The sequence below is a fragment of the Ruditapes philippinarum genome, unplaced genomic scaffold, assembly GCF_026571515.1.
Source record: "Ruditapes philippinarum isolate M1 unplaced genomic scaffold, ASM2657151v2 ctg4524_1_1_1_1, whole genome shotgun sequence".
Lineage (NCBI taxonomy): Eukaryota > Metazoa > Mollusca > Bivalvia > Venerida > Veneridae > Ruditapes > Ruditapes philippinarum.
In genome coordinates, this window is record NW_026860063.1 from 1 (window position 1) to 66855 (window position 66855).

The 66855-nt window shown below is 32.3% G+C and overlaps 2 protein-coding genes across 2 annotated transcripts; both read right to left on the bottom strand.

Moving 5' to 3' along the window:
- Positions 1-287: 287 nt before the first annotated feature.
- On the bottom strand, positions 288-10427 carry LOC132758749 (MAGUK p55 subfamily member 7-like; the record flags this gene model as incomplete). The annotated part of the gene is made up of 7 exons (XM_060750447.1): positions 10290-10427; positions 9665-9746; positions 9224-9309; positions 3338-3412; positions 1651-1847; positions 885-949; positions 288-398 (listed from the first exon to the last, which is right to left on the bottom strand). Coding segments are annotated over exons 2-7 (562 nt in total), but the record flags the coding sequence as incomplete, so codon positions are not given.
- Positions 10428-27262: 16835 nt separating this feature from the next.
- LOC132758750 (trophoblast glycoprotein-like) lies at positions 27263-28384 on the bottom strand. Its single transcript, XM_060750448.1, has one exon. The coding sequence runs from the start codon at positions 28382-28384 to the stop codon at positions 27263-27265; it is 1122 nt and encodes a 373-aa protein (XP_060606431.1).
- Positions 28385-66855: the final 38471 nt, after the last annotated feature.

Here is a 66855-nt window from a genome sequence, read left to right on the forward strand (position 1 = left end):
TGAAAAGAAATCATGTAGAGGGTACATATTAAAGATATTATGTAAAACATTATGTAGCAGGTAGAAAATTTAAGATATTATGTAAATAAATTATATGAGAGGTAAACATTAAGGATATTATGTAAAGAAATCATGTAGAGGTAGATATTAAAGATATTATGTAAAGAAATCATGTAGAAGTAAATATTAAATAAAGTATGTAAAGAAATCATGTAGAGATACATATTATATGTAGAGATACATATTAAAGATATTATGTAAAGAAATCATGTAGAGGTAGATGATACCTCTACGGTAGATCTCAGGTGTACCTCCACTGTGCTGCGCCTGATACATTGTTTTCTTTATTCTTCGGGATCGAGGTACTTTAGGGCTAATTCGACAAGGACTTGTTCCACCTAATAAAATCAAAAATCAAATTTAGGCTAGAAACAATATGCATGCAATTTCGATCATAAGTTTTCAAAATTTGAGTAACTAGGATTTTAGTAAACAAAATACGGTGGATGGGCTAATTCGACAAGGGCTTGTTCCACCTAATTTTAAATCAAAAATCAAATTTAGACAAGACACAATATGTATGCAATTTCGATCATAGGTTTTCAAAATTTTGAGTAACTAGAATTTTAGTTTACAACACACGGTGGGTTTTTAACTTTAGGGCAAATTCGACACGGACTTGTTCCACCTAATATAACATCAAAAATCAAATTTAGACAAGAAACAATATGCAATTTCGATCGTAAGTTTTTCAGAATTTGAGTGACTAGAATTTTAAATACAAAAATTACAAAACACGGTGAATTTTAACAAGAAACGGTTTACTAATTAACGAAAGTCGTAATTATTTGTGCCTCCTTAATCGGCAAATAACAAAGACTTACGAGAAGAGCGCCCTGTACAGTCACGTAAATCTTCGTCGCTATGGTAACGCTTCATCATTTCAGTCCTAAAATAAGCAATAAAACGTTGTCAAAAATGATTTAAATGTATACAAACTCAAAAATTAAAACAACTGTTATGTATTCTTAAAGGCCCATAAAGCATAAACTTGAGCCAATTTGCTTCTTTTGTGTTTATGGCGATAAGTGTAGTTTCAGTGAATAAATATTTTGTATGGACGTCAAAATTCAGCTACATTTACATTTTACCACAAATTATTTACATGCAACTCATAAGTTCTTAGTCTATAGTTAGGCAAAACATTATTAGCCTTTCTACAAAAGTATTTGTTGTTGTTGTTGTTGTTGTTGTTGTTATTTTCAAAGGCTTTATGTGCCTTTAAAACGTAAGGGGTTTGACAATCTCATTTGACAGACACCGTTTGTAACAGCAACTCATAAATGATTAAAACGCCAGACGTAGTTAAAATCCATACGTGGCTTTTCACTGTGCTAAAGTTTCTAAAATAGGGACGTTTTGCCAAAGACATACATTTTGAAGTTATATTTTGTATTAAATAAAAAAATCGTTAAACACTGAAAATTTGTATGTCATTCAGTGGAATGTGTGTTACAAAAACGCTCGGTCAATTGCTACGGTTGGTATTTTCACTCATTTCCGGTTTGATAATTAACTTCACATTAAGCTTCAATCCCTACTATTTGGTTACCTTATTTTCATTTTTAAGTATCTCAATTAAGATCAAACCTTTCTTGAAGCTGCCTCGCAGGTATGAGTCCGGTTTTACCAGTTAGCTCCCCCTCCTTTCGTGCTTGCCACCACCAGGGGTCGTCTTGACTCACAATGTGCAAGACCTCCCCTCGACAAAAGTTCAAGCCAGCATCGGGACATGGATTCAAGACGTCATTGATTGGATTATAATCAAAGAATGCCCGCACTCTCATCTCAAAACAAATATAATAACACGTAATGATTACAACATGTCATCCAATACTTTTGTTTTAAATTCAAAATTAACGGAAAGTGTATTAGTATACTATAATTTATTTCTCCATTACCGCATTTTGCAGGTGTGCAATGACGTAGGATCCTACCTTTTACATTATCCGCTTAAAATCTTAGATACTGTACAAAATGATTTCTTTAACTGAATTATATTATATAAGTTTGATGATAACGAATAAAACAAGAGCCACCGCCGGGCGGGGGCAACGCTCGACTTTTTACTTTCTCTAAAAGCAAACAAAGAAATGTTTGAACAAAATCTTAACGTTTCCTTTTTATAAAATTAATCATTCTGTCTTGTCATATTAGGTTTGTCTATATATTTTTTATATATAAGTATACTAATTTATATATATATAAATAGAGACACGCAATTCTATAAGTAGAAAATTCTATAAATAGAAACACACAATTCTATAAATAGAAAATTCTATAAATAGATACACGTGGTGGAGTCACGTGGTGAAGTCACGTGTCGGAGTCATATGGTAGTCACGTGGTGGAGTCACGTGATGGAGTCACGTGGTGGAGTCACGTGGTGGAGTCACGTGGTGAAGTCACGATAAACAACAAGGTATTGTCCTTAAGTATGTTCTGTTATAATATGAAGTTGATCCCTTCAATAATAGCAAAGTTACAGCCAGTTACAGCCAAAACAAAGTCAAGGTCATTAATGAGTGAAGGTCAAGGTCTGTCGGGTTATTTTTAAGGGTTATCCTTGAAGATTATTATGTTCAAGTTTGAAGACAATCCATTCAAAAATAACAAAGTTACAGCCAATAATAGTCAAAAACATGAAAATTTCAATAATCTGACCTTCAAAGTCAAGGTCATTTATGAGTGACGGTCAAGGTCTGTCAGGTTATTTTTAAGGGATATCCTTAAGGATTATTATGTTCACGTTTGAAGACAATCCATTCAAAAATAACAAAGTTACAGCCAATAACAGCATGAACAAGCAAAATTTGGACTTTTAACCTTGAAGGTCAAGGTCATTTATGGATGAAGGTCAAGGTTATTGTGGTCTACTGAAAGGTCTTGTCCCAAGGGTTGTTGTGGCCAAGTATAAAGACAATACACCAAGAAATAAAAAAGTTATGATCCAGGTACAAGTTTGCAAACGGCAACGGCAACGGCAACGCCGACCCGACTATAACGATACCTCTACTTTTTTTCAAAAAAAAAAGTCGAGCTTAAAAATAATATGAACCAATAAAAACCGATTAATGTTGGATATTAAACCCAAAACCGCGTTCCTGTTTCGGCAACAACTATTTTTAGTAAATTTATGTCACGTGGGTTGGTGCTTCCCACTGTGACGTCATTATTTGAGAAAATACTAAATATGGCGGCTCGCATTAAATGCTCATTATTGTTTATCAAAATAAATAAATTGCAAAAAAAAAAACACTTTGACCTTTAATCTTACCTTACTTTCTCTGAGTGTGACAAGCCTACTAGCCCCTGAGACAATTTTCATTGAGATCGAACCAGTCATCTTGCCCTGAAAATCCCAAAACAAACAAAAAAAAATATCATGGCAAGGCACAACTTTTCTGGTAAGATAAAAGACATCTTTCAAAGAAATGTTTGAACAAAATCTTAACGTTTCCTTTTTATAAAATTAATCATTCTGTCTTGTCATATTAGGTTTGTCTATATATTTTTTATATATAAGTATACTAATTTATATATATATAAATAGAGACACGCAATTCTATAAGTAGAAAATTCTATAAATAGAAACACACAATTCTATAAATAGAAAATTCTATAAATAGATACACGTGGTGGAGTCACGTGGTGAAGTCACGTGTCGGAGTCATATGGTAGTCACGTGGTGGAGTCACGTGATGGAGTCACGTGGTGGAGTCACGTGGTGGAGTCACGTGGTGAAGTCACGATAAAAAACAACAAGGTATTGTCCTTAAGTATGTTCTGTTATAATATGAAGTTGATCCCTTCAATAATAGCAAAGTTACAGCCAGTTACAGCCAAAAACAAAGTCAAGGTCATTAATGAGTGAAGGTCAAGGTCTGTCGGGTTATTTTTAAGGGTTATCCTTGAAGATTATTATGTTCAAGTTTGAAGACAATCCATTCAAAAATAACAAAGTTACAGCCAATAATAGTCAAAAACATGAAAATTTCAATAATCTGACCTTCAAAGTCAAGGTCATTTATGAGTGACGGTCAAGGTCTGTCAGGTTATTTTTAAGGGATATCCTTTAAGGATTATTATGTTCACGTTTGAAGACAATCCATTCAAAAATAACAAAGTTACAGCCAATAACAGCATGAACAAGCAAAATTTGGACTTTTAACCTTGAAGGTCAAGGTCATTTATGGATGAAGGTCAAGGTTATTGTGGTCTACTGAAAGGTCTTGTCCAAGGGTTGTTTGTGGCCAAGTATAAAGAGACAATACACCAAGAAATAAAAAAGTTATGATCCAGGTACAAGTTTGCAAACGGCAACGGCAACGGCAACGCCGACCCGACTATAAACGATACCTCTACTTTTTTCAAAAAAAAAAAGTCGAGCTTAAAAATAATATGAACCAATAAAAACCGATTAATGTTGGATATTAAACCCAAAACCGCGTTCCTGTTTCGGCAACAACTATTTTTAGTAAATTTATGTCACGTGGGTTGGTGCTTCCCACTGTGACGTCATTATTTGAGAAAAATACTAAATATGGCGGCTCGCATTAAATGCTCATTATTGTTTATCAAAATAAATAAATTGCAAAAAAAAAAACACTTTGACCTTTAATCTTACCTTACTTTCTCTGAGTGTGACAAGCCTACTAGCCCCTGAGACAATTTTCATTGAGATCGAACCAGTCATCTTGCCCTGAAAATCCCAAAACAAACAAAAAAAAATATCATGGCAAGGCACAACTTTTCTGGTAAGATAAAAGACATCTTTCAAGAATAATCCCGAAAGATTTTACCATATCTTCTGTGGCAAAATGTTTTTGCCCTGCACATTCAAGTCTTAACACTTTCACATGTAGTTAGCCTTGGTTGCTCAAATTTTATCACTAGGCCCCTGTGGCTGCAGTTTCCGTAAATGAGCTTGAAATGTTTTAACACGGGCACCGTGTGTGCCAAAAATAGTATATAGACGGGTGCAAAGTGTTTCAATAAACATTTAAGATGGAACAAATCAATGTGTGGTCCTTAAAAAAAAAACAAAGGGGCATGTGGCCCTAGATCGTCACCTGACCATCAAAACCAAACCCCCAAATTTCCCAGACAAACAAATTTCCAAGTCTCATGACAGTAGTCAAAATGTGCACTAATTTAAAAAGGTTATCCTATTTGAGAGTGTACCCAGTTTTTTACCCAGGTGACCCAAATTTAAAGACCTAGAAATCTCAAAAAACTTTCGACCTTTCCGGGTACTGGATCAAAAACGTAGCAATGAGGGTTTTAACAAGATTTTTTTTTTTTAGTCCTGCCTAGTTTCACATGCATTTCAAAATCATCCCCAAACAATTCCTAGACAACATCCTGACAATTTTGATGAAAATTGAGTCGAAAAATTTGACCACTAGAATTAAAAATTTTTAATATTTGGGCGTTTTGACCTAGTTTTTCATCCAAGATGACCCATGTTCGAACTTGACTTAGAAATCATCAAACAAACTTTCGACCAATTTTACAGGATATTTGGATCAAAACAGTAGCCACTACAGTTTAACAAGATTTTTCTATTTTTAGCTCCTGTGACCTAGGTTTTTCATCCCAGATGACCAATGTTCGAACTCATCCAAGCTATCAACTAGACAAAACATCCTGACCAAGTTTGATGATGATTGAGGCAAAAATGTGACCGCTAGTGTGTTAAACAAAGTTTTTCTATTTTTAGCTCCGGTGACCTACTTTTTCATCTGAGATGACCCATGTTCGAACTCATCCAAGCTATTACCTAGACAAGCATCTTGACCAAGTTTGATGATGATTGATGCAAAAATGTGACCGTTAGAGTGTTAACAAGGTTTTTCTAGTTTTTTAGCTCTCCAGTGACCTACTTTTTCATCAGAGATGACCCATGTTCGAACTCATCCGAGCTATCACCTAGACAAGCTTCCTGACAAAGTTTGATGATGATTGATGCAAAATGTGACCGCTAGAGTGTTAACAAGGTTTTTTCTATTTTTAGCTCCGGTGACCTACTTTTTTCATCCGAGATGACCCATGTTCGAACTCATCCGAGCTATCAAAATAGATAAGCATCCTGACCAAGTTCGATGATGATTGAGGCAAAAATGTGACCGCTGGAGTATTAACAAGGTTTTTCTATTTTTAGCTCCGGTGACCTAGTTTTTCATCTGAGATGACCCATGTTCGAACTCATGCAAGCTATCACCTAGACAAGCATCCTGACCAAGTTTGATGATGATTGAGGCAAAAAATGTGACCGCTAGTGTGTTAACAAAGTTTTTCTATTTTTAGCTCCGGTGACCTACTTTTTCATTCGAGATGACCCATGTCCGAACTCATGCAAGCTATCACTAGACAAGCATCTTGACCAAGTTTGATGATGATTGATGCAAAAATGTGACCGCTAGAGTGTTAACAAGTGGTTTTTCTATTTTTAGCTCCGGTGACCTACTTTTTCATCAGAGATGACCCATGTTTCGAACTCATCCGAGCTATCACCTAGACAAGCTTCCTGACAAAGTTTGATGATGATTTATGCCAAAATGTGACCGCTAGAGTGTTAACAAGGTTTTTCTATTTTTAGCTCCGGTGACCTACTTTTTTCATCCGAGATGACCCATGTTCGAACTCATCCGAGCTATCAAATAGATAAGCATCCTGACCAAGTTTGATGATGATTGAGGCAAAAATGTGACCGCTGGAGTGTTTAACAAGGTTTTTTCTATTTTTAGCTCCGGTGACCTAGTTTTTCATCTGAGATGACCCATGTTCGAACTCATGCAGCTATCACCTAGACAAGCATCCTGACCAAGTTTGATGATGATTGAGGCAAAAATGTGACCGCTAGTGTGTTAACAAAGTTTTTCTATTTTTAGCTCCGGGTGACCTAACTTTTTCATCTGAGATGACCCATGTCGAACTCATCCAAGCTATCACCTAGACAAGCATCTTGACCAAGTTTGATGATGATTGATGCAAAAATGTGACCGCTAGAGTGTTAACAAGGTTTTTTTCTATTTTTAGCTCCAGTGACCTACTTTTTCATCAGAGATGACCCATGTTCGAACTCATCCGAGCTATTACCTAGACAAGCTTCCTGACAAAGTTTGATGATGATTGATGCCAAAATGTGACCGCTAGAGTGTTAACAAGTTTTTCTATTTTTAGCTCCGGTGACCTACTTTTTCAACCGAGATGACCCATGTTCGAACTCATCCCAAGTTTGATAATGATTGAGGCAAAATTGTGACCGCTAGAGTGTTAACAAGGTTTTTCTATTTTTAGCTCTTGTGACCTAGTTATTCATCTGAGATGACCCATGTTCGAACTCATTCTAGCTATCAACTAGATAAGCATCCTGACCAAGTTTGATGATGATTGAGGCAAAAATGTGACCGCTTGAGTGTTAACAAGGTTTTTCTATTTTTAGCTCCGGTGACCTACTTTTTCATCCGAGATGACCCATGTTCGAACTCATCTGAGCTATCACCTAGACAAACATCCTGACCAAGTTTGATGATGATTGAGGCAAAAATGTGACCTCTAGAATGTTAACAAGGTTTTTCTATTTTTAGCTCTTGTGACCTAGTTTTTCATCCAAGATGACCCATGTTCGAACTCATCTGAGCTATCACCTAGATAAACATCCTGACCAAGTTTGATGATGATTGGGGCAAAGGCAAAAATGTGACCTCTAGAATGTTAACAAGATTTTTCTATTTTTAGCTCTTGTGACCTAGTTTTTCATCCAAGATGACCCATGTTCGAACTCATCCGAGCTATCAACTAGATAAGCATCCTGTCCAAGTTTGATGATGATTGAGGCAAAAATGCGACCGCTAGAGTGTTAACAACAAAATGTGAACGGACGGACGACGGACGACGGACAATCATCGATCCTAAAAGCTCACCAAAAACAATCAAACAAACAAAAAACATGTTCAAATGAAATCATTTTTCAGGCTTTGTCTGATGATATCTTTTAAATAAATATTCTACTGCAAATCTAAATTTTATCATGTATACACACGGGATATATCCTGAAAGCTCTGGGTTTTGTTTACCAGAGTTTTTTTTATATAACAATGAAATAATGATATCATATAGATGTCTGTCAAACATGTATTTAATATTGAATTGTCAGATGCTTTCTTATATTACCGGCAATAACTTAAGATTTCCCCCAATATGATGATTACTAACCTCTTAGTCGTGATTTATATATGCATAAAGAACGCCTTTTTGGTTTATATTTTAACATGTCTTTAAAGCAATAAAATCCAGATAATATTATCAGATGCGCGGTTCGACTTGATTTATATACACTGTACAAGCAAGAACGCTACTATCGTCTGCTGCAGAAATAACACCCATGAGCATACGTGCCATTTCAGAGAAATAGAGTCTTAAAATAATCTTTAAGAAAGGCCAATGTTTAAAATCTAAAATGATGAGACAATCTGACTTAGACGCCGTGTAACAGATAATGAGTTTTGGCATTTTCAAGAACATTTGCATTTGATTTCAATTGAAAGAAAATGTTCGTTCCAGCACAAGTATGAATTTAAGGTTACATTTATCTTGAAACGTATCAAATTTAATCACAACCTTCTTGTTACAGTGATGTAAATTTAATGTTTGTGTTTATGTCCTCAATTACATTAAAATAATCAGTTTAAAATAAAGCAATTTGTACAGGAAAATGGTTGGGAAAAAATGATATAAAAAAATAATGGTATCTTTATTTCAACCAGGCAAGCATGTGGAACTGGTTTTAGTTAATGTACAAAGTTCCTCACATGACAATAGAATAGTATTCATTACATGTTAAAACGAGACACTTTTTAATCGGAACACCGCGACTTTAATACATGACTGTATTAAATATCGTCGAAAATTTAGTATCAAATTTAACTGTTAACAGTTGCTCTCTGACATATGTTTTTATTACTCAAATGTATCGCTGAATTCCAATCAAACAGAGTCTGCAATTCTTATATTGTTGTAATATATTCAACAACTGTTATTTCCATTGATTCCGAGGGATCACACTTTTTTCAAAATTTGTTTCCAGTGCCTGCAGTGCTTTGATTTAGAACTTTCGAATCAAATATTTTGTTTACAAAACATATATGGTAAAACTCACCAGCATTTGTACAACTTCATCCGGTGTTTTATCTCGCACACTATTACCAGCAACTTCTAAAATTTCATCACCAATATGTAACAACCCTAAAATATACAATATCATAAAGAACTTAGTACATTTATTATTTTAACCCTTCTTATTCCCACATTAGTACAATATTAGTACCCAATATATAAATACCCAATTTAATTGCATGACTCGCTTTATAAAAGTAACTTTACGGTTTATAACAAAAGATTTCCCTCACTAAAACCTCCACTTTACGACAACCTGCATGTTCTATAATAAATTATGGACATTGAAAAGATTTTTGATGTTTTTACATAATTTTTATGTATTACTATTTTGTCTGGATGAAATGGTTACTTGAACAGTATGGAACGCCACATGCAACTATTTTCTATAATTCTGTTAATCAATTAAGACAAAGTGACAAACCACTTCTATCTGCTGCCCCGCCGACCATGATTCTTGCTATTTGTAAAGAACCCGTCTCGTCGTTGTATTGTAAAGTTGCACCCTGGGAAGAAGAAAAAAAAAGAATATCTGGGTTAAGTAATAATTGAAAGGAGAGATGACTCTGTGGTTGGCAGAATAGCTGCATGCCGATCAAGATAACTTGGAAGGCGATTTTTGAGGATGTTTAAAGATCCTGTAACACACTTTTTTTATGGTTTTATATCATAAATATAATGCTCAAATGGAGATTGATCAATATTGCAAGTTCCAAAAAGCATTATTGTAAAGCTATTATCGAATTTACATTTCATGTTAATAAACGGAGGTAATTAGAAATTTATTTTCTTTAAAGTCTAAGTCAATTTTTTCAATAAGAAATGAATGCATATATTTAAATGATTACATTTAACATTATGTGGACAAATATTCGAAGTACATATTTAACATATTCTTCGATGTTTGAAAACTGTTTTAGAAGCATAATTCGGAAAATAATGTCTGATTTACTAAATGACCAATTAAATGTGAATGTAACTTTGCATTTTTCCTTTGCAAAAGAATATGCTTTTAAAACAAGGAGGAAACCCGGATATTGAATACTCACAAGTGGTTCGCTTGTTTTTATAAACTGTATTACAGTAACATGTTCGGTTTGTTCGTCTCCATTATGCGCATCAAACTCTTCACTTAGCTGTGGACTAAAGTCACGTGATGCTATTTTGTCATGGCAGTAAAGCAACGCCTGAAATGACGTAATTGATCACGTAATTGAAAATGCCAATAAGATTTGTGTCAAAAGTAAAAAAATAAGCTTAACAGAGTACGAATATCAGCGTAATGAATCTCACATAAATGAAAAAAAAAACATACAGAACTCGTTCGCGTCCGCAGCTCTTGAACAGGAAAAAAAAAGAATTTGACTTTTTATCAAGAAATTAACTCCATACTTCTCTGAATGATCTAGTTGTTACATGACATGTTAACGCTTATCCAGGAATGAAGAAGGAAGGAAAAGACAGACTCAATTAGTCATAAGGGAGTTAAATGATGACACTGTACAAAGACACTAATAATGAATTAAGGAGGAACAAGCCGACAAGTTACTCGACAATATTGATCACCTTCTTCGTGCAAGAAGTACTTCTCGTGAAAAAAAGGTTAAGAGAGATGCGTGGAAATGAAAAATAAAGATCCATAGAGGAGCACCACACTAAATACCGTATTCCGGTATAAACCGGACTAGGCGATCAAATGATTAAATGCTAAAATCACACCTTTTCATCCGCCGAAATGCACTTTAAGATATCTTACTCATCTCTTCACACCGATTTATAAACTATAATAAATGAAACATGTAAAAATCCAAGAAAAAAAGCGATATTTTTTCTACTTTGTGATCATGATTTCTGCCAGCGTCTAGGGTAGCCTACTTTCCCCCCAACCCCTGTAGTGAGTTAAATTCAAAAAATCCGTTTTATAAAAATTTTTCCCAAAATAATGGGATTTTTTCTTTTCTTACATCCTTTTTCTACTACTAAGCCCCAAAAAAATCAACATACGGACTGGGATTTTTAAACCCAACGTTTATGTTTGACCTGTTTTCAGGCATTAAAAAAAATAAATGTTTTACACCCCAAAATTTACAAAATTTTTCGCATAGGTTTATGGCCCTATTTTGAACAATGGTTTTCCTGAAAAATTTGGTTTTTGGGAAAAAATCTTTTTTATAAAATCTGTGGAAAATGTTAAACATTTTCCACATGCTTCTTAAAGTTGCCAAGACCTGCCAAAAATAATTAAAAAAAGGAAAACCCGGGAAACCCAAAATAAAATTTGTGGGATGTATTTTATCACTCGTAATATTGGAGAATATGCACAGTGTAACCTTTGCAGAGCAACACCCCTTTTGGAGACAAAAGTTTTTGGTTGTTGTTGCAACTGGTAAGATTCTAAATAGGTTATTTATCTTATTTTTTTATTAATTAATTTATTTTTTATTTTCATTTATTTATTTTATTTATACAACTTATCACATACCCATGCCGATGTTACGACTCTGTCAAAATGGTATTGAACGGCCGTGCATACATTTTTACCTAGGGTATGTGATAATAAAATATTGTGTTCGTGTAGGTTCATTACTGAGGCTCACCTAATATCATTTTATTCAACTCGTTCAATAAATTCAGTATTGAACCTACACTCATTCAATATCCTCTGTGTGACGTCATCATACTCACCGTTGCAGCTATGGAAACAACTGCTCTAGTTAGAGGACTCAATCTTCTACATTCCACCATGTATAGTTTTCTAAAAATCTGTTAAAAAGTATTGAGATAATTACAATGGCTAGAAAAGATAACGTATACATGTACATTTATTTGAAATAAATATAAAGATATTAAATGTGTCCGAATAGCAATAGTCTCTCCAGCAGGTGAGATGGTTTTGACCCTGGTGTTGCTTAAGTTTGTGACACCTGAGGTTAGCCAAAAGATTTTTTTTTCCTGATTCGGCGCCATATGACCTAAATGTGTCCATTAGCCGTAAAACTAAACAAAACAAACAAGCTTTGAAAACTAATGTATAGACGAAACAAGTAAGAGCATCCGCAGACAAGATACATGTAAATCTTGATACGAATTCTACAATACAAGCGCAACCCGCGAACCAAAGCAAATTTTGAAAATATTTGAAAACACTACCAACTTTACCTAGGGTTTTCTTCATTAGTGATTGCGTACAATTTTACATTTGCGTTGTATTTTTAAAACAATAACACAAAAATCATCGGTTTTCTTTGTAAGTGTTTGCGTACAGTTTTAAATTTGTGTTGCATTTCAAAAACATTAACACAAATATCATAGCTTGTCTTCATAAGTAATTGCGTACAGTGGTACTGTATTTTGATTCAGAAACAATAACACAAATATCAAGTGTTTGCTTACACTTTTACATTTGTTTTGTAATTTAAAAGCAATACATGTAACAGAAATATTATGTTTTTTTTTCTCACAATACTTGTTTGCGTAGGTTTTTACAGTTTGTTTGAATTTCGGTTTGTTAACATTACCCAAAAAAGAACAACAGGGTACCTTCATAAGTGTCTGAGTATCGTGGGATCGGAAGAATTTCCTCAGAAATACTATATGTTCGTCTGGAGCACTATAGTCAGAATGTAAAATTGGAAGACTGCTCACTATCTTGTTGGCATCTGTAAATATTTAAATATTGTACCGGTTTATTGTTCGTGTAAGATCGGTATTCTCCGACATTCTCCGGCATATTTTTTAAATTATATAAATTCCGTAAGAATTGGTCAATATGATATATTTTATTCTAAAATAAATATCAAAGGTTTAAATCCCGACAGAGACTTTGGATTCTTTCATGTGATGAAGCTATCCTGCTAGCTTACGGAACATCGGTGGTTCTTAGGTGCCCGTTTGTGCCTGAAATAATGCACGGATGGGCACATGAGGTCTTCCTCCACAAGTAAAACTGGAAAGTCGCCTAGACTGTGTTCGTGCGACGTGAAAACCATCCCAACAGAATAATACCATCTAATACATTAAGTGATATAGGGTACAGAAATGTAAAATTCACTAATGAATAATTTCAGTTAATTTTTTATTACTTTTATTACTTCTTCCACATTTATTTATTTTACTGATTATATCGAAATATTATTCAGGAAAACAAAGGAAGCAACATACGGGCAACTTAGTGTGAACAATATTTCACAGACGACACTTGAGACACACCATCAAAGAATAGAATAGGGGAATCAAACAACAAACGGTGTTATCATAAAAATATTGCATGTCAGAAAGTAAGACAGCATTAATGTTTTAGGACCACATAACCCGACAGCTGTCTTGGAGAAAAACACTCAGAAAACTGTAAATCACATAAGCAGGTTGTGATCAGGCACGAACAATCGCTTAATCAAGCTCCTAGACGTCTAGACACGTGTGATATTACACACAAATCCTGGCGGAGTGCGGACCAGACTGTGCACTCTGTTCAAATGCGTGAATCAGACGATGAAACAGCTGGAATAAATGATGATCAGAGGCCAATATAGCACAGATGCAGACGGCCTGTATCAGCAGACGGCCAGAAATATATATGGTTATTATCCGACAGACAGCAATATATCAGGAAGCAAAAGAGAAGTTTATGTCAACGAAGATATAGAAATTATCTTATGTTATCAGTTAATCATAAAATCAATGAAAGGTGAACGAACATTTTGCCCACTTTACGATACATTTATAAGGTAGGGTTTTAGTTATGTGGAAAATGTCTCTTAAAATATACTACGCTTGCTTGTCCTTACTGAGGTTTTTAAATTCAAAAAAGGCGGTCGCGTCCCAGTTTGTTACGTCATTTCCGTTTAACTAACTTTAACTTACTCTGTTACATACCTGGATCAATATACTGCTGTGTTTTCAATGAGAGGGTGACAGGCATTGTGGGAGGTCACGTGACACATCATGGAGGGCAGCTAGCGTTCCTCGAACAGCTGAATCTCCCACTACCTTAAAATATACAAGGTTTGCTTTTAAAAAAGCTAGTAGCGACTCGCTTCGTAATTTTTTTCTAGGGGTGCGTTTAAATGTAAAAATGACAGTTCTGTTAGCTGAAGAAACTTGAGCGTACATCAAAATAAAAGTGACATAAAGTTATGGAAGCCAGTTCTCTCAGTTTAACAAAGAGGGATATGAGTATATATGAAGATGCATGTAAACAGATAGAATGAAGTCCCTATGTCTATGCACATTTACTATATGGCCTGTTGACCTTGACCAAATAAATGTTAGATAGGTAGAATTCATAAAGATGTCTCTTTATACGAAGTTAAGTTGTAATATGTTATTGGCGACGCCGGTCAGCGGCGTTGTCTCTTATGGAATGCTTTTTATTTTGGCCTATGGAAGGAGCTGTTATTATTAGCAGTCACTGTCATGTTGTGTTAATTAGTTTTATGTTGATTCGTAAAAATCAAGTAAACAACTATGTTGTTATATTTGTATTTAATAACTTTATGTAAAAAGCATGTGCATTGTGATATTATTTTCACGAAATTGCAAGCTCAATTTAACAGCTTGTCACTTAGTTTTATTGACAATACTAAAACCCGTATTTCGAATATCGTTGTGGTCTACATTGATGCCGTATCCATTCATTCATTCATTTATATATTTTCAAAATTTTCTTACAAGAAGAAAGTTCACCTGCAAATGAGTATAAGGATAGGTAATGGACTGTTATAAACGATTATCCTATTGATTTCATTCATATTACGTTTATCTGTTATACAGAATGGTTGTTTTTTACAAAGTGTACCAGCATCCGGATGTTGAAAGCTATCCGATTTTCTGCAATTACTGCTTATGGCCATTTTTTTATGAATACTTCACCATTAATTTGCATGGCTTAATAAAACTGAGCCTGCAACATTTCATAATTTTGCTGTTTATGGTGTTCTTTTGGGTTTCATGTTTTCTCTATTTTAAGGGGAAGTAACTCATGTTTACTAAATTATTTGTTCTTTTCCGTCTATCTTAGGTATTACTTACTATTTTTGTTGTATAAAATGTAACAGTTGTAAGGTCATCAAAAGCATAGAGGCCCTGATGAGTGAATATTGATATATTTTTTTTTACTGGCTTTAAGTGAATATTGATATATTTTTTACTGGCTTTATATACCTAAGACCAGGATTTTTCTACATGTAGTTTGTTCAGTTAGTACATGCCTACAGGTATTCTGCTAGAGGAATCTTCTAATCAATATGTGAAACTAATTATTATTTTCTATGTGTTTGTATATAAATTGTTAATAAAATAACCTTTGGTGAAAATGAAAGGTAGACTATTAAAGCTATACATATAGGTGCTCATTTAAACACTTGATATATATGCAGTTAGCTATATAGTAAAGTCTAATGGAAGGTTAAAAGAGGGATTCAATGTTTAGACACTCACACAACTCAATCTTTATTACATGATATAGACTATTTGAGATTTATTTTCACTTTTATACTATCAATATAGTAAAGAAATATGTTGTGGTTTAGAACTGTTTCATTATTAAAGAGAAAATGTGAAGCCGGCCGGATAGCTCAGTTGGTCTTCTGAAAGTCATGGGTTCGAGTCATGGTCAGGCAGTTTCAGTCAGGTTTTAGAAGTGGCTTTTCAACTGACACATGTTTGATTCATTTAAAAGATTGCATTAAATTTGAAATTAACAAAGGCAGTATTGCATGATACTTTTAGATCTACAAAGGGCATTTAATACAGTTGATCACACTATACTGCACATGAAGAAGTTCTTTCTCTTCTTCTTCATGACATTTCAAGCATCTGGCATATGTAATGACATTCTTACATTATTTACATTTTTTGGGGGATTTTCACACTTTTAAAATGAACATAGTTTTTTTTTATCAATCTGGTCATATTTTTTCCCAGGTCCGATACTCGTGCCTGTGATTATATGCTGATGACTCAGGTATCCTTGTATCTGGTAAAATAAATCTGAAGAAATTCTTTTTTATAGCATGAGTAATATATAAGAATGGTTAATTGACTATAAATTGTCTTTGCATCTTGGCAAGACAGAGTCTATTCTTTTTGGTTGAAGTTTCAACTTAAACTGGGTCTAAAATATATAATATGAGCTTCAAACAGTATAAAGCCTGGTCACTGCACATATATGCAGGCTGGCCTGAAATGACTGATAACTATCAAACCTAGGAAGTTTTAAACACGGCTACAAAGTGGGCAATCGGATGTCCTCGGCTATTATTCATAACAACCTGACTTCTTATCCGAAGACTGGCAGAAAGGGCCGAAAAGTGTCGATTGACAAAGTGAGCTCTCAATATGTAGGTCATTGGGTCAAATCAATTGATTACAAATACAGTTCGTTTTCATTTTATAATTGTTTTGTATAAAACAAAAATTAAATCTTCTAAGAGTTAAAAATTGTCCTTTGAATACATTCTGTTTTGTCCAGATATGGCCCCATTTAAAGCAGCTGTAAACTTATGCTAACAAGGATATAAATAACATGTGAAAATAACGTCTTGAAAACTACTATGTAATTTATAATACTGCAAATTGATTTCTTTCATTAAGAAATCTGTACTGTAGTGTTTAAATATATATTTTTTAAAACATAGCGATAATCCATTACAAACACACACTTTTATAACATTTCTGGAATGCATTTTATTTAGTTTGTTCACGTTTTAACTAAAAAATAGATCACTTTTGAACTTTAATAGTTCACGTTTTAACTATAGTAGTTCATGTTTTAACTATAAAAGTTTACGTTTTAACTATAAAAGTTCACGTTTAAACTATATATAGTTCACGTTTTAAATATAATAGTTCACGTTTTAACTGTGATAGTTCACGTTTTAACTATAATAGATAATTACACATGTTACATAGAGATTCTCTGGTCGCATAATATCATTTAAAATGAATCAAAATCTGTATTTAAATCAGCAAATAGTAAAATAATTAATTGAAATAATACACACTTTTCACAGTTAAAATACAAGACATTTATCACAAAAATAAAATAATAAAAAGCACCATCAAATGATATATTCATGAAATTATATTTTACACTGTTGTCAAACTTATTTTATGTAAAACACTGCTATATAAACATGTATAATTTTATGTAAATTTCTATACTGGCATGCGAGCAGTTCCCGTACAAAAATCATAGTTACTTAAACATTATTGGAGAGGTCATCAGACCTCTCCATAGTGTTCAGACTGATTGCTGGCAGCATCCATTTTTGCGTATCTGATTGCAGTGAATGAATCTCATTTTAAGCGTAAAATCATGAGGAGCAGTCTACAAAAATTGTTTTGCGCATGCCCCGTTTCAAAACACGGCTTAACTTAAACGAAAAATTAACATCGAAGTGAACAAATCGGTACATAGAAAAATTGGAAAATATCATTTACGTTACTTAACACTACGTGCATGGATGCTTCATTCCGTAACTTATAAATCGATTACCGTATTGTTTTTTGAATAACGTTTTACTATTTCATGTTCTGATAAATAGTTACAGTGTACACTATAGCTACAATATCACCATGCACTATATATACCACCTCCGTGGTCGAGGGGTTAGAGTCGATGCGATGACTCTTAATCCAATAAACTCTCTGGCGTGGGCTCGATTCCCGGGAGATGCTATTTTTTTGTCAGTTTAGCGCGGAGGAAGGTTGTCTAGGAACGATGGTTAGGAAACTACCCGCCTATATGACTAAGATACTGTTGGGAAAAGGCGTACAATGAAACAAATAAACATATTATATGACCGAGTGAACCGTGTATTGAACTGGTATATCTAAATAACGCAAAGGGACATTTTTTGGCGCAAATGGCACAAATTTTATCTCAAGTTTGATTTTCTTCTAATATTGTGGTTGGAGGCATGCAGCTTTATATACTGTTTATTCCAATAAACAGTTTATAACAGTATAACAGTATATAACAGTATTTACTGTTTATTCCAAAAAAATGATATCAACATTTTTTTTATGTAAACTTGTTTGAATAACATACTTTATACTCGTTTTTGAAAATGTAGAGGAAATGCTTCCTTATATTTAACAAAACAGTGACCGAAAATTTGCTTATTGAACTTTACAAGAAACTTTTATTTTGAAAATACTTTTAAAATATATATAATTTTTCTACAAAGGGAACTGAATTTAAAATACAAATGTAAATGATATATATCATTTACATTTACATTAAGTAATTTTACAAAAAAAAAATTTGTAGAAAAAGTATCCCTATGCGCCAAGAAAAAAGTCCATTTCTACGGCATATAATCTTTTAAAACATTAAAAAAGATGAAATGTAAAACAAACTTTCATCGCAATATATATATAATAAATTCTATTTTGCTTAATCATTGTAATTTATAAACATTCATTGTGTCTGTTATGCAAAAATATCCCAAAATATTTTCGAATTTAACAAATTTTCCACAGCAGCAAAAAGACCTCTCGCATGCTTCTTTTTAAAGAAGCAAACTAGTTTTTTATTACGCTCACTCACCAAAACATCAATATTCGGCTCGTCACACAAATCATGGAAATTCCATCATGTTCTAAACATAGAATAACCCTTACTTTTGAGGCCTCGTATGGGGTACCGAAATTATCCATTATTTTGTACGAAGAGAAGTAGTTCCCGTACATAAAATCTAACCCATTATAATTATACAATTTTATTATATCGGACCTATTTTTCATTACAATTGTTTGAACAGACCATTATCTAAGAGATAAATAAGATGTAATTCAGGAAATAGAGCGTAGACTAAACGCGGGTATCCTAATTACCCGGTACCGTTACCACAACGCATTCACATGCAATAGCATGCTTGTAATGCATGAATATTTTACGCGCATCAAAGCCATAAAATTATTTTATCTAGTAATATTGGTCAAAATTCTGATAATTAAACAAGTTTTCATCACATTGCCTACTTATCTGTGAAACAGGTGGTATATTAGTGGAAAACCTTTAACAAGCCTCACCGTGTAAGTATTTTTGCGCATGCGCGAAGGACGGAATCTCCCCACGTTTTGAAACGACGCACAGGTGAAAGTGATTTAAATGAGACTTTTTAATACGTTACTGGGGGCCGAACTGACACTTAAGAATTTTTGGTCTTGTTTATGGTATCTGCCCTTGATTTGACATAGAATTTTTGAAGAATGCAGAAGTAAAAATCAAGAATGGAAAGCCATTCTGCCCATGGCGAAAATTGCTATTTGCGAATTTGAAATGCAAAATGCGAAATGCGAAATGATTTATTTGCTAATGAGATAAATGCAAAATGCTTTTGGCACAAGGTTATTTTCAAGGACCCAATTTCCCACCATAAAAAATTCCCAGAACCGCTGTCTTCCAGGAAGGTAGGTAAGTAAAAAAAGATATTTTGCGAAGTAAAAAACAAGATAACAGGTAAATGAAAAATTATTTTTCAAAATGTTTGGGTTTTTTTTAAGCTTCTAAATTAAGGCGTGTTTGAAGGATAAGAATCTACGAACCAGTATCCTCAAAAATACTTAATGCAGGGGGTAACTTTGTAACTCCAGGAATCGAAAATATGAAATTCAGTGGTTTTGGGCTAAGGATTTGGGGACCCCAACATGGACAATTTTATGAATGTGTGTGCCAAATGCGCTTATAAATGTTTATCCTTATTTTTTAACTGTTGTGAAAAAAAATATTGGAATAGAACTTTAGTATTCATAAGCAGTAATTTGACCATTTATATATGTGTTTAACCCTTTTTATCAATGTTTAAAAGTCCATTTCCGGTATTTCGCTTGTTATAAGTGTAAATAGTTATTAAATTAAATAAATATCCAAGCTACAGTTTTAAATACTTTTGATATGAAAATGTCTGTAATAGATTGTGCGGCTTTGTTGAATATTTAAATCGTCCTTCAAAAATGAACCAAAATGGTTACAATTGTTGGAAATCTCATGAGACGCTCCATTTTAAGGAGACATTTGCTTTCTATTTGCTTGCTTGCTAATATAAATAATTATACCCTTTCAAAAAACATTTTACCAGGTAAGTGCCTCCTACTTTAGAAAGAACTTTAAAATGGAAATTCCTGGTCCTTAAAAGCATCAAGAAAAAGATGCCCAACAAGTTCTTTAGTTGTTGCAACAAAACAGAAAATAAAGGTTTTCGGATTTTTTAGCTCCAAGAATATTTCAAAGATATTTGTACTCATTCTGGTGTCAGGCAAATCGCGGTCAAGCTTGCAAATACTTGGTTAGTTTTTGCGGGGCAAGTTTAACAGGTGGCCATTGTCACATAAAGGATGTAATCAAATTTAAAAAAAAAAACTCATTATGAGGAGCAGCGTGTAGCTTATGGTTATAGTGGCGATGCGTAGATTAAAGGTTTAAAAATTTTTGAGACAGAAAAGTGGGAGCCTAACTGAAAAGGGCCATCCAATGAAGTTTATCTACGGGTTCCCAAATTGTTTGGGGGGTAAAAAACCCTTAAAGAAATTTAAAGTTTTAGAAAATAAATTTCCAAACCCAAACCAAAAAAAATTAACTTTCCCAAAAATTTTTAAAAGGGAATTAAAAGGTCTGGGTTTGATTTTTAGACTATTTCCATTGAAATTTTGGAAAAAGAAAAACTGGCCATGCCCCTGTGAAAAGAAACAAATTAAATATTTTTACTTGTTATTGTTTTTTTTCGTGAGTACTTTTAAATAGGCTGTGGGAAGGGGGAAGGGGGGAAAAAGGAGCGGGGGAAATTTTTAAAGTGAGGGGCGCTCTTAAAACACAAAGTTTTGAAATGCCTTAGGTTGAAATGAGGGAACTATAAAACTGTGAGAAAAAAGATGCTATTTATTTTTTAAACCTTAAATAAAATGAATGTTAAAAAATGAATTTTTAAAATAGCCCTTTTAATTAAAAGGGGAACGAGATGGTTGATGCAGATTATTTTTTGTTTTAACTACATTCAACACAATAAGAAGTATGGTTGGAGTCACAAGATTTATACATGGGTTATGCAAAACAAACCACTGATGTACTTTCAAGTGACTCATTGAGGAAAAAAGTGGTGTCCAGCTGAAATGTCAGACAAAATGAAGCAAACCGGGAAATGAAGGATGAGCTAATGCCTCATCGGAGCAAAGTGGCTCAGCAAATGCGCAAAACGGAGAAAAGTGTGTCAAGAGAATTCAAGGACTTGAAAAGTAGAGGTGATAATTTAGAATCGTCGATGCTAATAAATTTTGTCCAGTATATGCCACCGATCCAAAAATAGTCTGTTACTGTAAAGAAATGTGATTTGACTTGATGGAATCTTATGCCAGGACTTTAAATAAAATGATGGTTATTAAAGTAATGGAGCATTTTTACCTTCTTTGTTTCAATGTTAGCTTTTTCTAATGTAACTATTTCTATATTTAAACTTTTTTTATACTGATATTTCCAAATTTGATTGTATCTCTGTCAAAAATCCTCTACTATAGTGACAACTTTGAATACTTTTGAGCTTTGGCTGTAATACGACCAGCTCTTGTTTTAATTTTCTGTTCAATAATACAAAAGAAATTATTTCAAAAGTTTGCTCTATTTTTTTTTTCAGAAAAACCAATTGCATTGGCCTCTAAAGGTCCCTGCATATCTTATTTCTTTTTTATTTATTTACATGTTGAATAGTTTAGTGTCATATTAAAAAAATGTAAGGAAATGAAGCGCTTTTATATATAGTTCTTTTTTTCAAGACCATTTTGTTAGAACCGAAAATATATTTGTTTAAAAATTTTGGGGATTTATATAACAGGAATTTATAAATGTTAGTCCTATTACTAGTACATGTACTTCACCTCTTATTTTATGTACCAAAATGGTAATGGTGTAGAAGTTTCCCTAAGAATGAGTTGTTGTGTACCTGATAACTTGCAATCTGATGGACAGAATATTGACTTTTATGCATAAAACTTTTGAATAAAAGAAAAAGAAATGAAGTTGTTCTTTTAGTATTGTATGGGACATTTTCAATGTTTTATTAGTTATGAAAACAATTTAACAGGAATTTATGTGTGAGTTTGATTCTGCTTATATTATTATTTCAGTCTTTGCTGTGTATTTTTTTATTGTGATATGCAGTCATTTTGATGCCAAAACAATAATATGATGCTACATGTATGTTTTTCATTGAATGAGTCGCGAATTAGTACAGGGTTCAACTTCGTTGTCCGTCTGTCTGTCCGTCCTTCTGTCTGTCCGTCACACTTTTGGTGTCTGCTCCACAACTCTACTAACAAGAGGCATCCACTTGAAACTTGTAGCTATATCACATGAAAAAGTGCAAAAAGAACCCATAACTCTTCCTTTCATAGTTTTATGAGTTATTGCCCTTTGTAAAATTCTATGCTAAATTCTTGTTGGGCTATATCAAAACGTATAATAGATATCAATTTGAAGCTTTGTAGGTAGATTAATTACGTTATATGTGAAGTGTATTACACAAAAACCATGACTCTTTTTTCATAGATTAAGAGTTATTACCTTTTGTAAATTTCAAATAGTTAGTACATGTCCGGGCCATATCTCTGATAGGTCAATACATCTCATTCGCACATACGCAGAAAAAGATGAGCACTTTTGCAACAAGCAGCGCTGTTGAAAATAAATACAAGTGTTACAATTCGGCCTTCGTGTTAAAAGAAACATTCCATTTTGTGATATGTGAGGCGAGACATAGCTACTTCCGTTTCCGAAAGGACCCGTCCAGTTTAAAGTTTGGTTTTAGATCACAATGTAAAAACATTCTTTAAATAATATAAAACTTATTAATATCTCATATTCAAGCTGTATATTTTATACTGGTAATATTCAATCATAGCATTTGTATCCAGGAATTATCTTTTGATATAATATCTGTATTTTAAGCAAGATTTTTTCCCAATTCATAATTATAATGTTACCCATAAAATTTACACTCTGCTTGGAGATACCTAATTTTTCAATATGCTAATAAGTTTGTTAAGTTAAACGTGTGTTTTCTTTTGCCTTCTTTTGGATATTTTGTAACCTTGTTGTATTATAACATGCATGTTTCTTAGATTTACAGAAAAAAGAAAAAGAGATTGCAACATAGTGAGTCAGAAGCCTTGCTGCTGTTGTTGATGATGATGGAGATTGCTAAGTTCAGCTTGTTAATTTGTAGTTTATAATTGACGTGTTTCTTCCCTTGAATTTGATTCTGATGTGTTCTCTCCTTTAATTTTGTTCTCTGTTTGAATCAAATAAATAAGAAATATGATTTTTAGAAAATTGTTGATTTTTTTTCTCAAATTTCTCTCTACCAATACTGTTTAATCCCTCTCAGGGACAAGTACAGTCGTCCTGTTTTACCGAGATAGAGAGAGAAGGGGAGTTCCAATGAATTGTGGAGGCACATAGCACTCTGAACCCACAATTCATTCATTGATACGACCTTTTACGCTATTTCAAATGCTCGAAGAACAACCAAATAGGTCCCCGTCGAGGATCGAACTTTGGAACTATCGTATCCCATGCGAGTGTCCTACCAGTGGACCAACTCGACTCAATTTGTTAGTATTTTGCATTTTGACCAAAAAGCCCTCTTTTTGCCGACGAACATGAATTCATATATGAGAATACATACTGGAGAGATAATACTGTTTGTGAGTTACATATAATGAATGCCTCGATAACCATATACATAATAAATTTAATGAATTTACTTGTTCAATCTAAAATTGTCACAGATGCGAATAATAACCCCCGCACAACAAACTTTAATTTCATGCAGGAACATAAAATGTCTAAATCCAAGGGCACATAACACTGCAATGCCTGAATTGCCAGACCATTATTTTTGGCATGCTCATATTCACTTCATGATTATGATATAATTCAAGATTGAAGCCGGCCACTTAAGAAATTATGTTCAAATAATACATATGTTCATGCCTACACTCAAGGGCATCTGCAATGCCTGGATTGCCCTAACTGACTTTTGTAAAATGTATATCTTCACTTCATGATGATGATGTATTCTAAGTTTGTAACCAATCCCTAAAGAATTATGAAAGAAGCTGGCGCCACAAGAAGTAGATATTTATGCATACAGACCAACCGACCACCACAACAACCGACTCAATAATTTCCCTTCTTAAACTTCTTTTGCGGGAGTATTATAATGGTTAAATTATGTACATGTATAACAAATGAATCGATAATTCTTTATTCTTAATTTTACTGTGACACAATGATTTTATTTACATGTATTCCAAATCTTTTCACTTCTATATACTTCCATGATCAAATTTGAAAACAGTTCAAATGCTCTATCAAGATTAGTTGGCATCTGCCATCTGTATTGTTCAATGACAGAAAGGGCCCAGTCGGAAAACATTTTTGAAAGCAATACTGATTACGTTCATAACAGTTTTTATTTGCAAGCAATGATCAACCTCCACTTCATCAGCAACTTTGCTCTGCTCGGTACAGCAATACAATTCAGCAGTAGTGTACATCATGTTTGGTATTTCAGAAAGAGAACTTACATTCTTTATCTTTCGCACACGATGCTTATTCCAATGGTGTGCATGATATTGAAGTTTATTACGAGTTGCAGGAAAGAAACAGAACTTCAAGCAATATATATGAAGAACGTTGTCTATTTGCAAAACACCACACAAATTAATCCATGCACGTCTGTAACAGAGATTGTCTCAAATATTGCCAAAACCATTCGATCCTTTGGTTGTGATTCGATGATCTATCCATTACAGCACATCTTGTAAACATATCATTGTGGTGAGAACGAAGAAGCGTTTTGACATCAGCAATATTTACATATTCTGTAGCCGGTCCATATGAACGGAACCATCCTGAGCTCACGAATTGACTTTAAAAAGTAGGTGCATATCAGACATGGATTTTTGTTTGTTTCAAGATAAATTCGTCAATTTGCTGGTCATCCATTCCAGCTCCAGAGAGTAAGAAGCGCATATAGCCATTTCGCATTTGTCATTTCGCAATAATCATTAGCAAATGTCATTTCGCAAATTGCATTTCGCATTTATCATTAGCAAATGTCATTTCGTAAATTGCAATCGGCATGGCAGAATGGCGTTCCATAAAGAATAAAAGATAAATTCGTCAATTTGCTGGTCATCCATTCCAGCCCCAGAGAGTAAGAAGCGCATATAGCCATTTCGCATTTGTTATTTCGCAATAATCATTAGCAAATGTCATTTCGCAAATTGCATTTCGCATTTATAATTAGCAAATGTCACTTCGTAAATTGCAACTGGCATGGCAGAATGGCGTTCCATAATCAAGCGTTTAAATGAAAAATACGGGTACTGCTTCTGTACGGGAACTGCTCGCATGCCAGTACATTGGTAAAATGTTTTGGCAGAATTCTGTTAAACAAATTTTGGTTTTTACATGGGATGATATTATGTATAAATGTATAATAATATATAATATAAAGCTTTAGTACTTAGCACATTTCTAATAACCTGTGATAAGCTGCATATGTTTATATATTACATTAGTATATATAATAGGATTGTATATAATCATATCTGTATCTATGTATTCGATATATCTGCTCTTGTTTACAGGTAAAGCAACGAAAAGCCTTGAAAATACGCCTAGAAATACGATTTAGAAAAAACGGCAGTAAAATGGAGAAATATTTCAGTAACTTACTGTTTGGCATAAACAGGCGTTAGTTTTAAATACAGTATTGTTTATATTAAGTGCAACGTTGTAACCATTTTAGTTTATTAATAAAGAACACTATCACAATGTATAAAAAACCTACAAATGTATGTTTTTATATTCAGTAAAACACCTTAAATACAAGTTTAAAATATCTTCGATAGGGTTCTCCACAGCATTAAATTTATACAATTTTTGGCTCATTTGAATCTTAATATAATTTCTTTAATAAATAAACAAAGTTTTTTGTAATCTGGAATGTTAACATCAGTGTTCATAAGAAGATCAATAGAATGTATATTATGTTTCTGTAAATAATGTTTCAAAAAACGTTTCCTGCTGTTATCAAAACAAGGACACTCAAAAATATAATGAAATTCATCACCAATTGATCTATCACACAGTGTCCAGACACGCCTGTTAAGTTCGATGTTGTTCCAACTTCCGGTTTCTACTGGCAATTTGTTATTTCTTGTTCTAAATTTTATCATGTATTGTAAAAATTTTGATGGAGTTTTTACAAGATATGTTTCAAAACAAAAATTATGTTTGAATAATCTATAATTCATGCATTTACTAGAATTCTCAATATCAGAATACCACTCATTTAAAAATAAATCTGATAATTTTTGTTTGACTGACATCCTTAACCATTTATGGTTATGAAATTCATGGTTATGCCAAATGTTATACAGACCACATTCATACAAAATATTCTGAACAAATTTTATCCACTGAAATCTTAATCTAGATACAGTCTGGGAGTTATTAAAATTATTTAACAAAATACGATATATCAAACACGGTAACTTGTTCTGTTGTGGTATGACTAAGTCAGACCAATATGATATAATTCTACATTTAATTTCAATAGATAGTGGTTTAACACCAGTTTCACCGTAAACCATACAATTTGGTGTACTTGACTTTAAACCTAGAATATATTTTAAAAATTTAAGCTGTACTCTTTCAATACAATCAATATTACCAAAACCCCATATCTCACATCCGTACAGTAGGACAGGTTTTACAATTTTGTTAAATAAATCTATTTGCATATCAATTGGCAATTCTAACATTTTACAATTTTTTATAAGACTATACATAGCTTTGGACCCCTGTTTCACGATAGATAATTTTGCTTTGAAAAAGGAACCACTTCTACTGAAAAGAATACCAAGATACTTATACTCGTCTACAACTTCTAAAAGTTCATTTCCGTAAGTAAAATTATATGACATGCGTCGTCCACTTGTAAAAACCAAAATTTTAGTTCAGGAATGCAATTAATGTTAATCCAACAACTGCGAAAATTATTCCAGTTACTGCCTTCACCGCGGTATTGGACGGAGCTTCGAGTTGTTCACACCTCAGATCTGATAATGACAACTTCAGCACAGGTTTACCCTTGTATGATGAATGGTACCCACCTGCACATATCAATCCCATTTTATCATGTTTATTGCCAATTAGTTTTGTTGAATTCAACCATTTCCAAGTTTCCACAAGGCCACAGTCACACTGGAATGGGTTGTTGTCTAGTTTCATTACTTTAATGTTGCGTAAGTTCTCGGCCTTGTCCATGAATTCCCTCGGCAGAACTGCCATTTTGTTGTAAGAGAAATCTATATGCGTAAGGCTCTCCAAGCAGTCTTTTTGGTTCGGTAATGAAGGTTGGTCTAGATTATTATGAGTTAGATTTAATTTTTTCAATGAAGTTAACTGACAAAACGAGTTGGCAGCCGAGAGTGAAAATGAGAAAAATTCATTGTAACCAAGTTCCAGGATCTCTAACTTCGTCATTTCAGTCTCATTGAAAACTCTAGCGAGTTTGGTTATGTGAATACTTCCGTTCCAAACTTCATCAAAAGTGTTGGTTAAGTCCAGGTGTTTCAAATTCGGCACTGAAGTGAAGTACCCAGTCTTATCCGGGCTTCTGTCGACCTGCCATGCATTGTCCCGTAGAATGAGAACTTCCAAGTTTGGTAAACAATGCAAACTTTTTCCATGTATGTTGGATATGCTATTATTAGACAAATCTAAGTATTTTAATTGGTGTAAGACAAAACCTGATTCATGTCTGCAGGAGCCAACACTGTTAGCTGGCAATTCTGGGATATAAGATCCTGTTACTGTCATATTAACCACGTTGTCTTTAATGTAATGAAACAGTTTTGTGATATCACCGTTTAACTTATGTTCGTGGTGACACTCAACCACTTCATCCGTACAAATACAATTATCAAAATGACCTTTACAATAATCCTTAGATGTTGATATATGTACACAAAACAGAATCAAAATCAAGAATTTGACACACATTTTACTGTCAACACACCACAATATGTTGCAAAATCCAAGTTTAAGTCGCACCTGTGTAGCGATCGCCATTTTCATTTACCTGTATAAACTTTGTTTGTCTCGTCTACTTACTTAGTGTTATGCCTGAGTGAACAGTTCAGGCTATAATCGAGGTCGCAAGGATATACCAAAAATAATACTTAATATAGAATACAATCACGTGATATTTTAGTTTAAACATATTTTATTGCATTTAATACATGTTTACAAATACAGCATACAAATAAAGTATATATATCAAAATGCAAATGGGTTGGGCAACAAGTTCTCACAACATTAGATTAAGCCCTTCCCAGAAATTAATTTTACAGAAGATAATACTTTAAGGCAACAATGATTATTTAAACATGCATATAAACTTAAAAATATGTATTTCATTTTTGAACAGTTCATTTATTCATTAAGATTTAATGTACAGTTTTGATTTTGAAGTGCGATCCATCCACAGGTTGCCATCCCGATCTCACTGTAGTTTGGTTTTTGGGGAAAGATTGGTAATGAATAATGTTATTTAAGAACGTTGGATTAGAACAAAAAAGCCAATGTAATTGACGAATTTTAGTATAAACACAAAATGAAAAGTCAAATATTATCAAAACGATGAGTTGTCTTGACAAATTTTTGAACTGATTCGAAAATGACAACGTTATCTTCGTATTCTAAATTTTCACAACCGAACAATAGTGTATCAATGTTTAATGGATGGTAAGATCGAGTTTCTCGAAAGAGTATTATTCGTTGTTCGACGTAACGATTACATTTGAAAAAGAAATGCTCGGCATTTTCAATCACAATATCACATTGACAAAAAGGGTCTTCGCGCAAATGGTTATTATATAAATCGTTATTTAAATTACTACAATTATTTCTTAGACGTGTATGCAATATTGATAAGTATCTCTGGCCATAAAAATAGTGCTTCGGAACCGTTGGTGCTTTAAAAAGATTTTTTTAGTCTAGATTTAAATATGTTGAGTGTCTGAGAGTTTCGTATATTTGGGTCGAGGTTATTCCATAATTCTAACGAGGATGGTAAAAACGATGCATTATATAACTGAGTGCGTCTAGCAATAGTAACATAGTCGTTATTATTTCGCAAAGGATAAGAAGAAATTTCTGACACAGTAGGCGGAAACAAAGAAGATAAATAGTCCGGTAGTAAACCTTTTTTAGCTTTGTAAACAATTACAAGTTTTTGAATTTTTCGCCTATCAGAGAGTGAGACCCAGCCAACTTCTTTGACCAAAAAATCTATCGATACTGACCGAGTTGCACCCGTAATAATTCTAGCGGCTTCGTATTGTAATTCCTCAAGTGATTGTTTTTCATATGCAGCACATCCATCCCAAACAATTGAGGCATACTCAAGTATCGGACGCATATAAGATATATAAATCTGGTTTAAAGTAGATCTTTTAAGTTGGAATTTTAAAGCACGCATAGAGCCTAATACTTTTGACGCAGAAGCTGAAATATTATTAATATGATCGTGCCATTTCAAGTCGCAAGAAAGAGTTAATCCTAAATGTTTGTGATTATCCACGAAATCTAGAGAGATATTATCAAAAACTAAAGAGGGTTTGATTTCATGATTTTGAGAGAAGAATATAACTTCTGTTTTATTTGGGTTAAAATTAATCAACCATTGTTTAGACCATTTATTTATTTTTTCAAGGTCGGAGTTAAGAGTACTTTCAATGTAATTTAGATCGTTAGAGGAAACGGATAAAAAGCTATCGTCAGCAAAAAGTCTTGTTACGCTTAATAGATTTTCAGCAATATCGTTCACATATATAAGAAATAAAAGGGGACCAAGGGCCGAGCCCTGTGGGACACCCGCTGGTATATTTAGCACTTCCGAACATTCAGGACCAACAAAAACAGATTGTTTACGATTAGATAAATAATTTTCAATCCATGTAAGAAGTTCATTATTTATACCATATTGTTTCAGTTTGAAAAGTAAACCCGAATGCCACACCCTATCGAACGCTTTTGATATATCACAAAATACAATGCAAGTAGATTGCTTTTTGTCAAACGATTCGCAAATTTGATGATACATGTCGATTAGTTGATAAACAGTCGAATGGCCCGGAATAAACCCTGATTGTAACGGATATATCAATTTATTACAATGCAAGTGGTTATATATATGCTTAAATACAATTCTTTCCATGACTTTCCCAATGCAGCTTATTAGTGATATAGGTCTATAATTGGAGGGAATATGGGGGTCACCGTTTTTAAAAAGGGGCATAACATTTGCAAGTTTCCAGGAACTGGGATATGAGCCTTCATTGAGTGATCTATTAAAAAGTACACTTAGAGGATAACAAATACTGTTTCGCGTTTCTTTTAAAATTCGATGGCTAATTTCGTCCGGCCCTGTTGCTTTATTTAAAGTTAAATTTGCAAGAATATCTTTTACCTCTTGTGATTGGATAGTGAAATTGGGTAATATGCTCTCCGTTCTAGGAAAGAAAGGTGGTAATTGGGTATTTGATGCATCAACGGTAGAAACTGAGATAAAATATTCGTTTAAACTGTCAGTTTTTTCCTTATTAGAGCAATAACATATTTCGGCGTCATTAACTTCAGAAAATAAAACTGGAATGTTATTACAATGACATTGATCGTTATTATTTTTAATTAACATTTTAACGGTTTTCCAATAAAATTTCGGGTTATCTGATTTGGCTTCCTCTAATGAAAATTCAAGGTTACTATAAAATAATTCTTTAGCGTGTTTTTTTAAATTATTAACTTTATTGCGTAAATGCTTGAATCGGCTCCAGTCATTAACAGATTTAGTTCTAATAGCGATTTTTTTTCATTCTATCTCTTTTTCTTGAAAATCGCCGTATTTCCGAGTCGTACCAAGGTCGATCATATTGACGAATAGTTACATAATTAGTTGGTATGCATTGTTTTACTAATTCAGTAAGTCCTGATGTAAAATTGTCGCAAGCATCATCTACAGAACGTGACAAAAGAAAAGCCCAATCATAATTAAGAATTAAGTTATTAAGTTTGTCGAACTCCGCTCTTTTGTAATTCCAAACTCGACGTTTGTATGATTTAAAAGTCTCTTTTTCGAATTTGATAAAAAATGTAAATCCCGTAGTGGTCACTTATGTTGTTTGGCGTACATGAAATACCCGAATTATATATGCTTATAGAAGAGGAAACTGCGATCGGATCTAGAAGAGTTGAAGAGTTTACGTGATATTTTGTTTAGCCACATATAGTTTATCTTCTTCAAATTAGTGTAGCCCACCTTCAAGCTAACATGATGATGCTTCCAGCAGCACAAAAGATATATATCCATTAAAGCCGCAGTGTGCTCAAAGACCATGCACAGAAATTTGAAGCGGAGAAGATTTTTCATTTGAAACTGCGGTTAGATTGAGGAACAAATAAGTAAATAACCAGTTACAAGTACTGCCAAATAAACTAGTACCAGACACCAACTATGTTCGTACTGGTATATATATAACTTACAGCCTAACAGAAAAGCCCGAAGTCTAATTCCTTAGCTATATTTTGTTTCTGATTGAGGTTAAATTACTTTGTCCAGATAATAAACATCTAAAACTATTATGCATACGCTATAAAACTCGTGCTAGTCATTTCTAAAGAAGGGAAAATATATAAGTTTCTGAATCATTATATGGCGGATGATGGTTCAGTATATAATAGTAAAATTGAGCTTCATCTCCTCATTTATGGAAATTATCGTGTTATTCTTTCACTTATATATAAATTATCTTGTCAAATTATCTAGCGCATTTCCTCTAGTGTTATGAAAAATGTTTTCAACACTCAAAATACATAGAGGATATTTGTTAAGTTCAGTGTAAGATCGGAATATATTTCACCGAGTGAGCACCAAAAGGTATATTTCACGAGTGGCGCAGCCACGAGTGAAAAATGAACTTTTGGTGTTCACGGGGTGAAATATATTTCGATCTTACACTAAACTAAACAAATTTTCTTTTTATTACATGCTAAGAAACGTTTATTTAAAGACATTTTATCCTAGTGCTAAATGAAAAGCGCGCCAAATTCTAATACAACGTGACGTCATTTACGACGTCACGTCATTAAGCTGGTTTCCAGTACTGTGCACGCTGGTATTTCACTGAGACAACGTAACGGGGGCTTAAATTCAAAAAAGTGAAATTATCAAATTGATAATTTCACTGTTTCAAACAGTGAAATTACCAGTTTATAAATCACTGATATATTTCTATAATCCACCGAAAAGCATGTAATAAAAATGTATACTATGTATTTTTGTATTCTATGCTTAATGTAGTTATATCATATCTATTTATCCTATAATAAATCAGCATATCTGGTACAGGAAATATATGGCTATAACTTTTGAAAACAATACCATTAAAGAACTAAATTAAGCACAAAAATAAAACATTAGCCCTCGGACTTTTTGTGCAGATTTTTATTTGTGTAATCAGTATAGAATAATCCAAATAACAACTTGGGTATATTCTGGTGCAAAGCACTTCTTGAAAAAAACTTCGACCCAGAAATAAAGTCCTGAAAATATACACAAAACAACCTTTACAGTACTCAGAAATGACTCTTTATGTACACAATTACAAAAAAATATACTTGAAATAATAACAGTCTTACAAGAGTTGACTTTAAATGAGCCTCTTCAAAATTAAAAAGACTACAACGGGCTGGGTCTAATTCCGTACCGGGGTGACACCATCTGTTGATACGTATGCCATTCTATATGAGACAATCTTTTCCCTAAAAGTCTTTAGTCTTCTATTAAATATTCCTAAATATTCAGGAAAAACTTTCGTCAGTTCTTGTTGGCGCGTAATCGATCATGAAAATCTCATGAACTCAACTCGTAACAATCACAGACACTTGGGGTTTGGAGCTCAAAACGCCTTTAAAATCCAAATAAAATGCATATTTGTCAATCCCAGCACATGTACTGATCATATATATCAAAAAAAACTTAATATAAGCCGTTTTGAAAAAAAATCATATTTCAACATCTATAATAATACACAAGATAAAAATGTTCGCCGGAAAAAATCCGCACCCCTACCGTCATAATCACCATGTATTTTAATCCATTTCCAATATTTTCACATAATCCTTTGGTCCATCGACACTGAAGATATAATTCTTCACGATGATGGTCAATTTTAAACTTCAACGGTAATATAAACAACGCAACAGCCGAAATAAACATCAATATTCTCGCCGTTTTTTTTCAACGACAAAAACTTTCGATAAATTCAATGGACCAGACGGCTATGAACGAAGCTATCCGATTATGTGGTTCCCAAACTTAAAAGCGCTGCGCATTTTGCACACGGCAAAGCTGGGGCCACATGGATAGCTTCGTTCATAGCCGTCTGGTCCATTGAATTTATCGAAAGTTTTTGTCGTTGAAAAAAAAACGGCGAGAATATTGATGTTTATTTCGGCTGTTGCGTTGTTTATATTACCGTTGAAGTTTAAAATTGACCATCATCGTGAAGAATTATATCTTCAGTGTCGATGGACCAAAGGATTATGTGAAAATATTGGAAATGGATTAAAATACATGGTGATTATGACGGTAGGGGTGCGGAATTTTTCCGGCAAACATTTTTATCTTGTGTATTATTATAGATGTTGAAATATGATTTTTTTTCAAAACGGCATATATTAAGATTTTTTGATATATATGATCAGTACATGTCCTGGGATTGACAAATATGCATTTTATTTGGATTTTAAAGGCGTTTTGAGCTCCAAACCCCAAGCGTCTGTGGTAACAATCGGATCACAACTTTTCGACCATTTCCATTAATCTTCGTATATTGTAATGTATGGAAAGCCATGGCTGTCTGATATTGTTCTTTTTCAATTTATGTAACCATTTGGATAATATATGAGTTCACTTCGACTATATATGAATTGAAAACACCTTCTTATTTAACCGGAATCCATTATATAAATCCACAGTTACAATATATGAAACCATACTGTCAGTGTATGAAACCGAGTTAGCAATATATAAGTTGATTTTCTCAATATATGATTCCAATTCTTCAATATATGTTACCAAAGTAGCCATGTATGGAACCAGATGTCCTTATATGAAACCGAATTATCAATATATTAATTCATTTTTACAATATATGAAACCATTTTATCAATGTATGGAACCAAAGTAGCAATATATGAGTTGGTTATACCAATTATTCAATATATGGAACCAAAGTACCAATGTATGGAACCAGGTGTCCATTTATGAAACCAAATTATCAATATATTAATTCATTTTTACAAGATATGAAACCATTTTATCAATGTATGGAACCAAAGTAGCAATATATGAGTTGGTTGTTACAATACATGATACCAATAATTCAATATATGGTACCAAAGTAACAATGTTTGGAACCAGGTGTCCTTATATGAAACCAAATTATCAATATATTAATTCATTTTTACAATATATGAAACCATTTTATCAATGTATGGAACCAAAGTAGCAATATATGAGTTGGTTATTACAATATATGATACCAATAATTCAATATATGGAACCAAAGTAACAATGTACGGAACCAGGTGTCCTTATATGAAACCAAATTATCAATATATTAATTCATTTTTACAATATATGAAACCATTTTATCAATGTATGGAACCAAAGTAGCAATATATGAGTTGGTTATTACAATATATGATACCAATAATTCAATATATGGAACCAAAGTAACAATGTATGGAACCAGGTGTCCTTATATGAAACCAAATTATCAATATTTTAATTCATTTTTACAATATATGAAACCATTTTATCCATGTATTGAACCAAAGTATCAATATATAAGTCGATTATCACATTATATGATACCAGGTCTTCAATATATGGTACCAAAGTAGCAATGTATGGAACCAGATGTCCTTATATGAAACCGAATTATCAATATATTAATTCATTTTTACAATATATGAAACCATTAATTTTTATCAATGTATGGAGCCGTAGTATCAATATATAAGTTGATTATCACATTATATGATACCAGATCTTCAATATATGGATCCAAGTAAGTCATGTATGGAACCAGATGCCCTTTGATGCTTTGCATCAATACTTTTCTTGTTTAGTGTTGGAATGAGTGACAGACACAAGTCCTAAAGTAAACACAAGTTGTCAATCAATTCAGCCAGAAGAGCCGGGATCCTATTAAAGATATAGGGATCTCGGAAATTGACCAGTCTAAGATGTTTTTCAGATAAGCCGGGATCCTATTAAAACATATAGGGATCCCGGGAATTAACCAGTTCAAGAATATAGTTTTCAGAAAAGCCGGGATCGTATTAAAATATAAAGAGATCCCAGGAATTGGCCAGTTCAAGAATATAGTTTTCAGAAAAGCTGGGATCGCATAAAAACATAAAGGGATCCCGGGATTTGACCAATTCAAGAATGTAGTCATTGATTTTTCCAATTAATTAGGCATATAATTATAAGTATTGTGATTTCCGCATTTTAAGTTTGTTAATAAATAGCTCGAAATATATTTATATCCTAAGTTAAATTAATTTAACGTTCATTACATACAATAAAAAAACTTTACGTTTAGTGGCCTTTCATTACGACAATTATCAACACAAATATAGTTTATTAGTTTTTCCTCTATATCTTATACGATCCCGGATCCCGGCCAGTCCGGGCGTCCCGGATCCCGGCCAGTAAATACATACACTTAATAACGGAAAGGATAAAATGACCGGAAAAAAAGGAAAAAGAAAAAATGCACAGAACCAGATGTACCCTTATGTTAATTAACCAAACGAAAGCATACTACAGAAGAACAGGTGAAATCGCTAAATCAAACGTTAGTGTAAATATGATTTATTGAAAAGAATTCATGAAAACAAACATTTTAATCATCATTATATCTTTGCGCTCAAAATAATTCTTGCCGCTTTTTAAAAAAGATTTTTTGACGTTATGTAAGATTAAATTTGATTGGCTAAATAATTTTGTATCCTAGCCCTGATAGATAAATTTTGTAGAAAGCTGGAAGCCAAGCTTCGTTTAAATTTTTGGATGGATTCGGAGATTTAGGTTGTTTCTCAGTAAAATCCTAACGTAATACCGGCTCGCCGTGGCGAGCCGGCATTATTTCATAACTTATAAAATGTTACCAACGAACTTCAAGGCTGCCTTCGATTGCTAACGCGGGTTTAACACTTTCGACACGGGTAACAATCGAAAGAGGTAGAGTTGAGTATTACGTCATCAGTTTTGCGTACCTGAGTTACGCGTGTTGGACACTGCCTATCAGCTGGGTCATAAGTGTTAAAATGGCGGCCAACAACGTTGAAAAGGAGTAAGTGAGAGGATTTTTATAGTTTTTCTGCTTTTGTTTGTTAATAGAATCTAATATAGCCTTTGAATTTATCTTTACTTTATTTATTTATATAAAATAGTTAAAGTAATTCAAGCATTATTTCCTCCGCCCAAAGGTGCAAATAATTCCCTGGGCGCAGCCATATATGTTTACAACCCGATCAACTCGTGCTTGTTCGATTGCTATTAAAGGTGCGCATGCGCATATGAGCTTTTCCGGTATCGACACTACTTACACGGGTTAGGCAATCGAAGGCAGCCCAAGTGAAACATGCAACATCCGTGTGTTATTTATTCACAGTAACGTAAAGTGATCTTTCAATATAGATAGTTATTGTCTCCAATCTTATCAATTTAGCCTCTTTTCATTTGGCTAGTCATCAAATTATAATTGTACTTGTTACAAGATACAAAGTTCTATAAAATATCAAAAATTGTTTGTTGTAAAATGAAGATGCCATTATACATGATTGAATACAATACTGATTATATTGGACTCGTACACAACTGCAATATCTATATAAGACTCATATTGCGCCTCAACCAGTATAGGTTTGACAGCTGTGTATTCGTCAAATTGAATTCAGAATTGTACGCAACGGTGTTTAATGACCTCCTAATATTGTACATATATCACAGTTAAAACCATGTCAAACAAGCTTTAGTTCCGAACAAAAATACATAAATAAATCACGAGCCTCTCTAGTCTATTGGCCTCGATGTTTGAAACTTATGAAGGACCGTTGTGTGCACATATTTCGCGGTTTAAAACATGTCAAACAAGCTTAAGTTAGGAATAAAAAGGACTTAAATAAGTTATAAGCCTTTCCTATCGCTTTGCCTGATATTTGAAACTTAACTTGAGCCTCTCCCATTTCTAGGTCTCGATATTTGAAAAATTTGACGGACAGCTGGTGGGTTCCGATGCCTCATATACAATTATGTACGTTGGTTATTATAGTGATATTTTAACTGTAATCTCTTTATTTATATACATGTGAAGCCAAATGCTATTTAAAGCTGCATATACCTCAAGGTGAGCAAAAAAAAATATTTCAAGAAAATCAACGATAAGAAAAATGAACAAAGATATTAAGAAAGGTAAAATTATTCACAATTCAAGAAATAATTAACATTTTGTATGCAACTAATAACTGCTTTTGCAGACCTCATCGACATATTTGCAATGCGTGACTAACGCTGTAAGAACTATTTTTGGTAGTTTTCACAGATTTTAAGCGCCGTTTGCAATGTCTACATTTCCTATACTTCCTTTGTTCACCTGAGAATATTTTTCTTTTTAATTCTTTTTAAAATTTTCATGAAAATTAGCATGAATATGGAGGTTTGTTGCTTCAAAGACCCATTATGACTGAAAATTGGTATCATTTTTTATTTATCAAACAACTTTTTATTTTTGGAATCTTGTTATGTTTATAAATATGTTCTCATTTACGATATACATGAACTATCTTTTGCTTTTTTATCTTTGTTTGCAATTGGTATAATTATAGTAATTAAGCATTTTGTATGGAGGTCACATTCAATCGTATGCATTCTATGAAACAAGCTCTAAATCCATCATTCAACCATTACTTAACACATGTTTGACGTTTCTAAATACTTAAAAGATATAGATTTCCGAGGCATAATGTGCCTTTAAATTCTAACTTGAGATATATATGCTAATTATGCATTCATGTATGTGAGTGGGTGCAAGCACTTCTTTGAACTGAACTGTCTTTATCACGGACAACGATTTTCCTTTATTTCTAAAAGAAGACACCAATTATGGTAACAGACTGGAAATAATTCCTGCTCTATATTTCTTGTCATTGTCCCTTCCTTGCTCTAACATCTAAATTTTCATGATTGATACTTGTTTTCCGCTTAGTTTTCCTGGCTTGAACAAATTAGTGGGCAACAATACATATCTACAGAGAGTGTCCCCCGTCTGGGAAGCAGACATTTCAATCATTATAGGCTACATCTGCATCTGGTACAAATTTTATGAACAATTAGATGTCTTACAATATCTCAGTATTTCAGTTGGGCTAAATTCGGGCCATTCCTTTTATAAGAACTTTTACCGGAACTTTTATATACCCACATTACAGTTTGTCTAAATTCATGCAATTCCTTGAATAAGAACTTATCCCTGGTGCTTCTATATACCTGCATTATAGTTTGTGTTAATCCATGCCATTCCTTGAATAAGAACTTCTCCCTGGAACTTCTATAAACTTGCATTACAATTTGTCGAAATTCAGGCCATTCCATGAATTAGAACTTACCCCTGAAGCTTTTATATACCCGCATTATAGTTTGTCTAAATTCATGCCATTCCTTGAATAGAATTTCCCGGAAACGTCTATATTTGTCTAAATTCAAGCCATTTATTTGTGTGGTGAGCAGTCATAATTTAAAACAAATCAGTCCCAGCCATACCCATGGCAATAGTTATTTGAGCCGTGTCACGACAAAACCAACATAATGGGTTTGCGACCAGCATGGATCCAGACCAGCCTGCGCATCCGCGCAGTCTGATCAGGATCCATGCTGTTCGCTTACAGACCCTATAACAAGTAAAGAAACTGATAGCGAACAGCATGGATCCTGATCAGACTGTGCGGATGCGCAGGCTGGTCTGGATCCATGCTGGTCGCAAACCCATTATGTTGGTTTTGTCATGACACGGCTCATTTTTATTTTATTCATTTGGTATTTCGATGTTTGATAATTGAGGACAGAAGTGATTAGATTTTGTGGGAATATCACGATCAAACAAAGGTCAAAGTTTATCCACTAAATAAGTTGCTGACGCATTTAAAATTATGAACATAGTAACTGTAAACTAAGTTAAGGGTACATTAAGTAAAAAAAAAATGTTATTATTTATGCATTGTATAATATTTACAAAAAGTTGTTTTTACTCATAAGCCATTTCGCTGAATCATCATTTGCTTATTTTGCTGTTTAAGTATTTTGTATACAAAGTCAATACAACTTTGTTTTTTTTTATGACAAAGAATTTCACATTCAGCTTTACCTCACTCAGTTGATAATCAACTAACCCTAAATTTATTATCAAAACATATTAAAAATGCATTTTTTGCCCTTTCTAAAGACAAAAGATGTACTCATTTCTAAAGCTTAGTACTCCACGTGTGTTTCAAAATGGATAAAAGTTGGTGTATATAAAAAGCATTATAGTGTACTATGAATTCGTCATATCATTTTTAAACTGAACACATTGCTGACAATTGATTTAATAAAGTCTCGCGTCTCGCGAGATATGATATTTATTGGAATCCGCGATATTATATTTTGAAATTTTTTAAGTATGTTTTAGACTAATTTGTAGCAATACAAGAGGAAATTGAATATTTCTTGTATGTATGGAAACTATATCTCGAAATAGAAATTTGAAAACTTATTTAACTTAAATTTAATACATAATGTATTTTGAAAGAAATATTTTTCAAAAAAAATCTACTATATCAGTTTCTCTGAGAATACAAGAGACATGAAGTATCTATAAAATGATGGTCGGCCGAAATAAAACTGGTTAACTTGCACATGTTATTTCTAAGTTTTCGATACATATAACATGATTATATGGCAGGAACTATCATTTACATTTTATTTTAGAACTATCCTTAAAATTATATTTTAGAATGGCAAAAACTATCCTTTACATTTTGTTTTATAATGACCAATGAGATTGTCATATTTCAATTTGTGATTTAAAATGACCAATGATAATTCTTCTTATATTCAGATCTTCTCTGTAAATTTAACAGGAAGTCAAACTGATTTTAGACGACTTTCGGCCGAAAAAGCATCAAAACATTTGGTCAGGTCGAAGCAATACCATTTAGGAACAAGTAAAATGGTTTCCTGCGGTGAACATTTTAATGATATAAAGATATTTCATTTAACTATTTTCAACATTATTTTTTTTCTTTTTTTTGGGGGGGGGGGGATAAATAAACGTTTGTATCAAGAATATAGTTGACAATTGAATAAACGATCAATATAGAGGAAGCTAGGTCTTTGGAAACTGATGACCGTTGAAGACCGCAGAAGGTCGAACATAAAACAATTATTTCTTTTTAAGAAAATGATTAAATAGGCCTACCATTTTATGAATATTTCCGAGGGGTAATTCGGACTAATTCCCTACAGGTAAATCCGTAACGTACCGGCAAACGGTATTTAGCTAGGATTTCGAAAAGGTCAATTAACCAATCATGTACGGTTTACAGATCACATGCTCCTCCATGTACCGAAAACAGGTCACGTGCTCCTCCATGCCTCAAATGTTAAACGCGTACCAATACCCTGCGGTCTCCAGATCGCAGGGAATAAGTTAATATGAAATTAGGCGAAGCCTATGAACGGGGAAGTCAGTTAAAAATCATTTATTTTGCCGTTTTAAATGTGTCATTCGGTACTTCATGTACCACTTCCGTTTTCACTCGGAACACTCGATGATTATAATTAATTCGAAATGTTGCGATTGTCCGTTATTGGAATACCTCACCTTTTATCATTGAGTTACATTGAAAATGGCGGCGCCCAACTAAAACTGACACTGAAAATTTCATTGATAGGTATAGAATTCTATATATTTTTTAATTGATTTTTATTTGATTTCCTTTTAAATATACACGTGTAGTCTATAGCCGGGCAAGCCAAAGCCCCGGCCCGCTTCGCGGTCCCGGCCTTTGACTACCCCGTATAAAGTACAAAAATACAATAATGTTATGTCTTACAAAACATGTTGTCATATAAATTTTATTGATAACGTTGCTATAATGCTAACGCCTAACCTGCTAAATTTATTTAATGGATTTGCCCATTTTTGAATTTGGAACAGTCCATTTGAAGTTTAAGGGATTTCAATATCAGAATGCCAAAAAAATGAACTACCAACAGTATAGAATTAATTTTATATTCTACATGTTATATTTATATATAGAGAGAAAAAAACACGATAAAATGACAACTGGACAGAGCTGAATTTGAATTGTCTAAGGCCTATTAATGAAAATTTTAATTAAAAAAAGCCTGATATTATTGATAAGACGAGTATCACAACCAAAAACGTGAAACTTGTCCTTAAAAGATTGAAGCTTCTTTAGATATTGTCATTAGATTCCGCCTGAAATACTTAATAAGGAATTCATATTGGCTGTGTTAAACAGGATAGTAGTTAACTATGAACTAACACGTGAGTATTACTTCACAGATTAAAAGAGGAAATTATTGTTTCAAAAGAAAACAAAGTGTAAGTATTACTTTGTTTTCTTTTGAACAATAATTTCCTCTTTTAATATACTCTTTCAGCTCAATTCCAGTCGAACCCAGAACATCCTTCCAATATTTCTTACACTATAGAAGTTAACGAAATTGTTGTATGTGTAACAATAATGACTTCGAACACGAATATCATTTCGTATTGATTTGCTCTAAATATAATACTATTGGTAAACAGTATAATTTCAACTTTTTTGTTGGAAACTCTGGCATGTTAAAATTATCAGAATTACTGAGTTCTGGAAAAACGTCCGTGATAACTAAATTAGCTGTATACAATGTATTATGATTTATAGCATTCAAAATTTGACGACATAAGGTAGTATAATTTGACCGTAATATTTACTTGATGGAATACAAATATTCAAGTATAATTATATTGTATTGCACTTTCAATAGTTTACTGATATGTATTATCACCTTTTGTGTTGGTGTATTTTGATGAAAATCAGCTGTATATACCTGATTAAAAATGGGATAAATTTTCTGTTCTGTTTGAACGAGTAAAAAGAAATGTTGGATGGTTTACAAAAGCAAAATGCGCTTGATGACGTTATCCATGGATTACAATCAATTTTACGCCAACATGATATATCATACAAGATTCGTATATTTACTCCTAAGAGATTCTACAACTGAATTAAACATTTCATTATTAAATTCTGATGCACAACTTTCATGGATGAATACAAGAATTTCAATTCTTTGTAACTTAATCTCATTTCAGAGTATAGAAAAGTAAATTACTAATATAGATGAATATAAGAAATTCAAATCTTTGTACAATACAACAATATTTTTAACAACAGACAATTTACAAGTAATATCAGTATTAAACATATTAAGGTTTATTAAACAATTTGTGAATACTAGACTTGCAAAATATATGTAATTGAACCTCATTTATAAAAGATATACGGACAAATAAAACAATGTGTTGAAATAAAATTTTCGATAGGAACGTACTCGTTTTAAAGAGAATTGGTCTGCAATTGGCACACACATTTTCATGGTTTTTCAAATATTGATAAAACTATTTATAGAAATGTATCAATCGGAAATTATTATAAAACAAAGTTTAAAAAAAGAAGAAATATTGATAAAATTCAGTGACCTTTATGAACATTTATATGATCAATAATAATATTTGTTCTATAGAACAGTTTATTACCTGATATATAAATATATGTAATATCAGACTATGTATCTCACTCTCGTCAACAACATCTATATATAATTCTTTCGCGGTTTGTTATTATATATGATACTAAATACGATCAATGAAATTATTTATTGTATAATAGTCCTTCCATTATAGACCATATTCACTTTAAATGTCTTCCTGTTAAGCCACATGCTTATACGACAAAAACACGTGTGCACCTTTTCAATCTGGACACAACCATGCATCATTGTTTTGGAAAATTCAAAAAGTAAGTACTGGCTATACAGTGAACTGTGAAGATCATTATCAGGTAGAATTAGGTGCCCCAGGTGATTTTTGTATGCACTGGTTGCATGGGTATAAACAGTCTCCAAACATTGATAATGAGATGTAAGACCCTCGCTCCGTGTTCACATAGATATGATCGACTTCGTGTTCACATAGATAAGATCGGCTCAGTGTTCACACATATACAATCGGCTTCGTGTTAGCATAGATATGATCGGCTCCGTGTTCACACAGATATGATCGACTCCGTGTTCACATATATAAATTCGGCTCCGTGTTCACATAAATATGATCGGCTCCGTGATCCTATAGATATGATCGGCTTTTCCGGAACCATTTTCTATTTTTAGTAACAGTGACCTTGGATATGATCAGCTCCGTGTTCACACAGATATAATCGGTTCCGTGTTCACACAGATATGATCGGCTCCGTGTTCACACAGATATGATTGGCTCCGTGATCCCATAGATATGATCGGCTTTTCCGGAAACTACTTTCTATTTTTAGTAATAATGACCTTGACCTTCGATATGATCGGCTCCGTGTTCACACAGATATGATCGGCTCCGTGTTCACACAGATATGATGAAGCCAACCATTTTCCAGAAGCTCTAGAAATACGTCACTAAATGCTTTAATAATTATCATAATTGTCTTTAATGTGTACCATTAGGATGGAAAATTAACGAAACAAACTTCATTTTCTTGGAAATTCAGTTCATTCAGTCTCTAAATATTTCTTGTAGTTCTAAATATAACTACAACAACAACAACATCATAAATATATCTTCATCATGTTCATTACCAAATTTTGTTTCATTATTAAAGATGTCCGTTGATTTTTATTGGTCATGTATAGTTGGTGGACAGTACTTTGAAAGCCGCGTGCCTCCAGATTCATGCTAATTTTCATGAATCATTTGAAAATGTATTTAAAAGTGAAATATTGTGAAGTGAACAAAGAAAGTAATTAACACATTGCGAACGGCACTTACAATCCAAAAAAAGAGGTCAAAATATACATAAATACCTCTTATTGCGTTAGTAACGCAGTAGATTTATAGTGATTGATACTGCAAAATCAGTCATTAATCGCACATAACATGTAAATAATTAATTAAATATTGAATCTTTTTACTTTTCTTAAGATATTAATACATTTTTCTAAAGATTGAATTCTTTGACATATTTTGGTTCATCTGGAGGCGTGCAGCTTGAAAAACTATTTTTTTTTTTTTTGCGTGGTTGTTTTTTAATTTCTTACGACGCAATAACTTTTTATTTCTTAAAAGCTTTCCAATATATATTAGACAGGTCTTTTTAAAATTGTTTAACTAATAATTAGTTCCTTAAATTTTACCCTAGAAAGTAAGTGTAGTACAATTTATAAAGGAGATAAAACTATATACATGTACATGACTTACAAATATTCTTTGCAGTAATAATAAACTGTCTGCCAAACCGGCGTGGCGTTTTGTCAAATGGTAGAGACTTGTAATTTGCTCAAGAAAAAAAAACATTTGTGACAGACTCGTGTATAAATCACCAAGTGCGAGAGCTTAGACAGTGTATTTATTTTACTTTTAGTGTGTCTCTTTAAGATTTTAAATAATACAAAAAATACAAACTTGAAAAATCCGTTCCTTACACATACTTGTACGTATGGAATAAGAAAATATTTTTTTCCTTCCCATGACATTTATAAACTATATGAATATGTTTTATTCAAACCATACCGTGGGAAAACTTTTTTCAACAAATTTTGATATACAACGATGTACATGTAAAAACAATTGTTTGATTTTGCGGCGCACTAACACACAATTTAGGTCATATGGCGTCGAAACAATTAATTAATCAGTTAATTAAGCGTTGCATAAATGTCATTTTTATAATTATAATTAATGATATTTATTGATAATGAAACTATTTAGTCATTATTTAAGATCGTCAAAACAAAATTTTCTTTATTTCATATAAAAATGTCACACTTTATCAAATTTTGATTTTTTGTTGTGTTTTTCATCGACATATTTTGGAATATCATAACATATATCATCCCTATGTTTTTTAACGTTTATGTTATAACAGAACTACAAATGCCAAACATTCAATTTTCATTTTTTGTTTGCAAAAAAACTTTAAATTTGAAGAAGATAATTCTATGTTTATTTGATATTTTGCGTTGATTGTGAGAGTAAAATTTTAAATTAAAACAATTTTAATAATTATCTTTTATAAAAACAAATTAATTAACTAATTAATTAATTGTCTGTCTGGCTGACTCACTGACTCGCTAACCCAGTGAGTGAGTGAATGAATGAATGAATGAATGAATGAATGAATGAATGAATGAATGAATAAGATAAAACCGAAAAGATAAAAGAAAATAATAGAGAATACTACAAGCGGCCGCGAAACTTACAAACACCAAGTAAACCCCATCTTACATGTGTTCTTTCGATGGTCTAAGTCTTCCTTTTATATCAGAAAATTAAAAATAAAACCGGTTGAAAACTTTTAGATCGTTTTTGCGAATTTTGAATTGCCTATTTTATTAAAAGGCGGAATGATAACATAAAAAAATGACTTCCTTAACATGATCATCTTTGTATTTTCTTCTTGAAAATTCCAAAAGATCCATTTGCTTACTTGTGTGTAAAAGTAATTATACTATTGGGATTTGTCGTTGTTACATCTATAATTTGGTGATTAAAGACCGGTTTTATATTACCATTTGTTAAACAGAGATGTAATTGAACGTGAATACCATTTCTTAATTGATTTGAAAAGAATCATTACAATGTTAAACTAACAGGATAAATTTGGATCGAATTTGAACTACATTGCTAACCATGTGTAGTGAAAATGAAATATTATAGTCTTTTACAACAGACCTATTATCATTGCTTTGTCGGCATCCAACATTGTTTAGTCTTAAAGGATTCTTGAATGATATGCGAGCCTATTTTGTTATAGCAAAACTATATTTCATCTATTAGACCATTTTAATTTAACAACGCAGATTTGGGTTCATTGTTTTAAAGCTTCCAATAGGGATTTTGGCCTCTAGAGTCTTGCAAAATCCTAAAGAAATACTAGTCCATAAACAAATAATATCAATGTTAAGTGTTGTGGAATTGCAGTGCGAATGTACTTTTTTAAACCATCCAAATCAGTTGAACGAATTTGTTTATACTACTACATTTTATTACTTATGAGAGTACAACAACATTCCGTTAACGAAGTTACAAGATGAATTTCTTTCAGCTTTGCTGAGCGTTAGATATTGCTGTTGATAACAATATCTTATAGTCTGACGGTTTTTTTTTAAAAAAAACATTTGATCACCACGTGTCGGCCTGCACAGCTTATCAAGGAGGTCATCGAATTTGTATTACAATTGTTGCGGTTTCGATCCTTAAGCGAGGCAAAATTTTCTCCCTGGACATTAAGTATTGTGGTCATTTGACTCATACCGCTGGTTCAGAAACCGTGCGGGATTGGTAGTTGATAATTTGCGGAGAAATTTGTAATTACTGGTTAGTTATCCTGGAAAGAGTTTATATATTTAAATCGGCGTAAGAAATACATACAGAGCAGAGCGTTGGACATTTAAGATATACTATGCTTAAATTTGACATTAAAAATATTGATAATTGCTGCACAGTCTCTTTGTAAATATAAAGTAAACATGTTTTGACTTCAAACAAAGTAGATATGTTATGCATAAATTCTACACAATGTCATTAAAACTGGCAATATTTTTTAGGAAAAGGCCAACTTTACTTGAGCTTTGACTAGGGACAAGTTAGACATATTCAATAAGAATTTCATAGATTTAAATAAATTTCAACGATTTAAATATTTTACTCAAAGTTGAGCATATTATATCTTTAATGTTAATAAAAATCAGTTATGGGTGGCGAATTTTAACTGTATTCCATCAATATTATCTATTTCAGTTTTATCTATTTGAATCCTGCAAATTTAATTATTCTGTAAATTTCCTCGCTGGGAACTCATAACATATGGTTTCATTTAAACGAAATTATGCAGTTTTGTTTGCATTGGTTATTGCTTCGTATTTCTTGGAATTTAGTTGTGAATAAAGTTATGCCACTTTAACAAATTCCCTTATGAAATAATAATACCATTTTGATATGATGAATTCATATCTGCAAAATTGTTAGGTCATTAAATCGGTCTGCGTTAATTAAAAATCTAGAGAAATATTCTGTATTGTTATGCACATTTTGTACGCACTATAATTATGAACACACATAATTGTGATTTGTGTAACAAATAAAGCTTAAAGTAACTATTTATAGATAAATGCGTTGTAGGCAATTGACATCAAGTTTCAAGTTTTATTGATACACACAGCATATTTACATATGATAAGAGGTGTACAATAATATATAAACAAATTTACTAAATGTGTAATCAGGTTGTGTATACAAATTAAATGTAGTTTAAAAAAAGTATTTATAACTACAATATTTCATAACATAGAAAGTAACTAACTATATCATTGTATACATGCTAAATTTTGCAAAATAGAAAATATTCATAGATTATAAATAAAAAAAAGCAAAACAAAAACAATGTGACTAGCCAGGTGGGTTCTTAAAGTGTTCGAGTATAACATAAACATATTTAACTAAGTTGCTTAATTTTTGTGGATCTGTTTCATTCATTCATTTCCTAAACGTAAACATATTTTTGTTTTGTTGATTAATTTGTGGTAAAAGTCGTTTTCGTTTATTTTCAAAATAACTACATGCAAAAATGTAATAGAATTCATCACCTATATCATTTGAGTTACAAAGGCTACATTTTCTTTTATTTCGAACAATACGTAACCACCTTCCTCTTTCTATAGGGAGGAGATTAATACACAATCGAAAATTACTAAAATTTTTTAAAATATTTGTCTGACAGTAAACAAAGGTACGGTTCAAAGCAATGATCAGTATTGAACATTCTATAATTTAAACATTTTGGCATTGTGTCGACATCACTACGCCATTTTTGTACATACTGGTTACACATTGATATATCAAGGGTTTTTAACAATAAGCATTTAGAACCAGTAAACTTCTGATTTAACCAAATATTCAAATCAAAATATTGAAGGGACTCCACTGAGATTGTTTGGCATAACGGGAGTGGAGATACCATTTTTGAGATTTGTGTACAGATATAAACTGTTTGATGTGGATATGAATGAATTACTTATTTGTAATATTTTAAACAGATCACTCGCTCACTCCGTAGTCTATTTTTAATGTGTAAATTAACCCCTAATACAATGAACAACGTTTCCACGCCTTTCACTCACTTCCGGCAAAAAATGCCCAAAATATTTACCTTTTAAAATAATGCTCCACTTGATAATTATATGCAAGAAATTCAAATTTTATGTCTTAGAGCTCTTAAACCATAGTGATTCTCCTTTAAAATATGTTATTTTTATATATTATTATTATAAAATTTATTTGTTGCTTAGGCATGCTTAAAGATATACTATGCTCAAATTGATACCAAGAATTATTGGTAATTGCTACACAGTCTCTTTGTAAATATAAAATAAACTTGTTTTGACTTCACACAAAGTAGATAATTTATGTTTAAAACTCTACACACTATAGGTGGTCACAATATGAATAAATAGTGTCGTTAAAAAAACTGGCTGTTTTTTTTTAAGAAAAGACCAACTTTACTTGTCCTGTAAAAGGAAACGCGACTTCCAATACATAGTTAGTTTATTTTTTATTCAAATTAGACATGTGCAGTAAAGACTCCATGGGTTTTAACAAATTTCTTTAATTAAAATATTTTACACAAAGATGAGTATAGTATATCTTCGAACAACTAAACAATTATTCCCTGCGGTCTGGAGACCGCAGGGTATTGGTACGCGTTTAGGAACTTTTGAGGCATGGAGGAGCACGTGACCTGTTTTCGGTACATGGAGGAGCATGTGATCTGTAAACCGAACATGATTGGTTAATTGACCTTTTCGAAATCCTAGCTAAATACCGTTTGCCGGTACGTTACGGATTTACCTGTAGGGAATTAGTCCGAATTACAACTTATTAAGAACAAAAACTATTACGTGATATTTCTAATTTTCTATAATTATTTTACCGTTTAAGGTGGAAAAACGTGAATGACGTGTTTGAAAATTACCTATGTTTCTTTAATATCTATCTCAAATTTTACAAACAATTAAAATATTCGTAGGGGCATCTGCCATAATAAAAAGAGATATTTTCTGCGTAAACTTGTGTGTTTACTTTATTTATTTTTTGATCGGAATAATTCATAAAATGGTAGGCCTATTTAATCATTTTCTTAAAAAGAAATAATTGTTTTATGTTCGACCTTCTCCGGTCTTCAACGGTCACAAGTTTCCAAAGACCTTCTTCTATATTGATCGTTTATTCAACTGTCAACCATATTCCTGATAAAAACGTTTATTTATCCCCCCCCCCCCTAAATAATGTTGAAAATAGTTAAATGAAATATCTGTATATCATTAAAATGGTCACCGCAGGAAACCATTTTACTTGTAAAGATATTGACAATAATAGAAGGATCCATGCTGTTCGCTATCAGTTTCTCTACTTGTAATAGGGTTGGATGCGCAGGCTGGTCTGGATCCATGCTGGCGCAAACCCATTATGTTGGTTTTGTCATGACGCGGCTCAATTATAAATTTAGTAAATCAAGATGTTCCAACATTGAACTTTTATCCACAAACGTCGTCTGCCTCGATACTTATTAAAGTTGGTGCATATACGTATTTCTGCACATGGAATAATAAAAGAAGATATTTGCCATAGCAACGAATGCCATGGCTCCCAAAGGCCATCTTTATTTTGAGTTTATCTTTGTGTGTCATTACAAAATATATTGATATGTCTAATATGTGGATATTGTCAGTTTTACGGCTGATATATTACCATATTTTAAGATATATTATTATAAAGGGAATTGGCCCATAATGGTAGGTTTGTGGTGCAATTAATAGTTATGTTGATAGTATTATTAATTTTATCATAGTTTGGAGACCTTCCTGTTCAAAATGTTTCAGTGCCACACATGCCTTGTTCGTCAACTGGAGTGAAGTTACTAGTATTAGTTATGCACACTCCAGCCCATGCTCGTTGATTGGCTCATATTTTAATACATATAGACATTTCTTACACAGGTTTGTCATCTGTACAATTAGTTTTTAGAATAAGCAGAACGATCGTGAGTAAAAAATTAATAAAAAAAATAAGGGTTAAAGCCATGTAAAGTTACACTACTTGCAAATATCATCCAGTAAAATCTAGAATAAAAAGATGAAGTGTTCCTCTGGGAATCTAACCGTGAAATTTCATTAAAGAAGACAAATAACCAAAAGCAAAGATGTCAAACCAGCAAAAAAGAAAGCAAAGCTTGAGAAATTAAAAGTCATAAACCAATAGGCTACAATTATTTCTTTACTACATTAATAACTGTACAGAGGAATTCTGAGAAAGAAATATTTACTTTTAAAATTTTGCCTGTGGTTTTGTCTGAGATTTTATGCCACTTTATGAACTGGAAATTATGGATACTGTTTCCGGAGAACAAAGCCATCCTTCTAGCGTCATGGGCATATATATTTACATTAGATTAACTGTAACATCCGGGATTTTTGTGAGACCCGTGATCATCAAAACTGTTGAAAAAATGTTGAAAGTATCATTTCATTATTGCAAGTTTGAACACAAAACTTGAATTAAACGCTTAATTTTCTTACAATTATGAAGTATTAAAGCATCAAGCCTTCAGATTTTGTGACGATTTGTAGGACAATTGTTTTTTGTTGGGGTTTTTTCTGAGTAAATATGGTGTCAAGTATGCACATTCACTGATTTGATCTAGCTTAAGGCACTTACAAACCACATTATGTACTTATTTACGTTGTTTTTACTGAGGAAGTAACGGTGTACAATTTTGGCGATAAAAAATGGTTAATTATGTCATGTTTGTTTTTAATTCATTCCAGGACTTCCCTGGATATTGAATAGTTATCATTACTTATATTTTTATATGTATTTGTATATGTTTCTTGATTGTTGTTGTTGTTGGGTTTTTTTTGGGGGTTAGAGTTTTGTGGGGGGGGGTCTTTCCTTTTTTTGGGGGGGGGTGGTAAGATTCATTCGAAACATCATCAGCCAAGCCGCTTTAAATATGGGGAGAACGTGTTTAATTTTTGGTTCTAAACGTCGGCAAAACATTTTGATCACCAGATATCAGGCAGAACATAAAATTGAACTCGTACATTTTCGTATATTTTTGGACTTAAATTATACACACCGGTGCAAGTAGTCAATATTTCTGTAAACAAAATATGATTTATTTTGGCCAAAGGAATATATGGTGCAAATGTTCCAAGAAATATTTCTATGTTTTCCCGTCGTCACACGTTTCCTTTCTTAAATTCCAGAAAAATGGACACACATTATCAATAGCTTAAAGATATTCATATGAAATGATCGGTCTCTTAAATTTGAAATACATAACGCATCGATAACAATTGTTTCTCTGAAGTATAATTAATTTTACACAGCAATTGAACAGTGAAATGTTTGGAAAATGATAGCAGAAAACACATCACTTGAGTACAGGGTAGAAAGGCCTTCAGTACAATAGAAATAGTCATGAACAGGGGAAATAGTCAATCATAAGGAGGAGAAATAATCATTCATAAACAGGGGAAATAGCCAGTCAGATACAGGAGAAATAGTAATTCATGTACATGGGAAAGATGTTTTTCATGTACATGGGCAAAATTCATTCAAGTAAAAGGAGAATAGTAATTCCAGTATATGGGAAAAAGACCTTAAGTACAGGGGATATAGTCCTTCAAATTGGTCTGAAAACGTCAATTAATATTAATAGATTAAAAACAAATTAGTAAATGAAACCATTGTTAAATAAAAAGTTTTTCATATAAGATATTTCTGTAAAATATGCTGACGTTAGAACAATAGTATTTTAGGTCAGACGATGAATACTACGTTTGGTAAATCTGCTGTTCTTAAGAAAGTATTGGTACAAAACATAACATCAGGAAATGATCATTACTGTTGTATTATTTAGAAATAAATCTAAACACCAGAATCATTCTTCTTAAATCATTACTGTAGAAGGAGAGAAATGTGTAGGCAAACATCTTAATATGTTACCAATCGCAAGTTTCTTGAACAGGCTAATCAATCCGAGCGTGCAACATCTTCAGTTTTGTCGTTTTGAGCGTTCTTTTTGGCGTTTTTAGAGATTCAGTTTTTCTCTATTTTACAATTTCTTTTTTAGAAAATTTCAGACAGCATTCAAACAATGTATTTTGAAAACAACATGCTGTATAAAAAAAAACAGAAAAAAAGAATAGATCAAAATCCAATTTATTTTCTGTGTTCTGTTGACACAAAACGTCTAATTTATACAATCGATATTCTTGTCTTAAGATGTTGTTCTACTTAAACAAATTACTTGATTCAAGTCCATCACCAGACAAGCCGACCTTTTTACGATTTCAAAAAAAATTCCATTTGTCTTCGGGTAAGTACTCCTTAAGCTTTTACCACCCCTTGTGATTGTCTACATCGTAAATGGCGAACATTTGCTTTTAGTTTTAAATTGCATTTGGACAGTTAAATTACACAAGATCGGCAAAGCAATGTTTAAACATCTAATAAAAGTTTCAAACCAACTCAGCTCTAAAAATTGTTGTATTTCACATTCTATTTAGGATGCGATATCTTATATAGACATCAGTCTGAAGCAGTCTGTGATTTTCGAAGGAAAATCAACAGTCTTTAGGGACTCTGGTCGTCTTTTTTCTATTTTAAAAGGAAAAATATTTTAGAAATATTATACAAAAAGTTAAAAAAAAACATGTTATCATTTTTGTATATATCATTCAAGCTGATATATTTTTGTCTAAATATAATTTTCAAAAATTCTGGAATATTCGGGGGTTTATCATTAAAAATGACTAAAGGAAGATTTCAATTCATCTCAATTGTTCAGGCGACATATTAAGATAATCTTCGTACACTTACATCCTCCATCCATTTGTCTGGACTGGAAAATATTCAGAATCAAAAAGTGCATGAAAAACAAAGAAAATCCGACCCTAAAAAATCTACACTTCCAATCAAATTGTCATTCAAAATAAAATCACTATCAATTGCTTTCCCCTTTTAGCATTGTAAAAATATTTAGAAAATGAAAAAAGGTATCTCGAAAGCAAAGAAAATAAATACAAATAGTAGAAAGTGCAACCTCTCTCACGACCCACCCGCTAGCACCGGCTTCACCGATATTAAATCCTAAACATTAAAAGTATTGCAATCAGCCATTCGGAAAAACCAATTAGATATAACAACACTTGGCTGAAGGGCGGCATATGAAATTTAATAGCTCCCTCGGAAGTTAATCAACAGTACTGTCGTAACCCATTGTGAAAAAAAACTGTCGAAATATGGCAATGTTACTCTGCCAAACCAATTATTTATTTCTATGACAATGTAGATCTTCGAACCTTTGTGATGTCGTAGGCGGAATTACATTAGCTGTATAATAGGTTCATAACGTCCTAATCTAGCTGTCTTAATTGTGACCATTGGATTGTGAATGGATTTTCTTTGAAGACGCTCGTCTAACCTTTTACTTTTGCTTAAATGAACATGACTTAATTCTTGTTGCGTTGGTGATGTACAGGATTATTGAAAGAAGTTCACCAATGTACAGACTAACAAGAAATGAGAACAGTTTGGACACTTACATGTATTTGTTTCAAAAGGTCCATTATGTCTCAGAAATGCTATCATTTTTATTTCTCAAAAACTTTCTATTTTTTGGTATCTTGTTACAGTTTCAAAAAAATACTCATATGCCATATAAATGAACTATCTTTGTTTCTTTTGATCTGTAAGCAATTGGTATAATTATAGTGAATTGGTATTTTGTATGGAAGTCAAAATACTACTTTGTTTACATATTGCTACCTTTGCGACACATTACTGCACATTCAACGTTACTTTCTTAAGTTGTTAAACATCTAACATGCTCTAAATCAATTACTGCAACATTATTTAATACATGTATCTAAAGAATCTAATTTATATGTATTTCATCGGGTAGAGTGCCTTTAACATAAAATTTATCTTCTAGATTGAACTATAACTTTATCAAATCATTAATTGTTATGGTAAAATGTTTGATTAAGAAAACGCGCGAAAGTCTTTAGAAAAAAGTCTAAGTAGTTTCTACATTATGAGTTGCGCCTTTCAAAATTCATTTCATAGTAAAACAAAACATAAATTCAAATTTGCAAAATGATGCAAGACAAATTGTCTACCATCCAATATTTTGGGATGATTAAAATCTGTTTATGAGCAAGACAGAAATGTTCATGTGTATTTATGTTTCATTTAAGGACTGTCAAGCAAACAAAGCACGTCCTATGTATTTCAAGAATATGCATTTTCTGGCGCCATTATATTATAAAAGGAAATCGTGAGACATTGTGAATTATTAAGAAATAGGGTGATTCGTGTCAATAAAAGGGAGTTAGACAGCAGCTCTGCGGTTCCGTCAGTTGGATTTGTTAAATGACAATGACTTTTTTGAGGATTCTTCAACTTTGTGTGATATAGGAATAGTCTTATAGTCCCTCTGGTTCATTAATAACAATGTTGTGTTAATTGTTAAATAATGCTCAAGGTTATGTTATGTTCCATGTTCCAACTGAGCTGACATTTTTAATTATCAGTTTTGTTGGCCTTCCTCCCTAGTGTAATTAACCTTTAATCGTATAAAACGTTATTTAATAAATTTGAGGATTTCACTGCTTTCTTTTGCAATTAAATTATTGTTAAATAATTCAATAGTCTTATTTTTTTTATTAAGGAGCAGATGAACAAATCTGGAAAAGCGGTGGAATCCTTCGGGAGCAATGAAAACACAACACTTTAAGTCTGTTCATGAGAGATAATGTCAAAAGTGCAACATCTTTCATACCCCTAGCACCGGCTTAAATGGTATTTAAACGTCAGCATTTATAATTCAAAAATATATCATTGTTTATAAAAAGGTGTTTACAAACCCAATCTGGTGTAAGTTTCAGATTTGGACAAAGTTTTGATTAAGTGGCCCGTAGCTTTTACGCTATTAATAAAATTATAAGTTTCTTATCAACAGCAGCTGACTAATTACTTTCATTATTTGCTCTTATCCAATCAATTTATTCAAGATCAACACAGTACTGTAGATCATAAGCAACAAATCAATATTATCCGTTTCTGTTTCATCTTTTTGAATCCTGCAAATTTAAATTCTTCAGTAAAGTTCCTCGTTGGGAACTCGTAACAAATGGTTTCATTTAAACGAAATTTTGCCGTTTTATTTTACATTGGTTATTGCTTCGCAATTCTTGAAATTTAATTGTGAATAACGTAATGCCACTTTAACTAATTCCCTTATGAACTAATAATACCATTTTGATATGATGAATTCATATCTGCAAAATTGTTAAGTCATTAAACGAGTCTGCTTCAATTAAAATTAGAGAGAAAATTTTCGGTATTACTTTGGACATTTGGTACGCACTTTAATTATGAACACACATAATTGTGATTTGTGAAACATATAAAGCTTAGTTATTATTTATAGATAAATGCGTTGTGGGAAATTGACATTACAATATTAAAGAGACTCAACACTTTTTTTTTTGCATTACGGGAGTTGAGATATTATATACAGTTGTTTACTGTTTGATGAATTAATGAATCAATTACTAATCTGTAATATTTTGAACAGATCATTCGCTCACTCCGTTTTATCCAGAATAGTCTATTCTTAATGTGTAAATTAACCCCCAAAAATGAACAACGTTTCAACGCTTTCACTCAAATCCGGCAAAGAATCTCACAAAATAGTTACCTTTTAAATAAAATGTTCCACTTAATAATTATATGTACGAAATTCAAATATTATGCTTTAGAGATTTTGAAAACCACAATTAACCACCTTTGAAATATGTTATTGTTAAATATGATACGTTTCAAGGCCGTATAGATAAAATAACACTTGTATATAGTAATTTACAAAGTAAAATTAGTGTATGTTTTTTGTTGTTGTTTTTGTTGTTGTTTTGTTTTTTTTTTTTTTTTTTTTTTTTCAAACCTGTTACATACATAGAGTATATTCAAGTTCTTCTAAAAATACAGGATTTATATTCATCGAGTGGTATGAAAATAAATATTTCATGGGTAGCGGTAGCCATTGATAATTATTACAGTTGGTGCATATATTTCTGCATATGGAAAATTTGAAGGAGATATTTGCCATAGCAACGAATGTCATAGCTCCCAAAGGCCGTCTTTTATATTGAGTTTATCTTTGTGTGTTATTACAAAAGCTATTGATATGTCTAATATGTGGATTTTGTCAGTTTTACTGCTTATATATCACCATAATGGTAGGTCTGTGGTGCAATTAATAGTTATGTTGATAGTATTACTAATTTTATCATAGTTTGGAGACCTTTCTGTTGAAAAAGTTTCAGAGCCACATTTGCACAGTGTGTTAACTGGAGTGCAGGTATTATTCATGCGCACTCCAGAACATGCTCGTTGATTGGCTTATTTTTTCCGGGGGTACTTATTGTGACGACAGGGAAAGGGATAACAACAGAAAATTTATATTTAGATGCTCGTCCATTGGTTACATATTGTGATGACGGGGAACGTTTTTTTAATTTTTGTCAATGATACAAAGGAGAAGAACATCACAACACTTGGCAATTAGCCTCTGGTTTCGATGCTCTTTCTATCACATAACATACATAAAAATGAAACCACGAAAGAATTATGTTGTTGGTAAGTGTAAGATGCATGGTTCTAAATAACATATCTATTTACAGCAGGCAGTAAAGAATCTTAGATATTGATCTAGAACACAATATTATTTTCACCATATGAATGTTCATACTCTTTCAATATGAAAGGTATCAACATTTCTTCTTTTTTTTTCAAAAAATATTTGATAAGAATATCCAACATATAAGACATTTCTACAAATGGGCTACTTTAGTATACCAAGATTTAAGTTGGCGGGGGTGGCATATTTTGATACATAGGCATTTCTAATACATGCTTACCATCTATACAATAAGTGTAACGATATGAGTTAAAATTTAAAAAAAAACTAAAGATTAAAGCCATGTAAAGTAACACTACTTAGGAACATCATTCAGTAAAATGTAGAATCAAAAGATGAAGTATTCCTCTGGGAATCTTACCGTGGAATTTCATTAAAGAAGACAAATAACCAAAAGCAAAGATGTCAAACTAGCAGAAAAGAAAGCAAAGCTTGAGAAATTAAGTCATAAACCAATAGGCTACCATAACTTCTTTACCACATTAATAACTTCTGAGAAAGAAATATTCATTTTTAAGATTTTGTCTGTGGTTTTGTCTGAGATTTTATGCCATTTATGAAGTGGGTTTTATTGATTCTGTTTTCGTAAAACAAAGCCATCTTTCAAGCGACATGGATTTATATATTTACATAAGATTAGCTGTAACATTTGTCTTATTTTGAGAACCGAGATCATCAAAAAAGTTGAAAATATTATTTCATTACTGCAAAATTAAACAGTTTATAATTAAACGCTTGATTTTCGTACAATTATGAGGTAGGCATCAAGCCTCCAGATTTTATGTCGATTTGTATGAAAATTGTTTTTACTGGAAAATATGTTGTAAAGTATGCGTATCCCGTGATTCGATCAAGCTCAAGGCACTTACTTCCCGCATAATTTACGTTGTTTTACTGAAAGTAACAGGAGCAATTATAGTGATAAAAATGATAAATTCTGTCATATTTGTTTTATTTATTTCAGGACTTGCCTGGATTTTGAATAGTTTCCTACACTTTTATATGTATTTCCTTTTTTTGTTGTTTTTGGTTGACATCATAAGGCGTGCGCTTTAATAATGGGAGAACATGTTCACTGATAGGTGGGATATTCCAGCATGTTATACATTTTGGTGCAATTGGTCAATATTTCAGTATACTAAAAATAATATGTATTGGCCAAAGGAATAGGGTTCAAAAGTTCCAAGAAATATTAACATGTTTTCCCGCCGTCATTCGTTTCAATTTTACATTTCAGTAAATTGGACACACATTAATCGTCAAAAGCTTAAAGATTTTCTAGTGAAATGATCAAACTCTTAAAATTGAAATACAGTACGCATCGATAAAATCTGTTTCTCTGAAGTATAATTAAACAGAAATTGAACAGAGAAAAGTTTGGGGAAATGATAGCAGATCACTAGAGTACAGGGGAAATAGTCCTTCCAGTATATAGGAAATAATCCTTCCAAGTACAGGGAATAAAGTACTTCAAATTGGTCTGAGAACATCAATTAGTAGATTTAAAAAAAACAAATTTGTAAATTAAGGAATCGAAATTGTAAATATGGTTAAAAAAATAAAAGTAAATACAGAAGGTCTTGTATCTAAAGATAAAATACTTTTTAACGGTTCAAACCTTATTTAGAAACTCTTTGATTTTAGATTAACGTACTATTATAATAGAAATAAATGACAATATTTCATATTTATTTTATTTATTTTTTATTTATTTTATATTATATTTATATACATGTATTTAATAATAGTATAATAATAGTAATAAATTACTTTATTACTGAAACGACAAACCATATGGTATTGGTTTTTAATATAAGATATTTCTGTAAAATATGCTGACGTAAGAATAATAGTATTTAAGGTCAGACGATGAATACTACGTTTGGTAAATCTGCTCTTCTTAAGAAAGTATTGGTACAAAACATAACACCAGGTAATGAGCATAATTTTGTTTATTTTGAAATAAATTTAAACCTCAGTATCATTCTTCAAAAATAATTACTGTAGAAGGAGAAAAATATATAAGTAAACATTCAATCATGTTACAACTCACAAGAAGGTTTCATGAACGAGCCTGTCATATTTTTCAGTTTTGTCGTTTTGAGCGTTTTTTTGGGCGTTCTTTATGGATTCCGTTCTTCACTATTCTACAATTTCTTTTCAGAAAATTTCAGACAGCATTCAAACAACAATGTATCTTGATAACAACATGTTGTATAAACAATTCAAAAAAAGCAATAGATCAAAATCCAATTTATTTTCTGTGCCTTTTCTGTTGACACAAAACGTCTAATTTATACAATCGATATCCGTGTCTTTCTAAGATGTTGTTCTACTTAAAACAAATTACTTGAATCAAGTACATCACCAGACAAGCCGAGCTTTTATGATTTCCAAAAACAATTTCCATTTGTCTTCGGGTAAGTACCCCTTAAGCTTTTAACCCCACCCCTCCTTTGATTGTCTACATCGTAATTGACGACCATTTGCTTTTAGTTTTAAATTGCATTTGGACAGTTAGATTACACAAGATCAGCAAAGCAATGTTTAAACGTCTAATAAAATGTTTCATGCCAACTCAGCTCTAAAAAATTATTTCACTTTCTTTTAAGGATGCGATATCTTATACAGACGGCAGTCTGAAGCAGTCTGTGATTTTCGAAGGAAAATCAACAGTCTTTAGGGACTCTGGTAGTCTTTTTTCTATTTTAAAAGGAAAAATATTTTAGAAAAAATACACAAAAATGTAAAAAAATAAAATGTTATCATTCAAGCTGATATATTTTTGTCTAAATATAACTTTTTTGAAAATTCTGGAATATTCCGGAGGTGGGTATTATTAAAATTGAATAAAGGAATCTTTTAATTCGTCTCAATTGTTCTGGCAACATATTAAGATAATCTTCGTACAATAAGACCCTCCAACCATTTATATTAAAAATATCCGGAATCAAAATTGCATGAAAGAAAACATTAAAAAAAAACGATCTATAAATACTTACATTTCCAATCAAATATCCCTTCAAATTTAATCAGTACTAAATAGTTTTCCCTTTTAACCTTAATATATTAAAATTCTTGAAATGGTATCTTCGAAAAAAATTAAATGAAAATTAAAAAAGTATAAAGTGCAACCTCTCTCTCCTAACATCGGCTTGAGCGGTATCCAATCCCGAACAAAAATGTATTGGACTCAGTGATTCTGAAAAACCAGTTAGATATAATAACACCGAGATAAAGGGAGTACTTCGGATGTTAATCAACAAGACTGCCGTAACCTATTCTGAAAAAAATATCGAGATATAGCAATGTTACTCTGCCAAACCAATTATTTATTTCTATGACAATGTACATCTTTGAACCTTTGTGATGTTGTAGGCGGAATTACATTAGCTGTATAATAGGTTCATGACGATCTAATCTAGCTGTCTTTATTGTGGTCATGAATTTCATGGATTTTCTTTGAAGACGCTCGTCTTACCTTTCACTTTTGCTTAATTGAACATGACTTATTTCTTGTTGTGTGGGTGACGGACAGGATTATAGAATGAAGTTCTAATTACCAATGTACAGACTAACAAGAAATGAGAACAGTTTGGACACTTACATGTATTTGCTTCAAAAGGTCCATTATGTCTCAGAAATGCTATCATTTTTATTTCTCAAAAACTTTCTTTTTTTGGTATCTTGTTACAGTTTCAAAAGAAAATTCATATGCCATATAAATGAACTATCTTTGCTTCTTTCGTTCTGTTAGCAATTGGTATAATTATTGTGAACAAGTATTTTGTATGTAAGTCAAAATACTACTCTGTTTACATTTTCCCTAACTTTATGACACATTACTGGACATTCAACGTTACTTTCTTCAGTTGTTAAACATCTTACATGATCTTAACCAATTACTGAAACATTATTTAATTCATGTTTCTAAAGAATCTAATAAATATAAATTTCAGAGGCATAATGTGTCTTAAACATAAAAATTATCTTTTAGATTGATATATGATTTAATCAACTCATTAATCGTTATGGTAAAATGTTTGATTAGGAAAACTCATATAAACGTGCGAAAGTCTAGAAAAATTGTTTAAGTGGGTTCTTAATTTTAAATTGGACCTTTAGTAGTTCATTTTATACATGTTATAGTAAAACGGAGCACATAATGTAAATTCAAATTTGCAAAAGAGTGCAAGACAAATTGTCTACCATACAATATTTTGTGATGATTAAAATCTGCTTATGAGCAAGACAGAACTGTTCATGTGTACTTATGTTTCATTTAAGGACTGTCAAGCAAACAAAGCACGTCCTATGTATTTCAAGAATATGCATTTTCTGGCGCCATCATAATATTATATATTTTATGAAAGGAAATCGTAAGAAATTGTGAAAATGCGTTTTATTCAGAAACATGGTGATTCGTGTCAATGAAAGGGAGTCAGACAGCTCTGCGGTTACGTCAATTGGATTTGTTAAATGACAATGGCTTTTTGAGGAGGATTGCTCAACTTTGTGTTATATACGAATAGTCTTATCATTCCCGTGGTTCATTAATAACAGTATTGTAAATTTTAAATGTTAGATACTGCCCAAGGTGATGTGTTCCAAACCAAGCTGACATTTTTAATTTATTTTCAGTTTTGTTTTCCTTACTACCTAGTGTTCTCCCCCTTTAATCGTATAAAATGTACTTTAATAAATTTGAGGATTTCATGGCTTTTTTGTAATTAAATTATTGTTAAATAATTAAATAGTTCTATATCATTTTATTAAATAAACAGATGGAAAAATCCTACGGGAGCAATGATTCCAACATTATAAGTCTGTTTATAAGAGAAAATGTTAAATTGCAACATCTTTCATAAATCTAAACAATTGAAACAAAATTTATTCGTTGCAATCACAGATTATTCATGAACACAACCAATTCAACAAAAATCTCGTAAATTTAGATTGTCAATCATAATCACAAAGTGATATGGTCGCACAACCAAAAGTAAATCTATATTTGTAAACGTCTTTATTACCAAAATTTTTCATCATTTATTATCTCGTTAGTCATTAAATGTATATTGTAACATTGTATGGGAAGGTGTGATTTATGTAATTCTATTTCACTGTGCATGTCAACCTCAATTAGCAGCTAGAAGAATTAAGCCATTTGACAACAAAATGCATTGTATGCACTACTAAGTTTAAAGACTGAAATATATACCGCGATTTTGCAAGTTCCCAAACAATTATTTTGACTTTCTATTTCAGTATAAATGCCAGGCAAATTTACTGCTTTGAACAAATATCAAAATGCAATATACATAGAAAGAAAATGGTATTTAAGAAAAAGGGTTGGGGACATATTTATTTCATTTTCATTCTCTGTTGACTAAATGTTTCATTACACGCGTCTGGATGTGTGTTGTTGGATTTATTTTTCTCCTGAAACAAATTATTTGTATTCAAATGACCAGAAAACTAAAGAAAGGAGTGTTATTATATCGTTCAACAGTCCAATTTGTCTATTGATACAATTAAGTGATCGTATATTGTCTTAATGATAGGCTATGGCATTGAAGTAAAATTAGTCCAGTTTTTAATGGCAGAACAGTTTTACTAAAATCCACACTTTGCACACCCAGAAATATGCTCAAAATAGAAATATGCTCAGGCATGAAAGCATAGAATTATAGCCTCGTTTTCATTGCATTCCAATCAATTCAGTCTTAGACTTACTTTAAAGGTTTTCCATTTTTTCGAAAAGGCAGAAATGAGTTTATAACGTTGAAAAAAAATGGTTTTGAAGCATGTTAGATGTTTTATACCTAATAAAGCTAGGTAGGTTTAAATATAAAATTATGTGTCATAGATGTAGCACAATGTAAACAAAGAGAGACATAAAGAATCCCTACTGTAAAGAACGCCAAAAACGAAAATGTTGGAGGTGCGGTTAGATTGAGCTTGTAGCACGTGCATTTTTGTACGGCTTCCTTTCTGATCAATCGGTATGATTTTTTTCCCAATGTGATAATGTGAAACAATAGTAATCGAGAAGTTTCCTAATAGTAAGGAAATTTTTTATGATCTGTGAAATACTTCAAGAAACATTAGTCTATGGAATTATTGGCGAGTTTGCTTTTCTCACAAAAGTTTGGGCCATTATCGTGTCGTGTTATCGATATTAATCCTTCAGTAATATTACAAACCAACATTACGGTAGAGGATAACAAGAACACATCGCGTGAGCAGAGCTCATTCTTCTAGACGTATAGTCTTACAAAAATCCATCAACAATTCTGGTATTTTAGCTCAGACAAGAAAAATAGATCCTGATGTAAATTTGTTACACCCAAACCGTCGCAATGAGATAAAAGCATTAATATTTAAATAGAAGAGTAAATTTGGGGGAAAATGCTACGAGTCTTGGATTATCAGATAATTATGAATGATATGTATAGACCGTTTATGAAGTAACATTTCTAAAATGGCGAGATCACTGGAGAATATTACAATAAATCAAAATTACAAAGTCTCGATGCTAGTTCAAAAGCTGTTGTTAAATTTCAACACAGCTTGTGCTTCCATCATTGCAACAGCATGTGATATTTATAAAAGTTTCTTTGCGACTGGAGTTCCATTGATGTGAACATATGTTGTATTGAAATTTAACAATAGTTTAACCGACTTAAGTGTGACAAACTTTTATGGATGAAAAAGTATTAGAGACAAGAAAGGCAAGAGATTGTATATCAAAACATATCTAAGTCATTTAAGATATTTTATTTCTGAAAACAGTCGAAAAAAATTCTAAAATGTGCAAGAGATGTCAGATACTCTTTTGGTTAGTAAGATATATTATCCTGATTCAAAATTAATTAATATACTTTTCGATGTGTACGAAAATATTAAAATATTGCTTTTGTAATTTTACAGTAACATTGCAAGGTAATGTGCAATAAACTGTAAATTGAGGAAAAGTCGTTTTTAAGAATTACGATTTGGAGAAAAATGTCAATAGAGCAATAATTTATAGAAATTTAAATCTGAATGAAAGTTTACACTAAGACTAGTGTAAACTACGGTTTGCCTATTATTGAACATGTAACACAATTCAAAGCACACTACTAAGAAACTTGTTTAAGCAGAAGACAATACCAGCGTGTCAGATTCCGTTTACAAGACGGGCAATGAGCTAAAAACCTTTGAAGTATCGAATGAAACGGTAAAAGATCCATTAAATACGTTTTTAATCTTTGGCACATGTATGTTCTTTTATCCGAAAACTTATTGTTGTTTTCTTTAATTCAAATATATATTTAATTTTGCCATATAGGTGAACATGTAAATATTCGTGTGCCAAGAATATGCTCGTATAAAATTCTGGAAAAAGAAATGATCCATCTGAACCAATGAAAGCAATAAAATTACATGAAAATTGTGATTCGGTTTGGAGAAATCTCTTATGAGGGATGATGTAAAAAATGCAACATCCTTCACGCACGCTAGCACGGCTTTAGCGGTACTCAATTTTCAACACTTAATGTGCTGGAATCAATGATCACAATGTAAAAGATCTGAGGTGAAGTATGGAGCAACTGTTTACAGCTGTAACACGGCACTTGACACACGCTGTTGTGGAAATTACAGAAAATTTAATTTAAATGATACTAACATTAACCTGTGTTCTTAAGAAAATACTAGCACAGTAAAAGTTGTTTTCGAAACGTTGTGCAAAGAATACGTCGTTTAAGCAGCGTGTCTGATTCCGTTATGTTAGAGTATTCAAATCCTTTGAAGCAATGAATGAAATGGTAAAATAGAGAAAATAAGGATCACTTAAGACAGTTCAAAACGCCAAAATTGAAAATGTTGTAGGCTCGGTTTGATTGAGACGGTACTGTCAAGTGCAAACTACCGTCCACTCCCCCTAGCACCGGCTTAAGAAGAATTAAACATTTAAGGCATCCGTACGTTTCAAGTTTTTGCATCTGATGATACCTATAGATCCGGAAAATTTCAAAGAACAAGTACAGCATTGTGCCAAGGAATATTTTCACATAAAACTTAAGGCAATATATTTCCAGTATTGTGAACATTTCATTGAAATAAACTTGGATACCAATCACATTGGAAAGCTATTTTATTATATTGGTGTATTATTTTCAGGCGTCGAATGCTTCATTTACATAATCAATAAGTGTTCTTGCATAGTGAGATGCTCGATAAATTGTACAACAATTAATGATAGTGCATGTAATACTTGTCAAGGACAATTGTGTATGCACTCAGTTGAATTAAGAGAGCCTCGTTAAAGGCGAAATAAAAGGAATTCAACAGAGGAAAGCAGAATCCTTAAAGAACGCCAAAAAACGACCAAATTGGAAATGTTGCAGGCTCGGTTTGATAGAGCCTGTTCATGAAAGGTAGTGGCAAATGCAAGCTACCGTCTACGCCCCTAGCACCGTCTTAAACAGAATTCAACAAACATAGTAATGGTGAAATTTTTAGAAGATCCGCAGATGTGTTCATACGGCGGTTAACATGGAACCTTCAATGTGACACGGTAGTGCAGTGAGAAAGAGCAGAACATTTGCTTTTTTTTTTTTTAAGAATGGATTTGGAGCATCCAACGCTGAAGAAAATAGTGTTGAATGTGTAATACTTTGTAACAAAGGTAGCAATGGCATTTTGACTTCTTTACAAAATGCAAGATCATTATAACTTGACTAATTGCAAAAAAACTCACATGAAGCAAAAGATGGTTCAGCGATTTGTCCAATGAACATGTTTTTTTGGAAACTGTAAGAAAACACCAAATACAAGAAGCTCTTGAAAGAAAAATATATTAGTTTTTATAGACCTACTTGCCTTTTTTCTTCATCAGAAACCTTGCTGCAGGTTGCATAGGCATCTGTTTTAGATAATTAGCATAATCTAGCATACTATTTGTTTCATCTATGACTTTATTGAGTTTATTCATCTTTGTGAAAAGCTGCAAAAACTATCAACAAATACAATCTTAATATACTCCGATCATCTTCAGTTTTTCTGGAGCATATTTCAAGAGATCAACGAAAATCAACACACATTATATAGTTGATGCAACAAATTCTTAAAGTTGTTTGAGATCCACTTAATTCGCTTTGTCTTTTCTCGTGAACGCTCGATCAATATTGTCGTCTGCTTTGGGGGTTTCTTTTGAACAAATTATTTCTCACCATAAAACAGGGCATCATTTTGATACAGACGTTTTCATCTTAATAAGAAAACCCCAGCATTTTGTCTGTCAGGGAAAAAATTTATGATTGTAAAGATTCAAGTATTCGTTG

Excerpts from the sequence above, each read along its gene's own strand:
- LOC132758750 (XM_060750448.1), bottom strand. The coding sequence starts at position 28,384 with ATGGCGATCGCTACACAGGTGCGACTTAAACTTGGATTTTGCAACATA.